This window comes from Marmota monax, unplaced genomic scaffold (assembly GCF_021218885.2).
Source record: "Marmota monax isolate L192 unplaced genomic scaffold, Marmota_monax_Labrador192_F-V1.1 WCK01_AAM20220418_F8-fsc00572, whole genome shotgun sequence".
In the NCBI taxonomy this organism is placed as follows: Eukaryota; Metazoa; Chordata; class Mammalia; order Rodentia; family Sciuridae; genus Marmota; species Marmota monax.
This window is the reverse complement of record NW_026694402.1, coordinates 50,584-122,672: the sequence shown is the minus strand read 5'-3', so window position 1 is coordinate 122,672 and position 72,089 is coordinate 50,584. Positions and strand designations below refer to the sequence as shown.

At 37.2% G+C, this 72,089-nt stretch overlaps 2 protein-coding genes and 2 pseudogenes across 2 annotated transcripts; 3 read left to right on the top strand and 1 right to left on the bottom strand.

Annotated features, from left to right (window-relative positions):
- Nucleotides 1-29,480: 29,480 nt before the first annotated feature.
- LOC124109522 (olfactory receptor 56B1-like) lies at nt 29,481-30,440 on the top strand. Its single transcript, XM_046468185.1, has one exon. The coding sequence runs from the start codon at nt 29,481-29,483 to the stop codon at nt 30,438-30,440; it is 960 nt and encodes a 319-aa protein (XP_046324141.1).
- A 9,581-nt stretch (nt 30,441-40,021) lies between these two features.
- Nucleotides 40,022-56,875, top strand: LOC124109508 (olfactory receptor 52N4-like; annotated as a pseudogene).
- Nucleotides 56,876-58,984: 2,109 nt separating this feature from the next.
- LOC124109507 (olfactory receptor 56A4-like) lies at nt 58,985-61,245 on the top strand (annotated as a pseudogene).
- Nucleotides 61,246-68,597: 7,352 nt separating this feature from the next.
- LOC124109513 (olfactory receptor 56A3-like) lies at nt 68,598-69,545 on the bottom strand. The gene has a single exon (XM_046468179.1). The coding sequence runs from the start codon at nt 69,543-69,545 to the stop codon at nt 68,598-68,600; it is 948 nt and encodes a 315-aa protein (XP_046324135.1).
- Nucleotides 69,546-72,089: the final 2,544 nt, after the last annotated feature.

The window sequence follows — 72,089 nt, the reverse complement described above, 5'->3', positions numbered from 1 at the left end:
TGCAAACACTATGGAAAGCGGTATGTAGATTCCTCAGAAAACTTGAAATGGAACCATCATTTGATCTGGTTATCCCCCTCCTAGGTTTATACCAATAGGACTTAAAATCAGCACACTACAGTGATGTAGCCACATCAATGTTTATAGCAGCTCAATTCACTATAGCTAAACTGTGGAACAAACCTATGTGTCCTTCAACAGATAAATGGATAAAGAAACTATGCTACATATACACAGTGAAATATTATTCAGCCATAAATAATAATGAAATTATGAATTTGCAGGTAAATGAATGAAACTGGAGAATATCATGCTAAGAAAAATAAACTAATCCCTAAAACAAAGGTCAAATGTTCACTCTGATATGCAGATGCTGACTCACAACAGGCAATGGGGAGAGAGTGGAGGTTCACAAGATTGGACAGGGGATGTAGGGGGATAGGAGGGTAAATGGGATGGGAAAGACGTAGAATAAATTGGACATGACTTTTCTATATTCATATATAAATACAAAACCAGTGTAATTTCATATCATATAAAACCACAAAAATGGGAAGTTCTACTCCATGTATGTATGATATGTCAAATACATTCTATTGTTATGTATAATAACTAAAAAGAACAGATAAAAAATTTTAAATGGAAATTAGATTCCTAGCACTGAAAAAGAAAAAAAAAAACTAATTTGGTTATATCATAACAACCATAGGACTTCTACATTTTAACTATAACCCCCCACCACACACATTTTGAATTCTTAATGTGACAGTGTACATCCTTTTATATTGTACATTTCTTAATGGAGGATTGTATATATTATTATTATTATTATTATTATTAATGATTTTGTATTTTGTTCTTCATGTTAAATATATAATTGATTTTTAAAAATATTTGTTCCTTCAATGCACAAACATGTCATATCGCTGTATTAGTTATGTTCTATTCTATTACCTTGGGTCTCTATTATAATGTTGAATAATGGGGCATCAGTTGACTGCTTTTTTTTAACCATTATTCTCAAGGATAAATATTTTATTTTTTTATTTTTAATTAAAAAATTAGCTATAGATTTTTTAAATGCATAGCCTTTATCAGGTTAATAATGCTCCCTTCTGATTCAATAATCAGTAATTATCATCCTGTACTCTAAATAACATACTATAATATTACCTTTCAGCTATTGTTTATATGAAGAAATATTTATTTTATCTTCCTTTTTGAATGATGTTTTATTTGGATATTTAATGCCAACTGACAGAATTTTTCCTCAACATTTCGAAAATTGAGTTTAGTTTTCTTGCTCCATACTTTCTGTTGAAAATTGTTGACCACCACTTAAAACATGTTCCACTAGCGGTAATATTCATAGATTGTGACCCTGCAAGCCCACTCCTATGTATATTCTAAATAAAATGTCTTCAGCTTCACTATAGAATGTGTGTGTGCCTGCACAGGTGCATCTGTGGGCAAGATGTTCATCATCTTATCATTAATGGTGATAGACTGACAAAATATATTTTTTTTTATTATCTGTGAGTGGTTAAGAAATTATTACTGTTGACATATTATGAAAATCTCTGAAATAACCAAATGCAAGAAGTAAAGTATAGATAATAACAGATAATAAACTACAGATAATAATGCATTAAGAAAACAATTTAGTTGAAAGTGAGCCACATATCATTGTACAAACAATGGATATTAGCCATAAAACAAGTATTTAGAAAGTCCATATTCATGCATCTTAAAACATGAATATGGACTGGTGGAGTTTTCTGATAGTATCAGAAGAGGAACATGGCCTTGTGTTGTGGCACTTGCCTGTAACCCCAGGGAGTCTACAGGCTGAGGCAGAAAAATTGTGAATTCAAAGTCAGACTCAGCAATTTTAGAAGGCCCTAAGCAACTCAGCAAGGACCTGTCTCTAAGTAAAATATTAAAAAGGGCTGGAAATGTGGATCAGTGGTTAAGCACTCCTGAGTTCAATCCCTAATACCAAAACAAACAAACAAACAAAACAAAAAAGAAAAGAAACATGGATTCTTGCAATTTGGACAAAAAATAATTAGCTCTTTAATTCTCTATGGTATGTTGACATTGTTATGGGATGACTATTACTTTTGGTCTCTCACCTACATGATAATTTATTAGGACCTTGAATAGTATACAGAAAATATTCAAGTAATTCACTTAATTTCATTTTTAACTCAAAGGTAAAAAAGTAACCATCACTTCTCATGCCCATAAGACTTAACCTATCAAAATATATGTATTAAAATGATTCATAAATTTGTAATAATTTTACTTATTCCTTCAGAATGTGCATTTTTTAAAGCCTTCTTAAAGAAAGTTGACAAACTGTTAGTTCAGAAGGAAAAAAAAAATATGCACATGGCTCAGGCTGGGAGTGACCTAATCAGACACCAGTCACCATGTTTTCTCATAAGAGGTTCAGTGACCTCCACCTCATTATAGGAATGATTTTGGAGTACAATTTCTGGTTCCATCTTTAAGAAGTTTTTGGGAAAACTGAAGATTTGGGGAGTAATGAGAAAATACTGTGCATGTTTTCCAGAGTTAAATCACAGTTATTAAACCAGAAACTCCATTTGCTATTTGAAAATAGCAGTTTGGATCATCTGGCCCAAGATCATTAATTTCATAAGATTCAATTTTGCGGATGATTGCTCCAGAATCCAATTTGTTATTTTCATTTTTCTTTCCTTCCTTCCATCCTTCCTTTCTTCTCTTTCTTCCCTCCTACTATGATGGGCAAAAGGTGAGACTTATGCAGTCCAGGGGGAGAAATAAAGAATGTCCACTTGCTTCTGCCCCTTTCAATGCTTTATTTACTCAAATTACTCAGTACAATTTTACTCTATAGGCTCTTAATCAATAAAATTACAATCCTTAATGCTAGGCTCTGCAATAGACATAATCCATTCATAGCAAACAATTCTAGATTAATTAATTCATAGCAAACAATTCTAGATTAATTAATTCTAAGTATTGCAAACACACTTAATCATGACAGACAAATAACAGACATTCCCCCTGCATGCTGAGTTGTGTCAGATCAAAAGTCTCAAGCCTTAAGTTTTAAGTGCAGCAGATGCACTCACTCAGACCATGGTGATCAGGTCAAGAACCAAGGCAGGCTTCTCCTGGGGTGGAGCTGAGGACTGGTTGAGGAGTGGGTCATAGGGAGAAGTTGTGGCTTTCACCAGGGTTAAGATGTGGTTGTAGAGTTTGAGAGCAGTGAGGACCATGCAGAGGATCAGGCAAATGATGACAGGTGATGGAATGTCAGTCCAGGTCCTCATCAGGCTCTCCAGCTTGTGTGCATCAGTATTAGCTGGCTGAATTATCTGTTCATTTGCTCTATGATTTATATTAAATTTGGGAGCTTTTGACTCCCCTTCAATCCTTATCAGCTACCATTGGATTTCTCATTAACATCATTTACCCTGGAGTTAAAACATGTGGTCTAGTGGTTCCCACCCTGATCTTTTCACCTTTCCCTCTTATCAGACACCTTTCCCTCTTATCCAGTGAGGACAGCCGGCCAGAGGATTCACTCAGAGTTTGTCAGGGTGGGGAGAAGTGACTCATTTGTGCCTGAGGGCCATACTGGAGGGCTCCCTTAGGCATGCCTGGTGAGACTGCAGGTTTCAAATGGAACCAGAATACACTGAGGGCTTTAGAGATTGTAATAGAGAATATGACAAGGTCAGTTAGAGAGATCATAGCCCAGAGTAGTACATGGGCCTGTGCAGGGAGTCCTCAAAGTGAATGAGGTAGAGGAATCCACAATTCCCAATCATAGCCACAACATACGTGAAGCAGAATGGGAAGGAAATCCACATGTTCCTGTCCTCTGGTTCTGGCATCTCATGAAGAATGAATGAGGCAGGCCAGTGCAGTGGTCCATACCTGCAATCCCAGAGACTTAAGAGGCTGAGGCAAGAGGAGCACAAGTTCAAGGCCAGTCTCAGTAACATAGCAAGGCTCTAAGCAACTTAGAAAGACCTTGTCTCAAAATAAAAAATGAAAAGGGCTGGGGATGTGGCTCAGTGGTAAATCACCTCTGGGTTCAAACCCCTAGTACCAAAGGGGATGGTAGAAAATGAATGAGGCAAGCCTGGGAGAGAGAAGATAGCAGATTAGAGAAAGGACACACTTCCCAGAAGTTTCCTAGCACCAGATTTCTAGAAAACGGGAAGACTGCTCCTCTGTGGGGTGGGTAACTAAGGAACTCACTGAAAATTAGTGTTGGACAACAAAAGAAACCAAAGAAACACAGCTAGTCAGAAAATTCAAACAGAGCATAAGAAATAATATGTTAGCTACATGCCAGTCATGACTGCTGAGGAGAAGGGGTAATGCAGGCCGAGAGAAAGGAAGGCACAGTGGACAAAAAAAAAATTTAAAATAAAAAATAATTGGCCTTGGGAAACTAATAGAATAGAGAAGGAGGCTCATCTTAATACACCCAGAGTTGATGGGAGAAATAGCTGCATGGAAACCAACCAAAGTGCTGAGAGCCACGGCCGAGTCTGTATGGCCCCTGGCATTTTGCCAACAGTATTGATTGACAGGCAAGGCATTACTATCCGCCTCTGCTGCTACTTTTGAGTTCTGGCACTATTTTGGAGTTCTCGTGGGGATTTCTGGGGATTCCCCGAGAGTTCCCATTTGTTGGGGAAGTGCAGAAGGAGGGATTTCCGGGAGAGATATTTCCGGCTGGGGGTTCCTGGATGAGCCGCGTGGCATTTGGGAGGATTCCCCGGGAGCTGTGTGAAGTGTTTTCCTGCAGTTCAAAAATAAAGTTTGTTCCTGCTTCAGTGGCTCGTGATTTGTGCCCAGCCAGACTGTGGCACCAAAGCACGTAAGTCCAGCAGTAAATAGTTTGACCGGAACCAGGGTCACCATCTCAGGAACAATTCATAAATGCAGTGTAGCGGTTAGCAGAGACAGGAGGTCAGGAATTCATAAAAAATTTCTAGTGAAACCAGGAGTTGCCTACTGTGACCCTCAAAATGTGCCCAAACCAGAGAAAACTGCCGGAAACTGCATACAGTCTCTGAATACCAAGTCTCCCTTTCCTGCTGGTATCCCATAAGAGATATTGGGAAGATTCCAATAATAGCCACATGGGAGTATCTGCACTCCAGGGGGGATACTTGGTAATGATACCTGTACTGGTATTCATAATAGTGAATGTGAAACCTTGATAGTTTAGTCCTTCCTTGTACTTTGAGAGTAGATTTTACTGGAGACCCCTGAGACCCAGATGTCTGGCTGAGATCAACACCTCCCAGCAACAGGGGTCATGGATCAAATCCCAAATACACAGAAACAGAATTCCAAATGTCAGCCAAGACTAAACCCAACTACTAGAATCCATTTAGGACTATGCACCATCCCTGCCACAGGAATATACAATTTGTCAGCACTCCCATAGTTCCTCCTACCCATACCAGGAGACAGAAGGCTGAGAACTACTACAACCAGCTTTGGCTCCTAGTCACTATAACTGGAAGCTAGATTAGAAACATAAAGATGTTAGACTTCTCACATTAGCCCTTTAACCAAGAGCTGCAGAGTCTAAAAACAAATATGAAGAATCAAAATTCATCCTTGCCAACCATTTTGACTATCTCAATTAAAATAAATCCTTATTTCTAATTAAGATTTTTTTTCTCTTCCCTGGGTTCAATCTCTAACAGCACACACACACAAATTCTTTTTATTTTCTCTTTTTCATTTTCTCCATATTCCCCTCCCATTTTGGATTTTTACATATTTAAATCTTTTTATTTTTTAAATATAATTTTATTATATTTTACAATTTTCTATTCTGCAAGATTCTGTGAGTGAATGTGTGTGGGTGTGTGTCTTCTCACTGCACAGACAGGTTCAAAAATATATTTATTCATATATGTATCTTTCATCTTAATTGCTTTCTTCTGTACTTATTTATTATTTAGCCCTGGTTTGACTTAGATGGAGTATAATTATATGTAGATTAAGTTGTTTTGATCTTGCATTTTTGTTGTTGTTGTTCCTACCTTGTTTTTTGTCCTTTTTTTTTGGCACTTTTTCATGCCCTTCCTTAACGATAGCCAAATTTTCCTGTTTCCTCTTCTTCTCCTTCATTTTGCATTACTTTTAGTTAATTTTTTATTCCTCCTTCTTTACTGCCAACATCTGCTACCTCCTGCCTCTTTTCTATTCACTTTTTTTTTTCACTTTCTTTTTTTTATTGCTGGTTGTTCAAAACATTACATAGTTCTTGATATATCATCTTTCACACTTTGCTTCAAGTGGGTTATGAACTCCCATTTTTAGCCCATATACAGATTGCAGAATCACATCAATTACACATCCATTGATTTACATATTGCCATACTAGTGACTGTCTATTCACTTTTTAAAATATTTAAAACTTTCTCTTAATTTCCTTCCAATTTTCTCTTCACTTTAGAAATGGTAATCCCAATATTTCATAGAATTATATAGTCACAATTTTGCCAAGTAACAACACATTACAACTCATGCACAATCAATTCCCACCTGAGCCACAACAATACTTCAAAAAATAAAATTGGGGAGAAGAAAAAAAAATGCACACCATCAACAGGTCACAAGAAGAAACAAGCATCCTTACATCCCACTCCTGGAAATCTACTCATACATCAAAAACAGACAAGTCCTAGAACAAAAAATACAACTACACACAAAAGAAGATGCACATAAAAGAGGAAAGGAAATCCATCTCAGTTGATGCATAAGTCCAAGGCCTCTGAAACCATGAGGAAATACGCGAACCATTTTCCGAACTCACAATCCCCCAACAAAGGATCCCACAGATATGGAGGTGAAAGACATGTCAGAGAAAGATGACAAAATGATTTCTAAATTTTCAGTGAGCTAAAAGAAAATCTATGGAATGATTTAAAAGAACAAAAACAGAATAGGATAAACTATTTCAATCAAGAAATAGAGATATTTAGAAGAAACAAATCAGATATCCTGGAAATGAAAGACACAATGAATCAAATTAAAAATGTATTTGAGGATCACTAACAGATTAAATTGCATACAAAGTAGAACTTCAGGTCTTGAAGACAAGGTATATGAAATTGAATATTTAGTATTCGACAAAATATAAAAAAAAAAGATAATGATCAAAATATACAAGAAATCTGGGACAGCATCAAGAGAACAATCTTAAGAGAGACTGTGATAGGACAGAAGAATAATTTACAAGCACAATGCATTAAGAAAAATTTCAGAGATAGTAACTTCTGTTACTTCCCCATATCACTAATGAGATAGGTATCCAAATATAGGAGACATAGAGAACCCCACATAGACAAGATCAGAACAGAACCTCTCCAAGACACATCATAATCAAAATTCCTAACAGAGAAAACAAGGAAAAAATATTAAAAGCTACAAGAGAAAATGACAGCTCATACTTAAGGAAAACCAGTAAAGCTCATTTTTGACTACTCAACTCAGACCCTAAAATTGAGGAAGGCCTGGAATGACATATTCCAAGCTCTAAAAGAATTGCAAGCAAAGCTCTCTTTCAAAATTGTCAGGAAAACAAAAACTTTTCATGTGAAGGAAAAATTAACAGAATTCAGGACCACCAAGCTAGCACTACAAAGAATACTTCAAGATAAGCTACACAGAGAAGAAACCTAAAATAAACCCCCAAACTCCCAAATAGACAAAGATCACTAGAAAAGTCATGAACTAAAAGAAAGAGAGAGAAGATCTAAGTTAAAAAATTAGAGATGAAAAGGTGATATTACCACAGACACTTCTGAAATGCAGAGGATCATTTGGAATGATTTTGAAAATTTATACTCTGATAAACTGGAAAATCTAGGAGACATTGACAAATTTCTAGACACAAATTACCTGCCCATATTGAACCAGGAAGATATAGAAAACCAAAACAGACTATAGCAAGTAATGATTGAAACAGCAATTAAGAGCTTTTCAACAAGAAAAGCCTAGGGCATGATGAATTCTCAGCTGAGTTCTATCAAAACTTTGAAGAAGAAATAACACAAGTCTTTCTCAAATTGATCTGTGAAAGTAAATGATATTCTAGAAGCATGTCAAAGAAATTTACTAGAACAATGCTAAGTAGAGTGTGTGTTTTTGTTGTGTGTATGAGGGTAAGTGTGTGTGCATGTGTGCAATGTCAGATTATAATTTGATGCAATAGAGGAAAAGGCCTTTTTGAACCTCCCAAACAACAGTCTGTATCTCAGAATTGTGAGTCTTTCATCTTCTACTTGATTGAAATTACTCTCTCACAAATGTCGAACTTTCTTGCTGTTTTTTGATCCAAAAATTCCCTTAAAACATTAAACAAATAGTAACTCTTATTTTCTTTTACCCAGATATGTCAAAATATATCAAACCACTTATATTTGCAAATATTGTCTTATGTTGGATGACTGGTTCCATTCTTCTTACCATAGACCTTGGTATGTGAGCCACGGAAGATCATTCTCATCCCCCTCCTTTACTAAAGCAAACATGTGCTCTCATTGATCCAGTCTCTCCACACTGTTGCTCATCTTTACTCTCTAGTAATTAATATCAGTCTCTATGTATGCATCATTTTCTTCAATTGTAAAACAAACTATGCTCTTGAAATTTAATTTTACTATTGAAATTTACACTTTTATTTTTAACTGCTGAATCTTGATCATGTGTGTTGATTTCAGAATGTGATATTTTCGTGTATCTGCATATTGTAGAATGATCATATCAAATAATTAATATATACATCACCTTGCAAACAATATTTTATATTTTAATAATGAGACCATTTAAAATCTATTCTGTCAGTAATTTTCAAATAATTTAAAAAAATACAAAATACGCTTATTGACCATGATCACATTGTTGTAAAACAGACCTGGAAAACTAACTTCTACTGTCCAACTGACACTTGGAATGCTTTTGTCAACACCTGTGTATTTCTCACACCACTCTTACTGCCAGCCTGTGGGAAATTTTCTACTTTCCACTTCAAATAGCTTTAAACCCTAAGAAATTTTGCAGCTTGGGTTTTATATTGTTTTGCTTGGGTAAATTTCCCCAAAGTTTCACATGCATCAATTTTTCTATTTTATAACTTTAACTTACACTTTAAGTCATCCTACTATGACTTTGGCTTATGTACTAAAAAAGTCAATTATTCTTTCCAAAAAATTATCCATAACCTCCAAGAAATGTAATCGATAATTTTTTTTCTCAATCTTATTTGATTTGTGAGCAGAGTAACATTATGAATCCATTTCCTTGCTGTGTTTCCTTTCTGAATCAGTTACATCTGGGTTTCCTTTTCTCTCTCAACCTCTAGGTAGATTTTAAATGTAGGAGATCACAGGCACTAGGTGCTCTTTCCCCTTCTTCTTCTCACCATCCTCACTTGCTAGGAAATCTATGCCAATAATATTATCTCCAATGATTTCAAAATAAGATATAGATCATTTCATTTTTTGTCAGTTTGCTCCTGGCTCTCTAGAGCTACCTTTCCACTTGTCCCCATTGTTCACTTGGATGTTTCAACACAAGAAAATGAAGAATCATAGACTGAGATAAGTGCTTTAATCAAAAGTGACTCTAATACGAAAGCATATAATGAAGGGAATTATACAATCTAGTCTGCACTTACTCTCTTCTACAACCCGTCCTTCTCCAACCACACCTAAGCATATGAATAACATGTCATTCCATCCCACTGCATGTTCCAGGACCTTATTATTATTATTATTATTATTATTATTATTATTATTATTAATCCATTCTACTCTTTTTTTACTTTTTTATTGATTTTATTTTTTTAAATACATGACAGTGGAAAGCATTACAATTCTTACTACACATATAGAGCACAATTTTTCATATCTTTGAATATCTTAGGATTATTTTTAGGTCATAAATATTATTGATGTCACCCATATATGTCTTCTAAATCCATCCACCTTCACTTTTCATCTTTCACTGTCCTGCTTCATTCCAGATGTAGCCCTCTCTCCCTTGGATTAATTACTCTGGCAGCTGCCTAGCCAACTTATCCTAAGTCTTGTCATATGAAGTGTGGTTTCCACATTGTTTCTATGTCTGAATTACCTGTGAAATCTTCCAGTGGCAGCATAATACTTGGCATAGATTTGTCTAAAATTCTCAGGCTCCTGTTACCTCAAGCTCATCATCTCATGATCACCCCCCCATATCTTGAGAGCTCCAGCCACATTTAACTTTTATTTCATTGGCTGTGCCATACCACCTCTCATTTTAGCATTTTTAAGTTCCTAGAATACTTTTACTCCTCACCCCTCAAACATAACAACACTGAAATTCTACTGAAGCCTTGTTCTTCAATAAAATTGGTATTACTTCAGGAAATCCTGACAATTAGATTAATTCCCTTCATTATATGTTTCATATTAAAGTCACTTTTGATTAAAGTACTTATCTCAGGCTATGAATCTTCATTTTCTTGCTATTTGATATTCTATTCTTTCTCCCATACTAGACCATAATTTCCAGGAGAACAGTGACAATGACTTTATCGATTACTTAAAAAAAAAAAAAAAAACTCTACCATGTTCTCCAACAGTAGACCTCTCCCTCTAACTTTTTTAAAATGTTTTTTTTTTAGTTTTAAATGGGCCTTTATTTATTCATTTTATGTGTTGCTGAGAATCAAACCCAGTGCCTTACACATGATAAGCTAGTATTCTACCACTGAGCCATAACATCAGCCCTCCCTCCATTTTTGAATGAATAAAAAATTTCTTCTTTAGAAAGATTTAAACAATCATCCTTAACACAGAATTGTAATACTCTGAATTTTTATAAATTCAAATTTTCCACCTATCATAGGAATACATTGGTTTCATGAGTGGAACTATTTTTTTCTTCATATAGGCTCTCATATTGCATTAAGAAAACATCTGTAAGCTAATCTCCCTGTTGCACTTTTGGGACTTAACGTCTTAGGAATTCTCTTTCTCTATTGGACTTTCTCTCTGTTCTCATGCCTCTAAAGGAAACCTATTACCCTAAAATCACATAACTGTTTACTACTTTCAATAAATTCATGATATTCATAATTTGTGTGTCATATCTTTTGAGAATACATCTTGATCTCATAATAAAGCTTTTCTTAAAATGCTTTGTTTTTTTGTTTTTTTTTTCAGTAAGAAACTGCTTCCATTGTGAAGACATCACACTGTAACTCTTCTACTAACCATAGTAAGTTCTAAACTATATGAAGGGAACACTGGCTAAATCTCAGATCATTTGATGCCTCACTTTAAACAGAACACTATTTTAGTAATGTTCTGTAAACAAATTGACCTTGCTCTCTGCCCTAGCAGGAAACAGAGGCTGGTAGAGCCTCTGCAAAATGGGCTAAGAGTAGAGTGAAAAAAAATGAGGATCCTGAGGCATGAGAGGAGTTACTAATCTGTAAAAGAACTTCCATATTTTTTCAGTATTAATAGTGTATCAACTATTTTGATAATAGAATCACATTTTATGTCATGTTAGAATCTAATTGTTAAAAAATGGCAAGCGATTATTTTTCTGTGAGCTCAAATTCACTCCTTCTGTTAGTTGGACCACACAAATAATAACCAGGATGAAACATTTACAATTAAGTGGGGAAAACCAAACATAGAATTGATTTATGATCTAGCAGTCCCACTTCTGGTTATGTACACAAAATATTTTAAATCAGTATGTCAGAGAGAGTTCTGAACACTCCTGTTCATTGCCATATTATTCACAATTTCTAAGTTATGGAATCAACCTAAGTGCCCATCAAGAAGTGAATAAAGGAGAAGTGATATATCTATACAAATATTATTCAGCCTTAATTAGGAAATTCTTCCTTTTGAGACATCAATGGAATTAAGCAAAATAAGCCAAACATAGAAAGACAAATATTGCATGCTCTCCCATATGGAATCTAAAACAATTGAACTCCTAGAAGCAGAGAGTGGAGAGGTGGTTACCAGAGTCTCCAGGGTATAGAAATGGGCAGCTGATGGTCAAAGAGGATAAAGTTTCAGTTAGATGGGAGGAGTAAGTCAGATTCTTAGGTTAATCTCTCAGAGTACTGAATATAGCTAATGATTAAATACATTTCAATATCACTGAGAATAAATGTATAATATTCTAATGAAAATATTAAATACTTGAGGTGATGGGCACATTAATTCATTTAAGAATTCCATATTGTATTAAATATCATAACACAGCTTGTGCCCCTTAAATATGTACAACTAAAATTTGTCAATATGTAGTAAATAAAGTAAACAAAAGTAAGATGTACCTTAAAAGAAAGAAAATGAAAATAAATTAAAGGTAAAAGGTTATGCAGTATTAGGCTATAAGGTACAAATGAAGATTTCACAAAAGTACCAGGTCTTGCACAAATGACTCCATGCCAGTTCTCTTTTGGAACTTTCATCTGAAAGATCAAAGTAATATTTAACTTTATATCCAACCTGTTTTTGCCTTTGCTCATTAAATTATGCTATGGATATGTTTCAGTTATTTAATTTCTTATCGAATTGCATTCATATAAAATAAAAGATGACATACTCCATTTGAACCAAGTGTATGATATGTCAAAATCATTGTATTGTCTTGAGCAACTAATAAAAAAAAGACTACTTATGGACAAAGCAAAAGAAAAAAGATGACTTATCCCATCATTAAGGAATAACTGTTTTTCCAAACACAGAAGCTGGGTGAAATATCTGAAAGGAATTTCATCTAGTTCTGAGTGATGTTCTCTTGTAGGTGACAATTCTTCATGTAAAGTTAATTGTGTCAAAAATAGGATCCAACATGGCGGCGGGCACAGAGAGATCAAGTCTCTAACCTCTTCAGCTGCACGGGCATAGGGAGTCGTAAACCATCTAAATGCTGTTTGCTCAGGATCACTAGGCAATGCTGAGCTGATGTGGATCTGGGGCGAACAGTCTGGGCCTCTCAGAACACACACCGAGCCCAGATTGGCTGAATTCAAGCTCCCGTTCATCTGCTTCTTGCAGACAAACTGCTGTGACTCAGCACTAAACGATCCTGCTGAAACAACTGGTCGGCCCTTCTGAAACTACGGAGGTAAATGCCAACCGAGCCTTCATAGGCAGTGGCCACAGGATTGAAACGGGGCTTGGGAGAGCCAGTCAGGACCCACCCTTTGCATTGGTCACCCAGCAAAGGGAACGAACTGTCGCCATTTGCATGGAATACCACCATGGCAGAGAACTGACGTCACCAGAATGCTGCGGAGGAGATAACTCCATTGAAACCTGCGGCAACAGGTGTGTAACCCCCTAGTCTTCCTTCTCCACACAGTGCGGAAACCTTAAGGGCCCCTCCCAGCTCTCCCGTGAGCGCAATAGCCAGACCAAGGGAATCAGGAGTGGCGCGGGACCTGCGGTGCAGAACTCCTGGCTACTGATCCCACCAGTGCTGAAAACTGAGGTCTCTTGCACCAGCTACCGGGGGCGTGGCTACCTGAAGGCAAGCAAAATTCACTGAGGGTTCTCAGCCCCAAGCTCAACAAACTTAGGGTCTGAGGGAATGGCAAACAGGGAGAGTGTGCCCAGTCGTTCATGAAAAGACCTGGAGTGTAGCCAGTATTGTGGTGAGTGTCACTGGTGAGTGGGGCCTGGCTTGAGGAAAAGTGGGAAAGTGACTAGACACAAGAGAAGGCCCTAGGCACTCAGGATTGGAGACCCGCCCAGTCTGGGGGGAGGAGCTGCTGCACAGTGATTGGTTCCCGTGTATTGAGAGGAGAAGCTTGGCCCGGTGGGCACAGCTCCACCTACTGGAAGAGAAGTTAATCAAACTCTAAGACTGCCTTTGTTATTTTTTTTTAATTTGTTTTTTTTTTCATTTTCATTTTTTGTTGTTTTTTAAATCTTTTTAATTTTTTTATTATTTTTTTAATTTTAATTTTAATTTTTTTATTATTTTTTTAGTTTTTTTCTTTTTTCTTTTCTATTTTTCTTTCTTTTGTCTTTTCATTTCTTTTCAATTTCCTTATTCCCCCTTCCTTGAATTCTACCTGCTTACTCTCATTTTCTTTAGTGACTTCTTCCCTTCCCTTCTAATGCCTTTCCTCCCAAGCATCAAATAAATTTATAGGAGTAAACAGTAACTCAGCAGTCAAACAGAACAAGAAGTAACATGAGCAGCATGAAAAAGCAAGGAAGAAAAGGAGTACAAAAAATGCAGGACAGCCTAAATATTCAGGAGGACCTAGAGGCATCAGAAAAATGGTCAAATAAAGAACTCAAGGAACACCTTAGACAGATGGAATGGAACCTTAAAGAGGATATGAGACAGCAAATTCAAACAGTGAAAGAAAACATTAAAAATGAATTACATAAACAGATAAAAGAAGAAATTAAGCATCTTTATCAGGAGATAGAGATTAGAAAAAAAAATCAAACAATAATTCTAGAAATGAAGGAAACTATAAACCAAATTAAAAACTCAAAAGAGAGTATCACTAACAGAGTGGAGCAAGTAGAAGCCAGAATGTCAGATAACGAAGACAAAATATATCATCTTGAAAAGAGTCTAGCCAACTCAGAAAGGCTGGTAAAAAATCACGAGAAAAACATCCAAGAGATATGGGATAACATAAAAAAAAAAAAAACTTAAGAGTCATTGGGATAGAGGAAGGTATAGAGGTTCAAACCAAGGGAATGAGCAACCTGCTGAATGAAATAATTATAGAAAACTTTCCAGAAATAAAAAAGGAAATGGATATACAAATTGTAGATGCATACAGGACACCGAGCATACAAAATCACAGTAGACCAATGCCAAGACACATTGTTATGAAGATATCCAATATATAGAACAAAGAGAAAATATTAAAAGCTACAAGAGAAAGGAGGAAGATTGCATTCAGGGGTAAACCAATAAGGTTAACAACGGATTTTTCATCACAGACGCTGAAAGCGAGATGATCCTGGAACAACGTATTTCAAACACTGAAAGATAATGGATGCCAACCAAGAATTCTGTATCCAGCAAAATTAAGCTTCAGGTACGACAACAAAATAAAAATCTTTCATGATAAACAAAAGTTAAAAGAATTTGCAGCCAGAAAACCAGCATTGCAAAGCATCTTGAGCAAAACACTACACGAGGAAGAAATGAAAAACAATAACCAAAACCATCAGTGGGAAGTGCCTCAGTAAAGACAAAGGGCAAGGCAAAAGCTAATCATGGAGAAACAATCTAAATTTAAAAAAAAGATAAATAATCAAACATGGCTGGAAGTACAAACCATATATCAATAGTAACTCTAAACGTTAATGGCTTAAACTCTCCAATAAAGCGACATAGGCTGGTAACATGGATTAAAAAAACAAATCCAACAATATGCTGCCTCCAGGAGACACATCTGATTGGAAAAGACATACACAGGCTGAAGGTGAAAGGTTGGGAAAAAATATACCACACACACGGTCCTCGTAAGCAAGCAGGTGTAGCCATCCTCATATCAAATAAAATCGACTTCAAGACTAAGTCAATCAAAAGGGATAAGGAAGGACATTATATACTGTTCAAAGGAACCATTCACCAACAAGTCATAACAATTATCAATATTTATGCACCAAATAATGGTGCTTCGACGTTCATAAAACAAATTCTCCTCAAGTTCAAGAATCAAATAGACCACAACACAATAATTATGGGTGACTTCAACACACCTCTCTCACCATTGGACAGATCCCCCAAACAAAAGTTGAATAAAGAAACTATAGAACTCAATATCACAATCAATAACCTAGACTTAACTGACATATATAGAATATATCAACCATCATCAAGTGGATATACTTTTTTCTCAGCAGCACATGTCTCCTTCTCAAAAATAGACCATATGTTATGCCATAGGGCAACCCTCAGTAAATAGAAAGGGGTGGAGATAATACCATGCATTCTATCTGATCATAATGGAATGAAACTGGAAATCAATGATAAAAGAAGGAAGGAAAAATCCTACATCACATGGAAAATGAACAATATGTTACTGAATGATCAATGGGTTACAGAAGACATAAAGGAGGAAATCAAAAAATTCTTAGAGATAAATGAAAATACAGACACAACATATCGGAATCTATGGGACACAATGAAAGCAGTTTTAAGAGGGAAATTCATCGCTTGGAGGTCATTCCTCAAAAAAAGGAAAAACCAACAAATAAATGAGCTCACACTTCATCTCAAAGCCCTAGAAAAGGAAGAGCAAAACAACAGCAAATGTAGCAGAAGGCAAGAAATAATTAAAATCTGAGCGGAAATCAACAAAATGGAAAAAAAAAACTATTGAAAAAATTGACAAAACTAAAAGTTGGTTCTTTGAAAAAATAAATAAGATCGACAGACCCTTAGCCATGCTAATGAAGAGAAGAAGAGAGAGAACTCAAATTACTAACATCTGGGATGAAAAAGGCAACATCACAACAGATACTACAGAAATACAGAAGATAATTAGGAATTATTTTGAAAACCTATATTCCAATAAGATAGAAGATAGTGAAGACATCGATAAATTTCTTAAGTCATATAATTTTCCCAGACTGAGTCAGGAGGATACACACAATTTGAACACACCAATATCAATGGATGAAATAGAAGAAGCAATCAAAAGACTACCAACCAAGAAAAGCCCAGGACCGGATGGGTATACAGCAGAGTTTTACAAAACCTTTAAAGAAGAATTAATACCAATACTTTTCAAGTTATTTCAGGAAATAGAAAAAGACAGAGCTCTTCCAAATTCATTCTAAGAGGCCAACATCACCCTGATTCCAAAACCAGACAAAGACACCACAAAGAAAGAAAACTACAGACCAATATCTCTAATGAACCTAGATGCAAAAATCCTCAATAAAATTCTGGTGAATCAGATACAAAAACATATCAAAAAATTGTGCACCATGATCAAGTAGGATTCATCCCTGGGATGCAAGGATGGTTCAACATATGGAAATCAATAAATGTTATTCACCGCATCAATAGACTTAAAGATAAGAACCATATGATCATCTAGATAGATGAAGAAAAAGCATTCAACAAAGTACATCCCTTTATGTTCAAAACATTAGAAAAACTAGGAATAACAGGAACTTACCTCAACATTGTAAAAGCTATCTATGCTAAGCCTCAGGCTAGAATCATTCTGAATGGAGAAAAATTGAAGGCATTCCCTCTAAAATCTGGAACAAGACAGGGATGCCCTCTATCACCACGTCTATTCAATATAGTTCTCGAAACACTGGCCAGAGCAATTAGACAGACGAAAGAAATTAAAGGCATAAAAATAGGAAAAGAAGAACTTAAATTATCACTATTTTCAGGAGACATGATTCTATACCTAGAAGACCCATAGGATCTACAAAAAAACTACTACAGCTAATAAATGAATTCAGCAAAGTGGCAGGATATAAAATCAACACGCATAAATCAAAGGCATTTCTGTATATCAGTGACAAAACTTCTGAAACGGAAATGAGGAAAAACACCCCATTCACAATATCCTCAAAAAAAAGATACTTGGGAATCAACCTAACAAAAGAGGTGAAAGATTTATACAATGAAAACTACAGAACCCTAAAGAGAGAAATAGAAGAAGATCTTAGAAGATGGAAAAATATACCCTGTTCATGGATAGGCAGAACTAACATCATCAAAATGGCGATATTACCAAAATTTCTCTGTAGGTTTAATGCAATGCCAATCAAAATCCCAATGGCATTTCTTGTAGAAACAGATAAAGCAATCATGAAATTCATATGGAAAAATAAAAGACCCAGAATAGCAAAAGCAATTCTAAGCAGGAAGTGTGAATCAGGTCGTATAGCGATACCAGATTTCAAACAATATTACAGAGCAATAGTAACAAAAACAGCATGGTACTGGTACCAAAACAGGTGGGTGGACCAATGGTACAGAATAGAGGACACAGAGACTAATCCACAAAGTTACAACTATCTTATATTTGATAAAGGGGCTAAAAGCATGCATCTTCAACAAATGGTGCTGGGAAAACTGGAAATCCATATGCAACAAAATGAAACTGAATCCCCTCCTCTCGCCATGCCCAAAAGTTAACTCAAAATGGATCAAGGAGCTTGATATCAAATCAGAGACTCCACCATGCGGCCAGCGCATTGGTTTCATTAATGAGGTTCTTGGCATAAAAGTTAACTAGAGAGATCGAAATAAAACACACAGACTCAGTTACCTTTATCTATGACCAGGTCCGAGACAGCTCCCCTCTCTGGCTTCCACCTCGAACCACCTGGTAGGGCAGCAAGGATTACTCAGGGCTAGCAGGGGAGAGAGAGAGCGAGCACGCCAGGGAGTAGCCTTTTATTGGGGAACAATAAATTCAGGGGAGAATTCCATCCAATGAAAGTTGAGGGGGGCCGCACTTCAAGCTCAGGGTCAGTTTTTGGCCCCCGGGGTCAGTGGTCAGTCACACCCGCACACGGACAGGTTCTCTCATCAGGAGAGGGCCGGGAAAGCTCCGACACTGATTAGCCAGAGCGCCTCAGACCCAAACCGGGAGTCGCCCAGTCATGTGTGAGAATGGCTCTCCACATATCCCCCCTTTCTTTTCTTAAAAATGAGGTGGCAGTTCACTCTCTGGAGTTTCTGTATTTTTGTTCTGAAGACTCACCATCCTATAATTACAACACAAAAGATAATTAACAGCAAAGAGAATAATCCAATAATGTACCAGGCTGCGTGTTTAAGAATATTTCCAGGGTTTAATCCATTCAACTCCTTCAATATTTGGTTAGCCAAAGAAGAAGGATCTGAAAAATCAGCTCTATTATTTTGAAAGTCTTGGATATGGTGATGAAGTTCCAGAATATCCAAGCTATTATTACTATTTTGCCAAATACCTAACAAATGATTTTTAACGTTCTCCCAATCCCAGAGAGAAGCATTGTACTTGGCAGCTGTAACACACACATACTTATAATTATCATGGCATTTAAGCCTTTCTTTAAATTTTAAGGCCGAAAGTTCATTACCTATGTCTATAACAGTCGCCTCTAAGGCATTTAATTTAGTTTCAATCCTTTCGTCAATATTTACTTGATTACGCAGAGCCTTGGAAGTATTTTGAGCTAAATTATTAAGAAATTTTGCATGCTGAATATTCTGAGACAATGTCAGAGATGCAGAGACAGTTGAGGCAATAAAGGAGACAGCACCAAAACACCAACAATTATAACTCCAATAGCACGTTTAGGTCTTGCTAGCTGGGCATGAAGTTGCTGTAAGACTTGTAAACCAGTATCATCATACCATGGCTCTGAAATATTTGCAGGTAATAAAACGAAAGAGGGCTGATGAAGTATCAGCACTCCTTTTCCTCTATTATACCTAGTAATACAATTGGTTAGGTTACATTTATTACAAGTAACAATATATCTGTCATCTATCCATTTAACTTTTACATTTCCAATAATTAAAACATAAGGAGACTGGACACAGGCTCGTAAGCCATAGCTAGATCCCTCTTTACAGTTCTTGCCAACAAATTTTGGTAAAGGCTTATCTGTAAAATGTAAGAATTCTGAGGCAGCAATTAAATGCCAAACATCCTTTTGAACACCACCTTTACTATAAGTCAAAATATTACTAACAAATCCTGTAGGTGTCATAGCAGAATTTCTTCGTAAGGGTCTCTTATCAATTTTTGGAGACCAGTCTAAAATATACCCACTATCTTTAGACACCTTGTGTTGTACAGGAAAAGTATTTACACAATCCATCCATCTAGGAAAGGTGCCAATCTCAATTGTAGAACTATTTGGACATTGGGGTATTCATGGGGGTTTTGCAGAAATGACTGGCTTGTTATGGGAAAGTCCCATCTTAATTACTGATCTAATGTAAGGTTTTAAGTCCCCATAAATAGAATTATTTGTCAGTCTAGGTCTACCAATTACTGTCTTTTCTTCAAATGATACTTTCAGACAGCCAGCATGTTTATCGTGTGACCAACACAAAGGTAATTGGGCACTGTAGCCAGAATAATTAAATCTAGTCACATGATTGGGAGTAATATGAGTATCTGTAAATCCTCCCATCATGAATGAGTCATTAGTAAATACTGGAATGGATTCTCCAGTCCACACAGCTGGGTGTACCAGGGGTGGATCTGGGAAATATGTTCAGTAAGTGTCTACTTGATCCCCCTTTACCTGACAGCCCAGCAGTGCAATAACTGTTGCTACCATCATCACTGGGGTCCTGTTCTCTCCTAGGTGTCAAAGTATTCGGGAAGCCTGGGTTGTTAGCTTCTTCACGTCTTCCCATGAAATCAGCTTTTTTGCTAGGTCAATCTGGTCTTTCTTCATCCTTTTCTGATATCTCCTCCTTTTGGATAGGGGCTCCTCCGGGTCGATCCTCAGTCGCTTGAATCTGGGTTCTATCTCTTCCATGTCTGATTGCACGTTCAGGCACCCAAATAGGACGAAAAGCACATTCTGGGAAAATACAAGCATGACCTCTGCCCCACATAATCACTGGATCTGGGCCTTTCCATTGACCAGTCTGTAAATCTTTCCACAAAACTCTGCCTAAAGGGCCTGTTACTGAGGGAGACATTTGCCTCTCAGCAGCAGTGTGACCTTCAGTGTCACAGTTTAAAATATTTAAAACAAACAAAGCATGATTAAGGCTATTTTGGGGAGTCATAACCCTATTCCCCCCTTTTAATTTTTGTAATTGAAACTTAATAGATAAATGAGCTCGTTCTACAATGGCTTGACCTTGAGGGTTATAAGACATTCCTGTTTTATGATTAATTTTAAACTCTTGGCAAAATTGTTGAAAAGAAGAGCTTGCATAAGCTGGAGCATTATCTGTTTTAATCTGCATAGGGCACCCTAAAACAGAAAAAGAGCTAGGCAATGAGAAATTACATATTGAGTATTTTCCTTAGTACGTGCTGTGGCAAAAATAAATCTAGAATAAGTGTCCACTATGATATGCACATAACATTGCTTACCAAATTGAGGAATATGAGTTACATCCATTTGCCATATTTGATTTGGTTTTAATCCACGGGGGTTTACCCCTGATGGCAGAGATGGAGTGTGAATAACACACTTAGGGCATTGGCTTAAAATCTGACAAGCTTGTTCTCTAGTAATATTAAATTTTTTACGTAAGCTAGAAGCATTTTGATGATGTAAGGAATGGGAAGCTAGTGCACAGTCATATGAAGACATCTGTTGACAAAAAGCTACTAATTTATCAATTTTGTCATTACCTGAAACTAAAGGTCCTGGAAGATTAGTATGAGCTCGTATGTGTCCTATGAAACATGGGTATTTTCGCATTAGCACTGCCTTTTGTAAATTATGAAATAATTCAAATAACTCCTGTGATGAAGTATACCCAATAACTGAAGTTTCAATATTTTTAGTAACTCCGACTGCATATAAGCTGTCAGAATAAATATTAATAGGCTCATTTGAAAAGTAATTTAAGGCACAAATCAGAGCTTGAAGCTCTGCTCTTTGGGCAGAAGTATAAGAAGTTTGCATTACCTCTGTGTGAACACGACTATAAAAACCTGCTTTACCTGAGCTCGAACCATCAGTGAACACCAATAAAGCTTCATCTATAGGATGTGCACGTACAATCTTTGGAAAAATAAGTGATGTTAATGATGCAAATTGTATAATCTTATCATGAGGATAATGGCTATCTATCTGGCCAGAAAAATCAGCAAAGGCTATCTGCCATGAGCTAGAAGTTTGAAAAAGCCAATTAGTCTGTTGAACAGAAAATGGAATGATTACGATATCAGGCTCAGTTCCAATTAATTGTAAAATCTTAGTTCTACCCTTAATTACTAATTGAGCTATGGAATCATGAAAAGGAATTAATGTTTTTTGAGGGGAGTGGGATAAATAAATCCACTCAATAACTCCTAACCTTTGCCATATGGCTCCTGTTGGGGTATGCTCAGTTGGAAATATTAATAAATATACTATTTCTTTAGGATCAACTCTAGTAAGCTGTGCATTTTTAATTGCATGTTCAACTCTCCTTAAAGCTGTTCTAGCCTCTAAGGTCAGCTGACGTGGAGAGGTTGGAGAGGGATTTCCTTGTAATATCTGAAATAAAGGACTTAACTCAGAAGTAGGTAGTTTTAAGGATGGCCTCAGCCAATTAATATCTCCTAATAGCTTTTGAAAATCATTAAGGGTATGTAACTCCTTAACTCTAATCTGAAGATTTTGAGGGTAGATTGTACGTCCTTGAATTATCTGACCTAGATATTGAAAAGGAGGCACCTTTTGAATTTTTTGAGAAGCTATGCATAAACTCATTGCTGTAAGTGAAGTCTCTAACTGAGTAAAAATTTCTGAAAGTACCTCTGGATTAGCATGAGCCAATAATATATCATCCATAAAATGAATAATATATGCATCAGGAAAGCTATTTCTTATGGGATCTACCGCCTGGTCTACATATGTTTGGCACAGGGTAGGACTATTACACATTCCCTGGGGGATTACTTTCCAGCAATATCTTTTAACAGGTTCCTTAAAATTAATTGCTGGTACAGTGAAGGCAAATCTCTCACAATCTCCAGGATGTAACCTTATAGAGAAAAAACAGTCTTTTAAATCTATTACCATCAAGCTATAGTCTAAAGGGATGGCTGTGGGGGAGGGAAGTCCTGGCTGTAATGATCCCATAGGCCGAATTGCATGATTTATCACCCTTAAATCCTGTAGCAATCTCAAATTTCATGACTTTTTCTTAATAACAAAAATAGGTGTGTTCCAAGGACTAAACGTTGGTTCAATATGACCAGCCTGAAGTTGTTCCTCAACTAACCTATGAATTATTTTAAGCTTTTCCCCTGAGATGGGCTACTGAGAAATCCATATAGGCTCCTCCGTGAGCCAGGTGATTTTTTCAGCTGTCTTAGGGATCGGGGAAGTACTCAGGGCCCCTAGTAAAAATTTTGGCTTGGAGCATTTACTAATCTTTGTCGTGGAGACTGGTTTGTAAACAGATACTCTTCCTGAAGGGTCTCCTTATAATCACCAGGAAAATACCTCTAATTAACTTCCTCAACTGACCTTATAGAATTTGGAGTAACTAATAACAATCCCATTTTGGCTAAAATATCCCTTCCCCATAGGTTAGCTGGTAAAGACTCTAACACATAAGGCTTAAATACTCCATTGTTCCCATCGGAATCTTCCCAACAGAGATAGTTGGCACTTTGAGCGGGCTGTGAAACCTGTCCTATTCCCTCTAGGTTAGCTGGTGCTACATGTAAAGGCCAGTTCCTAGGTCAGAATCTACTAGAAAAGACAGAGATATCAGCTCCTGTGTCTACAATTCCTAGGAATTTTTTATTATTAATTTTAAGTTCCAATAAAGGGTGTTCTTGTCTCACTAACTGCGACCAGTACACTCTGTCCGGCGGTTTAGAAACTGAATTTACTGGTGGGTGTCTCCCTGAATCACAAGGCAATAAAATCAATTGGGCAAATGTGTCCTTTGGAGTGAGCCTTAGGGCATAATTGGACCTTACAGTAACATTTAATTGTCCCTTAAAGGTTGAATCTATCACACCAGGTATCATCTCAATGGCTCCCTTTAAATTATTACGTCCCAAAATTAAACCTATAGCATTATCAGGAAGCGGCCCGAAAATCCCAGTAGGGATTTGTTCTGGCCCTGATTCAGGATTCAATTCAACTGTCCTTGAAGGTCCTAAGAAAACTGTCTGCGATCTATGTTCCAGTAAAAATCGCGGGCTGTCCTGGTCGGCGCACATGACATCACACTGTGTGACCTCTCCTCGAATTCCCCATATTGTTGATCGGCCTGGGGAGGGGTCGACCGGAAGTTTTTTGTCCTCCTGCCAGGAGGAAATGACAGCGAGAAGGCGGGCTGATCCGCGCCATCTTGATCCGCCATGTGGGGTTGAATCCTGCAATATCTATTATGACCAGTAGATGGAGCACTGAACTTAAAATTGTGCATGCGACACTCCCGTGCAAAATGATTACTTTTCCCACAAAAGTAATATCTCCCGCGGGGCTTTCATACTAAATCCTGTGGCCTTAAGGTTTCTTTTAGTGCCGCAGCTAGGGCTACTCTCTGCAAATGGGTAGATTCTATGTCAGAACATAAGCGGATAAACTCAGAAACTGTCCCTTTTTTACGGTGTGGCCTAAGAACATCTTGACAATACTTATTCGCATTTTCAAATGCCAATTGCCTAACAATAAACTCACTCGCCCCCAGGTCCCGAATCGAACTGTTTGTAGCCTGGTACAATCGGGCTACGAAATCTGAGTATGGTTCACTGGCACCCTGCCTGATTTTGGTAAGAACTAAATTGGATTGGTCTTTAGAGACAATCTGCCTCCAGGCACGTTTCGCACAATCAGTTATTTGATTGTATACTACAAACTCATAATTTAACTGTCCTTCTAAATCAGCAAATTCACCTGTTCCTAAAAACATTTCTACCAGTGTTTCTAAATTCTGTCTTCTATTCTTTTCTGCCTGTTCAGTACAAAAATCAGTCCAATAAGTATGCCAGAGCAAGAAATCTCCACCACTCAGGCAAGATCTAGCTAAAGAAATCCAATCACTAGGAGGAAGGGGCTGAAAGCAAATATTTTCTATCAGGCTCTGTACAAAAGGCTAATTCGGACCATATGTCTAACATGCACTTTTTAGTTCCTTAATGGTTTTAAGTGGGATTACAGCATGAACTCTAACTTTCTGATCTTGCTCATTAACTTGCTCAAAAACTGGAAAAAGTTGAAAACCGCTAGTATCTTCCCCCGATTCTTGAGCATTCTTAATACTTCTCTGGAAAGGGGTACAAAAAGTCATTGTTAATCCAGTGTACCTGTTAAATTTTGTCCATTTAGCAGGTAATGGCTGAATTCGAATAGCCTGGGCAGACGGTGTTAAGCGCAGCCTGTTAAAATTTCTCTGTAAGTCCTGAATTTCAACGTCTGATTCTTCTCCCTCAGACTGCAAGTCATGGGTAGACTCTGCGCTGTTGCCATTTTGAAATTGGGCTTCTAAGCCACGTGGCGGAGAAGAACTCTGTGCCCCTCTAAGAATGTCTTCCAGATTTTCCTCCCCAGGAAGATCGTCTACCTATTCCGGAGGACTTTCTAGGACTGCAGAGGTTTCTTGTCTATGATGTTCCTCTCTATAATCTCCCTGCAGGCTAGCCTGATCTTGCAAGTTTAAGGTTACATTCTTAACCTTTGGTTTGGCCCCTAGCGCCTTTGTTTTTAAGCGGCTCAAAGGAAAGGGAATTAACTTAGCCTCAGGCGGATTTTCCATTTGAATAGACTTAATAGCTCTCTGAATGCCTTTTAACAGGTCTTCAGGGGGCCATGAACTCTGGCCCATATATTTAAAAAGACAAACTTCTAGAGCCGTCCAAGTTTTCTGAATATTTTCTATGCATCCAGGTAATTCATTAGAAAGACAAACTTTTTGTAACTTCCTTCCTAATTTTTCCCAAGTAAGTAAATTTGAAGACTCTTGTTCACAAAACCAAGGACAATATTCGCCTACAATCTTTAAGAATTGTAATAACTGAGCTTTCTTTATCTGTTTTCCTTTCTGATTAATTATACTGTCTAAAATAGTCAGATACATTTCCTTATCCGTAGAAGTTGAATTTCCCATTTTAATTAATTTAACATCTCTTTCCTTCAATATCTCCAGGTACGCTTGTGACCCAAATTGTCACCACTTCCTTTATCTTTATCTTTATCGCGCTCCCACTCAATCTAGCTAATCTAGAATGCTGCCTCGTGGGCGCCAATTCCACCATGCGGCCAGCGCATTGGTTTCATTAATGAGGTTCTTGGCATAAAAGTTAACTAGCGAGATCGAAATAAAACACACAGACTCAGTTACCTATTTCTATGACCAGGTCTGAGACGGCTCCCCTCTCTGGCTCCAACCTCGAACCACACGTAGGGCAGCAAGGATTACTCGGGGCTAGCAGGAGAGAGAGAGCGAGAATGCCAGGGAGTAGCCTTTTATAGGGGAACAAGAAATTCAGGGGAGAATTCCATCCAATGAAGGTTGAGGGGGGCCGCACTCCAAGCTCAGGGTCAATGATTGGCCCCCAGGGTCAGTGGTGAGTCACACCCGCACACGGACAGGTTCTCTCATCAGGAGAGGGCCGGGAAAGCTCCGACACAGATTAGCCAGAGCGCCTCAGACCCAAACCGGGAGTTGCCCAGTCATGTGTGAGAATGGCTCTCCACAAGAGACTCTCGTCTGATAGAAGAAAAAGTTGGCTACGATCTACATATTGTGGGGTCACGCTCCAAATTCCTTAATAGGACACCCATAGCACAAGAGTTAATAACAAGAATAAACAAATGGGACTTACTTAAACTAAAAAGTTTTTTCTCAGCAAGAGAAACAATAAGAGAGGTAAATAGGGAGCCTACATCCTGGGAACAAATCTTTACTCCTCACACTTCAGATAGAGCCCTAATATCCAGAGTATACAAAGAACTCAAAAAATTAAACAATAAGATAACAAACAACCCAATCAACAAATGGGCCAAGGACCTGAACAGACACTTCTCAGAGGAGGACATACAATCAATCAACAAGTACATGAAAAAATGCTCACCATCTCTAGCAGCCAGAGAAATGCAAATCAAAACCACCCTAAGATACCATCTCACTCCAGTAAGATTGGCAGCCATTATGAAGTCAAACAACAACAAGTGCTGGCGAGGATGTGGGGAAAAGGGTACTCTTGTACATTGCTGGTGGGACTGCAAATTGGTGCAGCCAATTTGGAAAGCAGTGTGGAGATTCCTGGGAAAGCTGGGAATGGAACCACCATTTGACCCAGCTATTGCCCTTCTGGGACTATTCCCTGAAGTCCTTAAAAGAGCGTACTACAGGGATACTGCCACATTGATGTTCATAGCAGCACAATTCACAATAGCAAGACTTTGGAACCAACCCAGATGCCCTTCAATAGATGAATGGATAAAAAATGTGGCATTTATACACAATGGAGTATTAAGCAGCACTTAAAAATGACAAAATCATAGAATTTGCAGGGAAATGGATGGCATTAGAGCAGATTATGCTAAGTGAAGCTAGCCAATCCCTAAAAAGCAAATGCCAAATGTCTTCTTTGATATAATGAGAGCAACTAAGAACAGAGCAGGGAGGAAGAGCAGGAGGAAAAGATTAACATTAAAGAGAGACATGAGGTGGGAGGAAAGGTAGAGAAAAGGGAAATTGCATGGAAATGGAAGGAGACCCTCATTGTTATACAAAATTACATATAAGAGGTTGTGAGGGGAATGGGAAAAAAAAACAAGGAGATAAATGAACTATAGTAGATGGGGTAGAGAGAGAAGATGGGAGGGGAGGGGATGGGAGATAGTAGAGGATAGGAAAGGTAGTAGAATACAACAGTTACTAATATGGCCTTATGTAAAAATGTGGGTGTGTAACCAATGTGATTCTGCAATATGTATTTGGGGTAAAATTGGGAGTTCATAACCCACTTTAATCTAATGTATGAAATATGATATGTCAAGAGTTTTGTAATGTTTTGAACAAACAATAAAAAAATAGAAAAAATATAGATCCATGAATCATAAAATCAAAGAGTTAACACTTTTCTTTCAAGATGGCATTTTGAAACATTGTTATTCCAGTTTTTTTCTTTGCAACCAACATGTAATAGCAATAACATGGCAAAAATATTGGGAATGAAGTGCTCTGTAAAATCAATAGCTTTGTAAAGATCAAATATTCAGGATACATTCAGATATTATGTGCCTCTGAAGTCAGCATACAAGGAAGTGAAAACCGAGATATAATGCTCAGTTGGGTTACAATTACACCTGAGAGTGCCCTCTACACAATGAAAGTGCTTGGGTTTTATTTGAATGAAAGAGTATAGGTATAAATTATTTTAAGCAGGGAAATATCAGTTTAACAAAGAGCAAATTTCAGGGAAAACTGTGAAGAAATGAGAAGCAATTGTGATGAGGCAGGTTACAGAAGCAATTGACCTGTAGAGGAAGGTGCAAATGAGTCACATGAAGGAAGAAACCCCGAGGTGAGAGGCAGTTGAATGGGGAAAGTGCAGCTGGTTTGCAGGATTCAGACTTGACTGGTTTCTTGACCATACAGGATAAAACAAAAAGGAAAAACAAGAGATTTTGAGGAAAGATAATCAGTCTAATTTGGAACATGATTCTGAGCATCCCGTGACATTTTCCTCAATATGCTGGAGGAGTCATTCTTGCTTGCTTGATAGGATAAAGTTTCAATAACGTGATCATGAAGTTTCCATTATACAGAATGAGTTCTAGAGACATTCTGTTCAATTTTGTTCCTACTGTTCACAATACTGTACCATTAAAATTTTAGTAGGGGAAATATCCTATTCACTTTTCTTAACACAACTGTTTAGAAAAAATGTAATTTTAATGTCAAATACTAACTTTTATAGCTGTTTAGGACTCAACTAGGGGAAAATGTGCTAAGGTAGGGTTCCATCAGATGACTCTTAAGGTGAAATATTTAGCTACCATGACTTAATTTCCTGTCAAGCTATTCTTCTGGAACATCCTCAGAAATACAAAGAAGTACAAAATAGTATATAAGGAAATATTTCTAACTCCACTCTGAAACATATTTTATTTCTGCAAATCCTTTCAAGTTTATTATAACACATTTTGGTAGGCTATAATAAAACATCAGTGGATATCTATATCAACTTGGGATGAATGGAGTGGCTAAAAACTTCAATCACTCATAATTCCATATTAACAAGTCTAGTTATTGCTAGTTGGTAATCATTTCAGTCAGGAACATTGGGAAAATATGAAGAGAACAAGCACATCCACTTGCTTCAAAAATTTTTTGAGAAAAAGGAAAAAAGTGTGGGAAAAGGTAGAATCTTGTTTATGTGGTGGTTCCAGCTTGGGGTAATTCAGTATAATACAAATGAAGATTTGAGATTCATGTTGAATTTTCCATATATAGTTAAACATTATAATTATCTTTTTTTTGGGGGGGGGCAATAATGTGAACAGAACCCAGGGCCTCAAGCATGCTAGGGAAGAGTTTTGCAACTTACCTGCATCTCAGTTAAAACAATTGTGACTTTTAAACTTCCCTTCCTTGGATAAAATTCTGGAACTTTCTTGTGATTCATCTTAAATTACAATAAGATGAACTACAAAATTAATTTTGTTATGGACCCAGCCTGCATGAAGAAAGTTCAAAAATAATGTTTAATAATAATTATGCCCAGAGATAGCAACACTATTTTTTTTTTCTCCTAGGAAAATATGTCTGCATCTTTCAAGGGCTCCAATAGCTCCAAATGCCAGGTCTCCGAGTTCATTCTGATGGGATTCCCAGGCATTCACAGCTGGCAGCACTGGCTCTCCTTGCCTTTGGCACTGCTCTATCTCTCCACAATTGGTGCAAACATCCTCATCCTCACCACCATCTACCAGGACTCTTCTCTGAAGCAGCCTATGTACCTTTTCTTGGGCATCCTCTCTGTGGTGGACATGGGCCTGTCCACCACCATCATGCCAAAGATCCTGGCCAACTTCTGGTTTGATGCCAAGGCCATTAGACTTCCAGAATGCTTTGCTCAGATTTACGCCATTCACTGCTTTGTTGGAATGGAGTCTGGTGTCTTCCTGTGCATGGCTTTTGATAGATATGTTGCTATTTGTCATCCTCTTCGCTACCCATTGATTGTCACCAATTCCTTCATCACCAAAGCTACCCTGTTCATGGTGCTTAGAAATGGCTTGTTTGTCATTCCAGTGCCTGTACTTGCAGCCCAGCATCATTATTGTTCCAGGAATGAAATTGAACATTGCCTGTGCTCTAATCCTGGTGTCCCAAGCCTGGCTTGTGATGATAGGAGGCCCAATAGTATTTGTCAATTGGCTCTGGTATGGCTTGGAATGGGGAGTGATCCAAGTCTTATTATATTGTCCTATGCCCTGATTCTGCGCTCCGTCTTTAGGCTGAACTCTGCTGAAGCTGTCTCCAAGGCTCTGAGCACTTGCAGCTCCCATCTCATCCTCATCTTCTTCTTCTACACGGTTGTTGTAGTGGTTTCAGTAACTCACCTGGCAGAGACTAAGAATGCTTTGATTCCAGTTCTACTCAGTATGCTGCACAACACCATCCCTCCTTCCCTCAACCCTGTTGTTTATGCACTTAGAAACAGAGAACTCAGAGAAGGCTTCCGGAAGGTGTTTTGCTTACGTTTAAGAAGGAAGTAAGACACTAGAAACTTTCTCCTTGGTGTACATGAACTTTAGCTTCTTCTATACTGTATATTTGACTTCCAAAGAGAAAGGAGGAGTGAATGAATGTCTTTCAGATCCCTTTTCATCTGTTTACCTAAATAATTGTGAACACAATTATTTACCAAAGAGTAAGAAACTGTTACAATCGTTCTAAAATTGACAAAAGCTAATTGTATGTAAGAATATGGAAGAGCTTTCTGCTAAACCAATCAAATGGATTTAATAAAATCCCAAAGTAGTTATTCATATTCATTTCACAAAATAAAAATAAATACAATCACAAATATATATTCACACACTCAACCTAGGCAATAAGTGACTAGGGTATAAACTACTGGGGCATGAGTCACATCATATTCTCAGAATATTATCAGTACCTCTTTTTCATAATCTTCAAACAAGTGAATAGAAGAAGTAAAGAACAATATAATTTATCTTTCATTTAAATCTGGTCCATGATGCTTTGCCTTATACTTTAATCTTAGCTGCTTTCTTCTAGATTCAGTCTCAGAGTTTATCATAACATAGCTGGGATATTTTATAGGATATGTCTTGAAATATGAATAGTAATTTGGTGTTCAGGTCTACCAGTGCCATAAACTCTATCACACCTTGTGTACTGTCAATCTCCTTTTGGTTAGATTAAAACGATGGTTCTATTGGGGTCTCAGATATAATGAAAATAATTTGAACTGCCTTTTTGTTAATATGAATTGATGTTTTTGTTAGACTTGAATAGTTTTTATGCAAAGACTGATAAAGAGAAAACACAGAATGTTTGATTGATTTATGAATTTATTTATTTAATGATAATATATTTCATGACATTAAGGTAATTGAATAAAGTATGTGCTTAGTATTTTCATATAAGCAGGGACCTCAATGAAATAGTACAGAGATGACAGGAGTTTTCCCCCATTTCTGTATTGGAACATTATAGTCATATATAGTAGTTGGGGTTCATTTTGACAAAACCATCATACAAGGAAATTGATTTCAACCCCAGTTCCCCTGTAACTACCTTCCTCCTCTTATTTTCCTTCCTCTCTTCTACTGATCATCCTTTCATCCATTTACTTATTTTTGATTGGTACTTTCTGCATATATATAATGGTGAAATCCCTTTGACACATTTATATGTGAATATAAGGTGATTTTGTTAAATTCATCCTTATTTCTTCCCATTTCCAATCCTTCATTCTTCTCTCCCACTCTCCATCTTCTCTTTCACTGGTCTTCCCTCTATTCTACTGGTCTTTCTTCTATTTATTTATAGCTTTTGAAAATTAGTGATTTATAGATGCACATCAATGTGAAATTTATCATAATGTTTTTAGATGTTTACAAAATGTAATTTGGTGAATTACACTCCAAAGTTCCTCTCTTTTCCTGTCCCTTCTCTCTTGCCTTCAATTTTTTTTCTCTGCTTCACTGATACCTTTTATTTTCATGAGACCCTACCTTTATTTCCTTATTTTGCTCTAGCTTCTGCATGTGAGAAAAATGTTCTAACCTTGATTTTCTGACTCTGACTTATCTCATTTAATGTGATGTTCTCCATTTACAACCACTTACTGGCAAATGTAATTATTTCATTCTCATTCATGGATGAGTAAAACTCCATTGTGTATTTATGCCATATTTTCTTGATCCATTCATCTTTTGACAGGCATCCAGGTTTATTTTATTATTTGGTTATTGTGCACTATGCTGCTATAAATAGTGAAGTGGCTGTCTAAGTTTAGTATGCTAATTTTAGTTATTTTTGATATGTACCAATAAGAGGTATAACTGGGTCATATATGGTAATTCAATTCCTAGTTTTTTGAGGTATTCCATACTGCTTCCCAGAGTAGTTGCACTAAATTTCAGTCCTATCATCAATTTTTCCTCATACTCTTTTCCACATTAATTATTATTCAAGTTCTTGATAATTGCCACATGGACAGAAGTGAGCTGAAATCTTAGGAAAGTCTTCATTTGCATTATCCTGTTTGCTAGAAATGTTGAACATTTTTCCATGTATTTTTTTAAGATAGAGAGAGAGAGAGAGAGAGAGAGAGAGAGAGAGAGAGAGAGAGAGAGAGAGAGAGAGACTTGTACAGTTTTGAATGCAAGAAAGGCAAGTCCAAAGTCCACAGGGCATGTAGTCAGGAAGTAAAGATCACAATAAGTTTGGAGTTTGGAGCCTCCCCAGGCATGGGATAAAACAGGCTTCTACAGATGCAATTCTCTTCTTCCTCAAGGAAGGTCTAAACCCCCTTTAAAGGCTTTCCCTCTGATTAAGTCAGGCCCATGCCCATCCCTTCCCTAAGTCAGTCAGTCTGATTAGGGTGTTTCAGTACATCTATGAAATCCCTCTGCAGCAGCACTTATGTTAGTGTTTGAATCACTAGGAGTTATATGTATGTGTATGACTGCTTTTTTCCTTCCATCTTCTAACCCTCAAGAGAAACTGTGTGGTACCCCTTCTTACATGGACACAGAGAGGGAATCCAGGGAATGAGTGAAGCCTAACCAAGTTGGAACTGTCATTTCATTGATAGAATGCACCATCTATGACTTTCCCAGAACATACTGAGATTTAGACTTGTTTAGGGAAGATGAACAAAGGAATTTCAAAATTTATGTCTTCGTTGTCTTATTGTTTCTTCTCTTTTAGTAATAGGAATGATTTGGATTAAAGGTTTCTTGGAGGCATCTTCAGCTCTAGACAAATTAAGATTTTTTATGGCAGGATTCTGGGAAAGGAGAATTACTACAAGCCTGTTCTGCTCAAGGTTGTTAAGATAACTTAGTAAAATGCCAGGTGCAGTGTCCCATGCCTGTAATCCCAGCAGCTCAAGAGGCTGAGATAGGAGGATTTCGAGCTCAAAGCCACCCTCAGCAACATAGTGAGGCCCTAAGCAACTTGGCAAGAGTTTGTGTCAAAATAAAAAAAAAATAAATAAATAGGGCTGAGTTTTGACTCAGTGGTTAAATAACTGTGGATTCAATCCCTGGTGCAAAAAAAAAAAAAAATTAAGAAATTTTATCTTACTGAAGGCATTGGATTTAATGTCATAGTAAGAGTTGTATTATTGACAGGGTAGAGGCACAAGTCCATAGTGAAGTGTGAGAATGGTCACAAATATCTGTCATTACCACAAAATATTTTGTATAAGGAATACGTGAGACTCCAGACCTAGGAGATGGATAAGAATGCATGACCCTATGAAGGAATAGAGTCTGTAAAGTTTGGGTTTCCTAAGAAAGAAAAAAAAAGTGGTAGGGACTGCAAATAATATTCAGTCATATCAATCAAATTAGGAGCCATTTAGTCAAGTAGTAGTCGGCAACCTGTCATCAGTTCAGTTCTACAAGGAAAATAAATGTCATAAAGCACAGAGTCAGAGCCTTAATGAGCATGGACGAGTCTCAAAGAATTATCCAGCTAAGTCTTCTGTCTCTGGGTAAGTGATTTAGTAAGAAGACTGAAAACTGAGGCATGCCTGGCATTTCTAATGAGTGTTATATGGCCCTAAAGGGCATACAGAAAAAAAATTAAACAAATCTGTTTATCACAAGTTTGCCCTGCAACAGGACAAGTTGCAATGCACATTAACTACTTATTATATATAGTTTAAAAGCAAGACTAGATTCTATTTGGTTAAAAAGCTGCAAGGAACATTGTGTTTTGGATAATAAGTTATTGTCCCTTTATAATGAAGATGATGCTAATAGTAAATGACGTTCACTGAGCACCTTCTGTGGATTAAAAACATCTGCAAGTTCTTTCTTTTAAATTGTCACAAACTTGCAAAGTATTATCATTTCCATGTTACAGATCAGGTAAGTATAGAATCATAGAGAAAATGTGACTTTTTTAAGTCAACACTGCCAATAATGAAATATTGAAGGAAATACACAGATGTATTCCAAATTTGATGTGCTCCCATGTTTATATTGTTTTTCCCACCATACCCTGACATTTTAAAAATGCCAAGATCCCATGCCTTTGAGATATCCTTCCTTTTCAAAGCACCCATGAAGGCAAGCATGAGATGTGGCCTGCACTCTTCCCTAAAAATCACATTAATAATGATCATATATTTGATCAAGTCTGTATTTTCACCTTGATAGTTTAGGGAAGATAAATCCATAGCTCAAAAGGACTAGAAACCCAGATCTTTGCTTAATTTGTTATCATGGGTATAACTCACATAGCAGTGTGTTTGGGACCTTTCATACCAACCCTGTTATGCCTCACAATCATTCCTCTCTCCTCTGATGGTCATGTGTTTTATTGTCTTGAGATCTGATTAGAATAGAATTGTTACCAAGCTCCGTATCTTCTGTTTGTCTCTATGTCTGGGAGAACAACAACACTAAACTAATAGTTGATCTTGTTTAACAACATATTTGGACTTTTTGGTATTCTTTAGCTTCTTAAATTCCCTTATATTATAATTAAGGAATATCTGTGGTCCAAAAACTGAGAAACCTCTTCTTTTAATTTATTTTCCAATGTCTATATACACAGAGTAGCTGGTCTGTTAGGAATAGGAAAGTTTACATCTCCTTCCTCTTAACATGTACGCCCTCAGTGAGAAAGAGTTGTAGCAATGAGTTGATTCCCCTATAAAAATTATTTTCTCACTCCCTAAATTTTTTCATTCTTTTGTACTAACTTTTACATTATCTCAATCTTCTAGAATAGGGCTAGTCAAATATAAGCTGCACCTTAAACAGTCGTAGTTGAAAAAAGATATGAATTTCCAAGAAGTGACATTCTCATTCTCATCTTGAAAACTCCCGTTAAAAGGATTTTTCATAAGGTTTACCTCTCTGTTTCTTCCCTTTCCATTGCTTCCCATATTCAGCATAATTCCTGTTAGCACAGGTACTCCTAATGGCAGATTGTGTTCTCTTAGGGCTACTGGTGTGGGAAAGGTAGGATAAGTGAAAGAATAATGCAAGATTATTGCACAAGGAATGATAAGCCCAGCTAAAAGTCAGGGTAATCTTATAAAATCACTTCTTGACATTGTAAAAAGGTGAGAATAAGGATCTAATTGTATTTTTTCTTTGAATTCACCAAGTATTGAAGAGAAAATATGAATAAAAGACAGATGAAAAAGAGTACAAGAGAAGGTTGAAATTTTCTGTTTCAGAAATAAAGTGAAGTAAAAAAATGCTTTTAAGAAAAGCCAAAATGTTGGGTAAAAAAAAATGGGTATATAAGAACAGGTGAAACAGCTTATGCAGTTTTAGGTGAAGATTGAGCTGATATACGGGAAAATATTTGTTGATTAATGAAAAGACTGGAATCTATTAGGCTAACTTTTACCAGGAACAATTTACCAAAAGACAATTGCCAGGAACCAAATCCCAAATCAAAATCTATTCCAAATTAAAGACCACAAAAATGAAGTTCATCTTTATCCAGGAAACTTTATTTGCATCTTGTGTTCTAGACCGATGGTCCTACATGATGTTTTCCCATATCCATAAAATGTGAGTATTCAGTTATATTCCTCCAAATAACAGTGTGCATCCCTTTCTGTAAAGATGAGAGCCCCTAGATGGGAGACAATTCTAGTTTATTTAAAGGGCTTATTTGAGCCCTTTCTCATATTTATTCATTTAACAAGCATTATCTGTTAGGTACTATCTGAAGATTTTTATAAGTATTAATCCATATGATTCTCTAAACTCCAAGAAGTAGTACTAATAATTGCCATTTTATGGATGATGCAGCTTGCCAACCATTCTGTAGCTAATAAGCATTACTGTAGTCTCATTTATATTTCTATTTTGTGTTGTCTCTCCAGGTGGTGTGATGTTGTGAGGGGGTTTCTGATGAGAGAAGATGTCCAGCACTCTTGGCCACACCATGGACTCTCCTAATCACACTAATCTGGACCCTTCTATCTTCTTCCTCCTGGGCATCCCAGGTCTGGAACAATTCCACATGTGGCTCTCACTTCCTGTGTGCTGCCTGGGCACAGCCACAATCGTGGGCAACATAACCATCCTGGTTGTTGTTGCCACTGACCCAGCCCTGCACAAGCCAGTGTACCTTTTCCTGTGCATGCTCTCAACCATCAATTTCACTGCCTCCCTCTCCACAGTTCCCAAGCTGCTGGCCATCCTCTGGTGTGGAGCTGGACACTTCTCTGCCTCTGCCTGCCTGGCACAGATGTTCTTCATTCATACCTTCTGCATGATGGAGTCTACAGCTTCTGGCCATGGCCTTTGATCGCTATGTGGCCATCTGTCACCCACTTCACTATGCTACTATCCTTACTGACACCATCACTAGAAATATTAGTAGAAATAAAATGCAACATTTTATATATTACATTATCAAGTCAACACATAAACATAAAATATCTGAACTTCCAGGTGCCTAAGATTACAGACTCACACATACTCTCCCATAGAAGAAATCGCTGGGACTAGAAGGGGCCAAATTTGTAGTCAAATCACAGATGGATATTTTAACATATCTTCTGAGTAACTGAAGGACACGGAGTTAGAATAATCCAACTAACATAGAAGATCTGAGAAAATGAGCAACTAACCCTAATTGACACATAGAAAATAACACCTGACATATTTAAGTAGACATTTTTTATCCTTCAATAAATAAATAAAATGTTTACCAAAATAAGCAAAAGGAGAGTCTTAGTGACAACTTTTTGCCAAACGTTTGAAAATGGAGATAAAATAGATACATGTCAAACATACTACAACTGATGTGAGAATTGCAAAGTGATAGTAGCCTTGCATTTAAAATGAAATTGCATCTGCTACTTAATAATTTCCATAAACACCTGTGTATGTGTGTGTGGTAGGTGTTTCAGAGGAAAATAAATTGTGACCAAGTGAGGTTGTTCTAGTAACTCAAAGTTGGTTAATGAAAGATTATCAATTTAAAATACTACAAAGTCAAATTAGAGAGAAGAGACTATCAGGATAGTTATACTAGATGAAAAGAAATATTTGCCTTAATTAAACAACTGTTCTTTGCAGAAGAAATAAAATGATGTGTTGAAATTGTTTTAGGTCTATTTTGCAAAGGCAACTACTTACAGTTGCAGTTAATACTAGAAACTAGATCTTAGAGAGCTTCACGAATATATTGAATAGGGGACAAACTTGTTTAAGCAAAAGGCCAGTTCTAGTGATAAAGCCATACACACAATAAGTAAATATGAGAAAATGTGTATTTACTATTTTAAAATACTTCAGAAAAGTGGACAAGTAATCAAGAAAAATATTTTGTTTAGGAAGTATTTAATATTTTATTATTCTGTGTGTGTTTGTGTGTGTGTATGTGTCACTAGCAATTGAACCCAGGAGCAACTGCCAATTTTATTTTTTTATTTTGAAATAGGGTCTCACTAAGTTGATGATCCTTCTGCTTTAGCCTCCTGAGAGTCTTGGAGATTAAAGTCTTGCACCACCAACCAGAAATTTCCCTTAATTTTTCTACCTGCTGCTGATACATGGATATATACTTAAAGTGTAGTAGAACTACCTGCTCATACTTGGATATATGTGTATAGCCACAATATCTTTTTCTCCCCCAAGGCACTTGCTCTTTCTGAACAAATATCATTAAGACACTAATCTACCATTCTCTAATTTTTGTATAAAATTATTTAACTTCAAGAGAAGCTATGAATGTGCTTTGTGCACTGATGTTTACAATGCAATGTATACCTTGAAGCAAATACTGAACTTTACAATTAAGAGACACTGTTCAATGTATTAAAGTGGTATAGAAGGAGAAAAGAATAGTGACCCTATTGACTAGTTCATTCCAAATAGTTATAAATGATTGAAACATAATTTTATCAACTTCTTACTGCAGCCTTAATTAAATGCATATTACTTATATGTTTGTGTGTTTATATATATATATATATATATATATATATATATATATATATATATATATACAGACTATATATATTTAGCCTAAAAATATGTAAGAAACCTGAAAATATGTTGACTATAAATATAACTTACAAGTTTACTATGATTAAAAACAAAACCTTGTTTGTAATTTTATTTTTCAAGGAAAGCATTTCTTATATGGAAAAGGCAAAATTTTATGCTTTATTCTAAAAGAAAAATTAATACACTTCTTAAAATCCCAAAGCTAACATTTTAGCTTGTGACTAATCCAGTTGTCTTACACAGAAAATTGAGTAGTTTTTTAAGAAGTCTATATTTTAACTTTCCTTTTTTATTCACAAAATAAGAATATGAATGTGTTCTTCATCATTTGTATTATGAAAATATCTCATCAGGCCTGGAAATCAAACAATTTGGTACAATTAGCTTTAATTGAAAACTACCAAGCATTTTGCTTCCACAAAGGGATCTTGACCCAAGTGTTTTTGCTTTGAATTCTTTTTGTATAACATTAATACAACCTCCCTGATACTTTGGGATAGTGTTCATTTTTTACAAAAATCTTTACTCATTTTTAAACCTTTGTATATAGTTTTTATTCTATGTGCTCGTTCATGCTGTATGTCATTTAAAAATAATTATGTTTTGTAATGGGTAGTTTGAATGATTTATATTTATTACCCAAACTAATATATGTGTCCCATCTTTATCATTTTATGTTTTCTTTCCACTTTCTTTGCATTTTCTTTGTCTCTGTACTTTATGACAGTGATGCTTTATTTATCTTTCCCATTAATCTTAAGGAATATAGTCTGCATTTTTCCTTCTGCTGGCAACCTTTATGCACTCTAAATGATAATACTTAGATAATAATCTAGTATTTCTCAAATTGAAGTTCTACATGTCATGCATTCATTACTTATCTATATTTATTTAAAAATACAAGTATTGAGTATGTACTATGTGTGATTTGATTTGCTAGACATTGGTGATGATTTGTTGAACAATATCCCTAACATAAATGATTTTATTAAACTGTGAAAGATTCCTAAATATGATCTAATTTTCATACATAAGGTAAGTAGAACTAAAAAAGAATAAATTTTAAACCAATGGATCTCTTACCACTCATCACAGCTTTTGGAGACTACATTATTTTTGGAGCATTTAGAGGATGAATCACCATCAAGTCCAAAGGACATCTGAGTCTTCCTGATGATGGTTTTGCTTGAATAATGAGTAGAAATTAGCCACTTTTGAGGAGGGTAGGTCAAGGGAACACCAAAAGATAGAGGACTATCCATCACAAAGCCAAGAATACCAGTTTATGTAAGTAGGAAATAGCACATAGGAAAGAATATGATCCCTCCCATTTTGATATGTCAGGATTGTCATAATGCTTCAGGTCTAAAGCATTTTCCCATTTCACTAAAAGCTCCTCCTGAGACTAGGTTAGATACACAGGTGTTCCTTTGATACTATAATAGCTCTGAGATTTTGTAAAAGCCTAAAACTATGCCCTTGAAGAGTGTGTACAACCTGTGTTTCTTCACAATTTTTGAAAGAAGTTGTGTTATGATAAATCTCACTTGTCCCCCAGATGTTGCTTTATGATGAGAAGAAAATACACCCTGAGCACTTCAACGATGCCAGTATGCTTTAGCAATCTTCTATTTTCCCCAGCAATGTGATTTTATTTTTAATGAATTATTCTCAGTGGTCAATGCCTGACCATAAAACATGCAAATTTATGGAAAGAACAAAATAAATGATTTGTCATCATTCATAGATTCACCATCCTAAGCACCATCCTAAGCAATTTTCAATTATGAGTAGAAGTTTAATTTGAGAAAAAAAGAAGTTTTCTTAAAATGCACATAGACTGGATGTGGGAAAGGATAAGAACCATACATCATAGAAAGTGAGAAGACTAAATCTAAAATATCACTGGCTTGTGAGATCCTAGGATCCTTTGAGATGAAAGTCATATAATGATTCCAAAATGCTTTGAACAGTGCTTGGTAACCAACAGTAAATCTCAGTCATCAATTTTAATTTTATTTTGGTATGAGGGATTGAATGACCCAGGGGTATTTAACCACTGAGCAACATCCCAAGCCTTTTTATTTTTTAATTTTCTAATATAAGATATTTAAGGGAACAAGCTTTCTTGAGAGAGAAGCTTTATCTGCATATAAAATTCCTGATAAATTTTGTTGTATTTTATTTAAATCAATAATTAAATATTTTATTTTTTCATTTATCTTGTGAATTCCCCTTTAGACCATGAATATTTAGAAGTGCATAGTGTAAATTGCAAATATTTTTAGATATTAGTAAATTTCTTTTATTTTTAATATATTTTTATTATTAGTTACACATAATAGTAGAATGTATTTTGACATATGTATATGGAGTGTAATTTCTCATTCTATTTGTTGTACATTATGTACATTTCTTTCATTAGTCGTGTAATCATATATGCTCATAGGATAGTAATGAATGATTCATTCTACTATCTTTTCTATTCCCAACCCCCTCCTGTTCCTTCATTCCTCTTGTTCTAATCTAAAGGACTCTGTTCTTCCCTACCTCCTCTCTGTTTGTGAGTTAGCATCCACATATCAGAGAAAACATTCTGCTTTGGTTTGGGGGGTTTGGCTTATTTTACTTAGTGTGATACTTTCCTGTTCCATCTATATATGGGCAAATGCCATAATTTCATTTTTCTTTATGACTGAGTAATGTATGCTATTGTGTATATGTACCACATTTTCTTTATCCATTCATCTGTTGAAGAGCTCCTGGGTTGGTTCCATAATTTAGCTATTGTGTATTGAGCTGCTATAAATATCGGCGGCGTGGCTGTGTCACTCTAGTATCTTGATTTTAAGTCTTTAGGGTCCAAAACTAGGGATAACTTGGTCAAAAGGTGGTTTTACTTCAAGTTTTCTGAGGAATACTGCTTTCCAGAGCACCAATTTTCAGTCCCATGAGCAATGTATGAGTGTATTTCCCCGACCACACATACATTCTCACCAATATTTATTGTTGCTTGTATTCTTTTTTTTTCAATATAAAAATCATTTTATTTCATTTCTAATACAGAATTCAGGATTTTGGTTTCTGAGGATAAAGATTTCTAAATACACAGAAAATAGGCATATATATTTTGGTAGTATGTATGAACAACAAAATGCAAGGAAATAGTGGAATTTCAAGAAGACGGTACTTTTTTCTTTGTAATTTTCCAAATTATTTAATGTTCCATATTAAATATTTCTTTAGGACCCATTAATTTAGGAATGCCTCCCTTCTCTTCTTTACCTTTGTTTCTTTATAATAAGATAAAAACTGGAAGACACCAAGAAACAGCAATCTAAGGTCTCACTCACTTTCTTTTTAGCCCTTATCGAAGTATTACCCAGGTATTACCTGAACTATTCCACCAAAGACTATATTCTTTAGTGGGTTTTTTTTCAAAAACAGAGTAATAAATTTCTAAGCAAATATAATTTCAAGATAATTTATAGATACGGAGTGTTCTTTTTGTTGCTAGCTATCTTCTAGAAAGAGACACAAAGATCTTTATGTACCTTGCTAAAAAATAGATAAAAATCATAGCCTATTAAACCCATGTGCTTTCCAAGACAAGGAAGATTTCTTAGCATTGGAATTATGTAGTATTAAATTCTGAGTTTTTCACAACAAATATTTATAATTTTTATAATCTGAAAACAAAATATTTTTATATTTAAAAATTAGAAATTTTACATTCACATAGGAAAAATTATAATTTTCTGAAACATTAATAAAACTACAAAAAGTTATATTCAGCACCATTTGAAGCATAAAAGCACAGAAAATGAAAATAAAGGAAAATGTTAAAAAAGCAATCTAATCTTCTTTATGTAGCTTTAAATATCCTTCTGAGGAAGTATAATTACTAACAACAGTTTTTCTTTTATCAGTCCCTGCTATGCCATAGGAGCTCAATAATTGCCAAATGAATGAATTTAATATTAAATGAACTGCCTAATGTTTAATTTATTTTTAATTTTTTATTGTTGGTTTTTCAAAACATTACAAATTTCTTGACATATCATATTCCACACTTTGATTCAAGTGGGTTATGAACTCCCACCTTCACCCCATACACAGATTGCAGAATCACATCAGTTACACATCCATTGATTTACATATTGGCATACTAGTGTCTGTTGTGCTCCGCTGCCTTTCCCATCCTCCACCATCCCCCTTTCCCACCTCTCCCCTCCCCTCCCCTCCTCTCTCTCTACCCCCTCCACTGTATAACCCTGAGGGTCTCCTTCCATTTCCAAGCAATTTCCCTTCTCTCTCCCTTTCCCTCCCACCTCTCATCCCTGTTAAATGTTAATCTTCTTCTCATGCTCTTTGTCCCTACTCTGTTCTTAGTTACTCTCCTTATATCAAAGAAGACATTTGGCATTTGTTTTTTAGGGATTGGCTAGCTTCACTTAGCATAATCTGCTCTAATGCCATCCATTTCCCTGTAAATTCTATGATTTTGTCATTTTTTTAATGCAGAGTAATACTCCATTGTGTATAAATTCGACATTTTTTTTATCCATTCGTCTATTGAAGGGCATCTAGGTTGGTTCCACAGTCTTGCTATTGTGAATTGTGCTGCTATGAACATCGATGTAGCAGTGTCCCTGTAGCATGCTCTTTTTAGGTCTTTAGGGAATAGACCAAGAAGGGGAATAGCTGGGTCAAATGGTGGCTCCATTCCCAGCTTTCCAAGAAATCTCCATACTGCTTTCCAAATTGGCTGCACCAATTTGCAGTCCCACCAGCAATGTACAAGTGGACCCTTTTCCCCACATCCTCGCCAGCACTTGTTGTTGTTTGACTTCATAATGTCTGCCAATCTTACTGGAGTGAGACTGTATCTTAGGGTGGTTTTGATTTGCATTTCTCTGACAGCTAGAGATGGTGAGCATTTTTTCATGTACTTGTTGATTGATTGTATGTCCTCCTCTGAGAAGTTTCTGTTCAGGTTCTTGGCCCATTTGTTGATTGGGTTGTTTGTTCTCTTATTGTCTAATTTTTTGAGTTCTTTGTATACTCTGGATATTAGGGCTCTATCTGAAGTGTGAGGAGTAAAGATTTGTTCCCAGGGTGTAGGCTCCCTATTTACCTCTCTTATTGTTTCTTTTGCTGAGAAAAACTTTTTAGTTTGAGTAAGTCCCATTTGTTGATTCTAGTTATTAACTTTTGTGCTATGGGTGTCCTATTGAGGAATTTGGAGCCGGACCCCTCCGAATGTAGATCGTAGCCAACTTTTTCTTCTATCAGACGCAGAGTCTCTGATTTGATATCAAGCTCCTTGATCCATTTTGAATTCACTTTTGTGCATGGTGAGAGAAAGGGATTCAGTTTCATTTTGTTGCATATGGATTTCCAGTTTTCCCAGCACCATTTGTTGAAGATGCTATCCTTCCTCCATTGCATGCTTTTAGCCCCTTTATCAAATATAAGATAGTTGTAGTTATGTGGATTGGTTTCTGTGTCCTCTATTCTGTACCATTGGTCCACCCGCCTGTTTTGGTACCAGTACCATGCTGTTTTTGTTACTATTGCTCTGTAGTATAGTTTGAAGTCTGGTATCGCTATACCGCCTGATTCACACTTCCTGCTTAGCATTGTTTTTGCTATTCTGGGTCTTTTGTTTTTCCATATGAATTTCATGATTGCTTTCTCCATTTCTACAATAAATGCCGTTGGGATTTTGATTGGCATTGCATTAAACCTATAGAGAACTTTTGGTAATATCGCCATTTTGATGATGTTAGTTCTGCCTATCCATGAACAGGGTATATTTTTCCATCTTCTAAGATCTTCTTCTATTTCTCTCTTTAGGGTTCTGTAGTTTTCATTGTATAAGTCTTTCACCTCCTTTGTTAGGTTGATTCCCAAGTATTTTATTTTTTTTGAAGATATTGTGAATGGAGTGGTCGTCCTCATTTCCATTTCAGAGGATTTGTGGCTGATATACAGGAATGCCTTTGATATATGCTTGTTGATTTTATATCCTGCCACTTTGCTGAATTCATTTATTAGCTCTAATAGTTTCTTTGTAGAGCCTTTTGGGTCTGCTAGGTATAGAATCATATCATCTGCAAATAGTGATAATTTAAGTTCTTCTTTTCCTATTTTGATGCCTTTAATTTCTTTCGTCTGTCTAATTGCTCTGGCCAGTGTTTCGAGAACTATGTTGAACAGAAGTGGAGAGAGAGGGCATCCCTGTCTTGTTCCAGATTTTAGAGGGAATGCCTTCAGTTTTTCCCCATTCAGAATGATGCTAGCCTGAGGCTTAGCATAGATTGCTTTTACAATATTGAGGTATGTTCCTGTTATCCCTAGTTTTTCTAGAGTTTTGAACATAAAGGGATGCTGTACTTTGTCGAATGCTTTTTCCGCATCTATCGAGATGATCATATGGTTCTTATTTTTAAGTCTATAGATGTGGTGAATAACATTTATTGATTTCCGTATGTTGAACCAGCCTTGCATCCCGGGGATGAATCCTACTTGATCATGGTGCACAATTTTTTTGATATGTTTTTGTATCCGATTCACCAGAATTTTATTGAGGATTTTTGCATCTAGGTTCATTAGAGATATTGGTCTGTAGTTTTCTTTCTTTGAAGTGTCTTTGTCTGGTTTAGGTATCAGGGTGATGTTGGCCTCATAGAATGAATTTGGAAGTTCTCCCTCCTTTTCTATTTCCTGAAGTAGCTTGAAAAGTATTGGTATTAGTTCTTCTTTAAAGGTTTTGTAAAATTCTGCTGTATACACATCTGGTCCTGGGCTTTTCTTAGTTGGTAGTCTTTTGATGGTTTCTTCTATTTCCTCAATTGATATTGGTCTGTTTAGGTTGTCTATATCCTCCTGACTCAATCTGGGCAGATCATATGACTTAAGAAATTTATCAATGCCTTCACTATCTTCTAATTTATTGGAGTATAAGGATTCAAAATAATTTCTAATTATCTTCTGTATTTCTGAAGTGTCTGTTGTGATATTGCCTTTTTCATCCCGTATGCTAGTAATTTGAGTTCTCTCTCTTCTTCTCTTCACTAGCATGGCTAAGGGTCTGTCGATTTTGTTTATTTTTTCAAAGAACCAACTTTTAGTTTTGTCAATTTTTTCAATTGTTTCTTTTGTTTTGATTTCATTAATTTCAGCTCTGATTTTAATTATTTCTTGTCTTCTACTTCTTTTGCTGTTGTTTTGCTCTTCTTGTTCAAGGATTTTGAGATGAAGTGTGAGATCATTTATTTGTTGTTTTTTTCTTTTTTAAGGAATGAACTCCAAGCAATGAATTTTCCTCTTAGAACTGCTTTCAATGTGTCCCATAGATTCCGATATGTTGTGTCTGTGTTTTCATTTATCTCTAAGAATTTTTTAATTTCCTCCTTGATGTCTTCTATAACCCATTGATCATTCAGTAACCTATTGTTCATTCTCCAAGTGATGTATGCTTTTTCCTTCCTTCTTTTATCGTTGATTTTCAGTTTCATTCCATTATGATCAGATAAGATTCATGGTATTATCTCTACTCCCTTATATTGTCTAAGAGTTGCCCTGTGACATAATATATGATCTATTTTTGAGAAGGATCCATGTGCTGCTGAGAAAAAAGTGTAATTGCTTGATGTTGGGTGGTATATTCTATATATGTCAATTAAGTCTAGGTTATTAATTGTGTTATTGAGTTCTATAGTTTCCTTATTCAACTTTTGTTTGGAAGATCTGTCCAGTGGCGAGAGAGGTGTGTTGAAGTCTCCCATGATTATTGTATGGTGGTCTTTTATACTCTTGAACTTGAGAAGAGTTTGTTTGATGAACATAGATGCACCATTGTTTGGGGCATAAATATTTATGATTGTTATGTCTTGTTGGTGTATGGTTCCCTTAAGCAGTATGTAGTGTCCCTCTTTATCCCTTTTGATTAACTTTGCCTTGAAATCTCTTTTATTTGATATGAGTATGGACACTCCTGCTTGTTTCCGAAGTCCATATGAGTGATATGATTTTTCCCAACCTTTCACCTTCAGCCTATGTATGTCTTTTCCTATCAAATGTGTCTCCTTTAGGCAGCATATTGTTGGGTCTTGTTTTGTGATCCATTCTACTAGCCTGTGTCTCTTAATTGGTGAGTTTAAGCCATTAACATTTAGGGTTATTATTGAGATATGGGTTATTCTTCCAGCCATATTTGTTTATTTCTTTTACTAAACATGGTTTGTTTTCCTCTTTGATTATCCCCCCCCCTTTACTGTCCTACCTCCCACTGTTGGTTTTCATTGTTATTTTCCATTTCCTCTTCCTGTAATGTTTTGCCAAGGATGTTTTGAAGAGATGGTTTTCTAGCTGCAAATTCTTTAAACTTTTGTTTATCGTGGAAGGTTTTAATTTCATCTTCCATCCTGAAGCTTAATTTCGCTGGATACACAATTCTTGGTTGGAACCCATTTTTTTTTCAGTGTTTGAAATATGTTATTCCAGGATCTTCTAGCTTTCAGAGTCTGTGTTGAAAGATCAGCTGTTATCCTGATTGGCTTACCCTTAAATGTAATCTGCTTCCTTTCCCTTGTAGCTTTTAAAATTCTCTCCTTATTCTGTATGTTGGGCATCTTCATTATAATGTGTCTAGGTGTGGATCTCTTATGATTTTGCACATTCTGCGTCCTGTAGGCTTCTACGATTTGGGATTCTGTCTCATTCTTCAAGTCTGGGAAGTTTTCTCATATTATTTCATTGAATAGACTGCTCATTCCTTTGGTTTGGAGCTCTGTACCTTCCTGTATCCCAATGACTCTTAAGTTTGGTCTCTTTATGTTATCCCATATTTCTTGGATGTTCTGCTCATGGTTCCTTAACAGTCTTGCTGAGCTGTCTATGTTCTTTTCCAGTTGAAATACTTTGTCTTCATTGTCTGATGTTCTATCTTCAAAGTGTTCTACTCTGCTGGTAGTATTCTCCATTGAGTTTTTAAGTTGGTTTATTGTTTCCTGCATTTCTAGGATTTCTGTTTGTTTGTTTTTTATAACCTCTATCTCCCTGTATAGTTGATCCTTTGCTTCCTGGATTTGTTTGCGTAATTCATTTTCGAAGTGATCTTTCATTGTCTGATTTTGCTGTCTAATGTCTTCCTTGATACTCCAGATCATCTGAAGCATGTATATCCTGAATTCTTTATCTGACATTCCATCTGCTGCAGCTGTTACCTCTTCTAAAGTTGTGTTGACCTGCATTGCTTGTGGTCCTTTCTTTCCTTGTCTTTTCATACTGCTTGCGTTTCTTTCCTGCAGGCCCGGGTGGCGGCTCTGCTCTCTCCTTATTCCAATTGGGGTGTCGTGACTACCATGCCGGCAGGTCACTGGGCCTGTTCTCAGCGCTGGTGGCGGCTCTGTTCTGCCCCTACTCCAATTGGGGTGACGAGTGTACCACGCCGGCAGGCCACCGGGCCTGATCCGCCGGTCAGTTGCAGGTTTGCCTACCCTGCAGGCGCGGGCGGCGGCTCTATTCTGCCCCTATTCCAAATGGGGTGATGTGTCTGTTGTACCGGCAGGCCACTGGGCCTGTCCCGCTGGTCGGTCGCAGATCTGCCCACTTTTCGGGCACGGGTGGTGGCTCTGCTCTGCCCCTACTCCAATTAGGGTGATGCGTGTACCACCCCGGCAGGCTCCTGGGCCGAATCCGCCGGTCTGTCGCAGGTCTGCCTACCTTGCAGGCGCGGGCGGCAGCTCTGCCCTGCCCCTCCTACCACACCTGCGGACCACTGGGCCTGATCTGCAGGTTCGTCACAGGTCTGCTCACCCTGCGGGCACGGGTGGCGGTTTCGCTCCGCCCCCACTCCAATTGGGGTCACATGACCACCACACCGGCAGGGCCTGATCCGGGCGTGGGCGAAGGATCTGCTCTGCCCCTACTCCAGTTGGGGTGACGTGTGTACCATGCTGGCAGCCCACTGGGCCTGACCGCCAGTCTGTCACAGGTCTGCTTACCTTGCAAGCGCGGGCGGCGGCTCTGCCCTGCCCTTCCTACCACGCCCGTGTACCACTGGGTCGCGGGTCTGCCCACCTTGCGGGCGCGGGTGGTGGCTCCGCTCTGCCCCCTCTCCAATTGGGGTCACGCGGTCACCACGCCGTCAAGCCGCTGGGCCTGCTCCGGGCGCTGGCAGCATCCCGGCTCCTTCCCTCTGGCTCGATGACAAATCGAGAGAGACTCAGGTGTCTGTGCCTCACCCCCCCCTACCAGGAGACCAACTGTTTCTGTCGCCACTGGTATTGATGAAGTTCTCTCCTCTGTCGCTTTCTGATGACATCAGATCTCTGCCATGTTGGTATCCTATGCGAATGGCAGCATTTCATTCCCCTTGCTGGGCAACCAAAGCAACGGGTGAGTCCTGACCGGCCCTCAGCAGGACCCGGACCGAGAAGCAGTTTCCGCGGGCTCCTAGCCCTGGGCAGCTCCGGCTTGTATTCTTAATAATTGCCATTCTGACTGGAGTGAGATGAAATCTCAGTGTAGTTTTGATTTGCTTTTCTCTAATTGCTAGAGATGTTGAACACTTTTCATATTTTGTTGACCAATCATATTTCTTCTTCTGTGAAGTGTCTCTTCAATTCCTTTGCCCATTATTGGATTGGGTTATATGGGATTTTCTTTGTTTGTATGTGTGTGTGTGTGTGTGTGTGTTTTAATATAGCCTGGAGATTAATAGTCTATCTTAGGTGCAGGTGGTACATATTTTCTCCCATTCTGTTGGCTTTCTTCACATTCTTCATTATTACATTTGCTGTGATGAAGTTTTTTAGTTTGATTCTATAAAATTTATTCATTTTTATCCCAGCCCATTTTATATTTTATTTTGAGACATGGTCTCACTAAGTTGCTTAGAGCCTGAATAAATTGCAGAGGTTGGCCTCAAGCCTTTGATCCTCCTGTCTTTACGAGTTCCTAGAATTACTGGTATGCATCACCTTGCTTGTCATGAGTCATTAATTAAGAATTTTAAAAGTATTTTTAATTTTGTGTTTGTTGGCTCTTCAGTGCGGTGATCAAAGTCTTCTTCTTTAGGATCACATTCATAGTGAGTGTGAAATAATTAACAGTTAAATAAGGTATTCTAACAAAAATCCCTTATTATACTTGATTATAAATTATGAAGGTGTGAATCTGCCGCTTAAAGTAATTGATGTACAATCAGTTTCCCTGATAAACACTTAGATTGCTTGATAAGAAGTTATTGAATGAATCAATGAATTAACAACAAATAATAAGCAAACAAAGCTGTACCTTGGCACTCACAAAAAATTTGATTGTCTGATCATGAAAATGTTCTATGTAATTATTTAAAAAGTAGGGATGGGGGAAGACAGTAACTTTAACCTATGCTTTCTCTCTTTCTCGCTCTCTCTTTTATTTTTCCTACTTTAGGAAAACTCATGTAACTTTAAGCTGTTTAGTGACCATACTAGCTGACCCTGAAGAAAACATATGTAACCCCAGCTTCATTCATTCTCAATGGGATCCCAGGCCTGGAGGACATGCACATCTGGATTTCCTTCCCATTCTTCTCCATGTATGTTGTGGCTGTGGTTAGGAATTGTGGACTCCTCTACCTCATCAACTTGAGGACTCTCTGCACAGGTCCATGTACTACTTCTTGGCTATGCTTTCTCTAACTGACCTTGTCATGTGCTCTAGCACAATCCCTAAAGCCCTCTGCATCTTCTGGTTTCACCTCAAGGAAATAGGATTTGAGGAATGCCTGGTCCAGATGTTCTTCATCCATACCTTCACAGGGATGGAGTCTGGGGTGCTCATGCTCATGGCCCTGGACCTCTATGTGGCCATCTGCTACCCTATGTGCTACTCAGTCATCCTCGCCAAGGATGTAATTGGGCTTGCGACCTTCCTAAGAGGGGTGTTGCTCATTACTCCTTTCACTTTCCTCACCAAGCGCCTTCCCTACTGCAGAGGCAATGTCATCCCTCATACATACTGTGACCACATGTCTGTAGCCAAATTATCCTGTGGCAATGTCAAGGTCAATGCCATCTATGGTTTAATTGTAGCCCTCCTTATCAGAGGCTTTGTCTTCCTGTGCATCACAGTCTCCTACACCATGATCCTCCAAACCGTGGTCAGCCTCTCCTCAGCAGATGCTCGCAAAAGGCCTTCAGCACCTGCACCGCCAACATCTGTGCCTATAGACTTATATCGCCCCTGCAAGTTTCCAATAATTTACCTTTAAGGGGAAGAACAATATTAACAGTACCCAATGTAAATAATATGGAGACTTCAACAAAATAGCTCCTATCAAGACATTTAAAATTTTGTCACAATAAACAGAAATGATGTGTTCAAATATTGTCTACAATATAAACAGTAAGTTTGCAAAAGGCTCCACAATTTCTAATGGTAGACAAAGAGAGAACAGGAGAGGTGTAAGATGTGATGTCTATGATGTATGTGTGTGTGTGTGGGGGGGGACAGGAGCATTAGATCATAGAAAGAGTAAAAAGAGGAATCAATAGAAGTTGACTGCTAGCAGAAGAAAAGAGTGAAAGAGAACCTGGGGAAACAGATAAGTGAGAGGAAAATATACAGAGAGAGTTAAAAAATAAATAAATAAAAGAAAAAAATAAAGTTAAAAAGAAAAAAATATAAAAATAAAAGAATATCACACAAGACTGTAGTATATTATTCAGACATCCCAGTCCTCAATAGCCTGATTCATGAAAAATATTTGGTTTCAAAAATGATGGGGATCTGAGGGTGGGAAAAGAAAAGGAAAAAAAAAAACTCAAAGGAAAATTGAACAATTGTTTCCATGGGAGTTCCATAGTTTTTCTGCTTCCCCTCTCATCCTATAGTGGGGGTTCTCTGGAGTTTGCTGGTATCTCCACCCTCAGGAATATGAGGGTTACTAGGATAGGAGAGCGAGTCTTGGAGGTGGAACTTCTGGAGGCAGGTTATAGCAATTGTCAGTCTCCATTGGAAGACTGTATCTGAGGAATCTCCTTTGGGATCTATTCACGTAATGTAGGAGCCTGATCTTAGCCCCTTATGTCATTTGTGGACACACAATTCCTAGTCTCTAATTTAGTCTCTAAACTGTATCTCTTCCACCCCCTGCATTTTTGAATTACCAATTAGGGACCTGTCTCTCCAGAGGTCCTGAGAGCTGAGCACTGGGAATTGTGTGCCTGTTGCAGAAAGCTATTTTGTATAGGGAGGGCCAGGACCAGACATTGGGAACTCCAGGACATCCATGAAGCTACAAGCCCTGGGCTGGGTTGGTGACTAGGGAGGGTTTGGGAGACTGGGGATTGGTGAGCCAGAGGGACCTATTGATTGTCAAACTGGCAGGATTAGGGGATCAGTGGATGCCAGATTGAGGAGGGAATTGGGGACCAGGCTGCTGTCACACTCAGGAAGTGCCATTCCAAGATGGCCATGGAAACCCGGTGGATGCCAGACTGGTTGGATGAGCAAGCTGGGTCAAGATGCCCTCATACTCTCTTCCAATCTACCAACCCTATGCAAGGCTCTCTCCTGCCTCTGCAGCAAGATGGTAGCTATTAACACAGGTAGCAGTGAAACTTCAGGTATAACAAAGACTGCAGAAACCTAGATGATGGTCTTCAAGGCCCTGGCTGTTGTCCCCTGGCAAACCTGTAAGTACCTTGATGTTGGACTTCCAGGCCCTGGCTGGGGTCCCAAGACATAGACTTCCACAAGTTGAGATGGCAATGGCATTAGCAGAGGCAACCCAAGATGAAATGAAGATGTTCCAAGATGGAGACTGACTCGGTCAGAAATGGGACAGCAAGGGCGGGCAATGTGGTGACAGTCAGTGGTCATGTTTGGAGATGCATCACTGTGATAGGCAGTGCTGAGGCTGGTCCCTGCCTCCAGGCTCTGTCAGGTGTTCCAAGGTGTGGCTACCACGTTGAGGTGGCTATGATGGCTGCATTGGGAGATGAGGAGCTGTGACAGGCAGCTCAATGATGGTGGGAAGCCCCGCATTTGTAGATGGGTAGACTGCAGCACAGTAAGCATGGTTGCTCGGCACAGCATGGTAGCTCTCCATTAAGATTAATGTTGAATTGACAAACTCTTAGCCATGCTAATGCAGAGAAGGAGAGAAAAATTCAAATTACTAACACACATGATGAAAAAGGAAATATCACAACATACACTATAGAAATACAGAAGACAACTAGAAGTTATTTTGAAAACTTGTACTCCAATAAAATAGAAAATATTGAAGGCATTGACAAATTTCTAGAATCATATATATGATTTGCTCAAATTGAATCAGTTTGATATACACAGTTAAACAGATCAATATCAAGTGATGAAATAGAAGATGCTATCAGAAGCCTACCAACCAAGATGGATGGATACACAGCCGAGTTCTACAAGACCTTTAAAAAATGACTAACACCTATACTCTTATTATTTCAGGAAATAGAAAAAGAGGGAGCACTTCCAAACTTATTCTATGAGGCTAATATCACCCTGACCCCCAAACCAGGCAAACACACATCAAAAAAAATAAAACTTCAGACCAATATCTCTAATGAACATAGTTGCAAAAATTCTCAATAACATTCTGGCAAATTGAATACAAAAACATATCAAAAAGATAGTGCACCTCATACTCTCTTCCAATCTCTCGAAGGATGCGAGGTTGGTTCAACATACAAAAATCAATAAATGTAATTCATCAAATCAGTAGACTTAAAGATATGAATCATATGATCATCTCAATAGAGGCAGATAAAGAATCTGACAAAATACATCACCCATTCATGTTCAAAACACTAGAAAAACTAGGGATAAGAGGAACATACTTCAACATCATAAAAGCTATCTATGCTTAGCCCCAGGCCAACATCATTCAAATGAAGAAAAATTGAAGACATTCCCTAAAATTGGAATAAGACAGGGATGCCCTCTTTCATCACTTCTATTTATCATAGTTCTTGAAACACTGGCCAGAGCAATTAGACAGATGGAAGAAATTAAAGGGATATAAATAGAAAAAGAAGAACTCAAATTATAACTATTTGTAAACAATATGATTCTATACCTTGAAGACCCAAAAATTCCACCAGAAAACTGAGAGAACTAGTAAACAAATTCAGGAAATTAGCAGAATAGAAAATCAACACCATAGATCAAAGGCATTTCTGTATATCAGTGAAAAATCCTCTGAAAGGGAAATGGGGAAAACTACCCCATTTATAATATCCTTAAAAAATGGGGTGAATCAACTTAATGAAAGAAGTGAAAGACCTCTACAACAAAAACTACAGAATACTAAAGAAAGAAATTAAAGAGGACTTTAGAAGATGGAAATATCTCCCTTGTTCTTGGATAGGCTGAATTAATATTGTCAAAATGACCATACTACCAAAAGCACTATACAGACTTAATGCAACCCAATGAAAATCCCAATGACATTCCTCATAGAAATAGAAAATGCAGTTATGAAATTCATCTGGAAAATTGAGAGACTCAGAACAGCTAAAGCAATCATTAGCAAGAAAGTGAAACAGGTGGCATCACTATACCAGACCTAAAACTATACTACAGGACAATAGTAACAAAAAACAGCATGGTATTGGCACCAAAATATACTTGTAGACCAAAGGTACAGAATAGAGAACACAGAGACTAAACCACATAATTACAGTTATCTTATATTAGACAAAGCCACCAAACATGTACATTGGAGAAAAGGTAGACTCTTCAACAAATGGTTCTGGGAAAACTGGAAAGCCACATGCAACAAAATGAAATTAAACCCCTACCTCTCACTATGCACAAAATTCAACTCAAAGTGGATCAAGACCTAGGAATTAAACCATAGACATTGCACCCATTAGAAGAAAAAGTAGGCCAAACTCTCCATGACGTTAGATTAGGCCCCAAATTTCCTAATAAGGCTCCTATAGCACTAGAATTAAAACCAATAATCAATAAATGGAATGGATTCAAACTAAAAAAGCTTCTTCTCAGCAAAAGAAACAATCAGTGAGGTGAATAGAGAACCTTCAATTTGAGAACAAATTTTTACCACACGCACATCAGATAGAACATTAATCTCTAGGATATATAAAAATCTCAAAAATCTAAACCCCTACTCCCAAGAAAACAAATAACCCAATCAATAAATGAGCCAAGGAACTGAACAGACACTTCTCATTAGATGGTATATAATCAATCAACAAATATATAAAAAATATTCAACTTCTCTAGGAATTAGAGATTTCATCTCACTCCAGTCAGAATGGCAGCTATTAAGAATACAAACAAGTGTTGGTAAAGATGTGAGGAAAAAGGCACATTCATGCATTGCTGGTGGGACTGGAATTTGGTGCAGCCAATATGGAATGCAGTATGGAGAATTCTTGGAAAACTTGGAATGGAACCACCACTTGACCCAGCTATCCCTCTCCTTGGTCTATACCGAAATGACTTAAAAACAGCATACTACAAGGACACAGCCACATCAATATTTATAGCAGCACAATTCACAATAGAAAAACTGTGGAACTAACCTAGATGCCCTTCAATAGATGAATGGACTTTAAAAAATCTGGCATATATACACAATGAAATGTTACTCAGCAATAAAAGAGAATAAAATCATGACATTTGCAGGTAAGGGTGTTAGGGTCTGTAAACAAGTCAGGATGGCGCCTGTCATTTTACCAGAGGGAGTGGTTGGTGAAGTAACGCCAGCGAGCCATTAAGTGTGGAGATTCCTTATTGGTTGACTGCTGTATCTAGTTTATGTTAATTAAGATAAGCTGTGTGTAATGTATATACATCCCTCCGGTCCTACAATAAATGGCTCCCACTCCTGCTGTATCAATCTACACAAGTTGCTCGTCATCCCCCCCCCGCGATTATTTTGCTGCATCCGAAGATAATTCTAAGTGAAGTCAGCCAATCCCCCAAAACCAAATGCCAAATGTTTTCTCTGATATAAGGAGGCTGATTCAAAGTGGGCTTGGGTAGGGGCAGCATGGGAGGAATAGACAAACTCTAGATAGGACAGAGGGGTCAGAGGGGAAGGGAGGGAGCATAGGGTTAGAAATGATGGTGCATTGTGATGGACATTATTATCCAAAGTACAGGTATGAAAACACGAATTTATGTAACTCTCAGACACCTGCAGGGAGACTATAAGTTGATTACTTTGCTTACTCCACTTGAATATAAATGCAGAAATCTCCCTTTTCATCTTGGAAATGTCTGTGTATCTACAGGGACACAAGAGCCTATGGGAGCCCAAAGACCAATGATTTGTCTTTCTGGTCTCAGGAGAATGGCTTTATCCAGAAAACATTTTCATAAATCGATCCAGAGGCCAAAGCCACAAGCATAAGGGTAGCAAGAAGCCGAGGAGCCACACCTTGCCTGAAAAGCATTGGATGGTCAAAAGTGCTGGGTAGAGAAGACTTTCTCTGTTAAGTATTTTTTGGGAACAGTACATTGGATGTTTTTCAAACAATGCATGAGTGACACTTTGAGTTTGTTCTTTGACTTTCTTCATTATTTATTTCAGAGAATGTTATTGTACTCTGTGGAGATCAGTGATATTAGAGAAATATGAGCATGTAAGGATGTAGGTCAGCTTAGCTCATGCTCTATCACTGACAGGGAGGATGATGGCACAGAAGGTTTCCTTCTTTGATTATTAGAGGCATAATGCAAGCATCTGAATTTGTGCCAACTGCCAGAAAGGAAAAGGAAGGATGCCTTGTCCTTGACCCTAGTGAGCTTTGATCCTCCTAGGAGAGATGGCTAAGTGAAGAAACCAGTCAGAGGAACAAAACCACAAAAAAGGAATTTATATTATTCTCAGAGAATCCATGGGAGGAAGACAGTTTTCAAATCAGAAAGCCAGAATTGTACTGTAAGAACAGAAGGTCATGGGGAGGCAGCCAATTTGATATCTGAAGCTGAGCAGAGCTGTGGCTGAGGCTCTATGAACTGAGACAGACGGCTTGGATTAAGGTTAACCTAAATGAGAAGTTAGGTCATTCCTGAAGTCCTATCCGTGAAAAGCAGTATCAGCTTTACCTAGGAATTTGTTAGAAAGCCATATCATCCTACATCTACAGAAATGTCTGTGTCCAGAAATCTGTGTTTTTAACAAGTTCTTTGGTGATTCTGATGCATACTCTCCTTTGAGAACCAATGGTCTAGATAAAAAGAAAATTCTGAAGAGATGCCCACACTATATATTGAGAAAAATATAAGAGCTTCAGACTTTCGGAAATATTTTGCACCTTACATCCTAGGTGCCCATAACAATGTACCCTCCAGATCCAACTATAAGCAAAGATGCTCCCTCTGCTTCTGAGGAGAACACAGAAGAACTTGACAACTACTTCACCAGTAAGTTCCTGGCTAGTTAAGGAGATTTATGGAGCAAAGGGCTCCAGTTTGTGGAGTATCATATCTAGGGTATGTGCCACAGTCTGGCTGGGCACAATTCACGAGCCACTTGTCAAGCAGAAATCAACTTTATTTTTAGAACACACACACCACACAACAGGAGCTCTTCAGGAATTTCCTCAGAGCCCAACTGCCACCACTGGCTTCCGGCAAGCCTCTCAACCCCCACTCCTCCCACTCTTGAGGCCGATTGGCTGGGTCACGTCGGCGGAGCCAAAAGAGTCCCCCAATGAGCAGCTCCGTGGTCTGAAAGGATGGGGAAACAGCCCAATGAGCATCACTGTAGAGGAGCAATCAGCTGGCAGCTGGAAGTTTGCTGGGGCCACGGTGAGCCAATCAACTGGAAGTTTGCTGGGGCCTCTGTGAGCCAATCAGCTGGAAGTTTGCTGGGGCCCCTTCAGATGTGGCTCTCAACAAGTATGGTTAGGTATTCCTTCAGTTTCTCTTTGTCTGATAAACTTCATTTCCTAATCTCCTTCTTTCCCTGAAAACAAAGATTATATATATATATATATATATATATATATATATACACTATGGCACAAGTGCCTTTAGTATTTATTTTTTCTCACCATTAACTTGCTTGTAGTTTTTGTGGGGGGAGTGTACTTGGGATTGAATGTAAGGAAAATAATAAGAGACACAAAGACAAGATGCAGACGCAGGAAAGATGGCAGAGTGGCAGAATGGCCAAGCTGCCAGCTTTATTTATGTCAATATGTTACTTTTAGGTCATTGACATCAGTAGTACATTATTGTTCATTGTATTACTAGGCAGATTACAGACTAGTAACATTATGCAGCTTATTTCTCAGTTACATACTAAATTGCAATGTGCAATGTTAGGAGATTTGTGTAGCTCTCAAGAAAGTTCATTGTATAAATTTACTGTTATGTGGTCAGGTTTAGGCTCAGTGAAACATTGTGGTTGTCTAACAAGAGAGTTCCTTTATTCTCAGGAACCCTGTGCCAGAGATCAAAGTGGAGTCTGATAAGACTCTACCACAGAGCCACATTCCAAGCCCAAGCCAACTGTCTTTTTTTTTTTTTTTTTTTTTTGGAGTGGAGGGTGGATACCAGGGATTAAACTCAGGGACACTTCATCATTGAGCCACATCCCCAGCCCTATTTTGTATTTTATTTAGAGACAGGGTCTCACTGAGTTGCTTAGCTTCTCAATTTTGCTGAGGCTGGCTTTGAACTTGCTCCTCCTGTCTCAGCAACCCCAGCCACCGGGATTATAAGCATGTGCCATCATTCCAAGCTTTGTTTAGATTTTATTTTATCACTGCTAAATTGTTTCTTTCCTGCATCATTCAAACTTTTTCTGAGTGCTAAGCAATGGTGCTAGGCAAGCAAGATACAGAGGTTCTAAATAATAGAGGATAATTTTTAAGGCATTATGGTGCTTTCAATAACCAGTCTCATATGTCTGAAATATCCTTATTGAATGACTATTATGTTACTAAATGCCTAGTATGTTTCTCTGTTATGATAAAAAGACAAAATTCCATTTGTGGGCTTTTTGGAAAACAGGAAACACCCATGAGTGTATTCAAGGTTTTTTATCGCTTTACTAGCTACATTCTTGGAGTATTTGAGGATCATACAAAGTGGAACGTTGAAAAGGAAAAGCATTAAAGGTGAACAATAAGAAAAACAAAGGAAGTACAATCTTGGTGAAGATAAGAATAGGACAAGCAGATGTTACTTTTTTGAGGGCAAAATATTGGATTCTAGAGGGATATGCTATACACAAAACGACAGTGTTTACAAAATGTAAAGCATGCCCTATAGGTGTGGCTAATCTATATGTGCATCAATGAATTGTGGAATCTGTCTGGGACATAGTCATGTGAGGGGAGTTATTATTTACCCATAAAGTATTGAGTACTATGGGAAAACAATTTAAACAACATAGTCTAATTTAAACTTAATGGAGACTATTATTCCATAGAATTGTTGATAAAACTGAAAGCCTAGAATAGAGGCAGACAGAAAAGTTAGGAGTTTATTAATAATTGCTGACTCTTTTCTCTCAGCCATTTCTAGCCCTACCTGATGGGGTCATGGTATTATCCTCCAACAACACAGGGACACAGGTGATTGAATTCCTGATGATCTGCTTTCCAGGCATGCAAGATACACAGCACTGGCTCTCTATCATATTGGCTTCTCTCCTGGTTTTGGCCCTAGGGGCCAACTTTGTTTTATTAATGACCATCTGGCAGGAAGCATCACTGCATGAGCCCATGTACTACCTGCTGGCCATCTTCTCTGTGCTGGATGTCACCCGCTGCCTCACAGTCATCCCCAAGGTCAGACTCTCCCTAAACTTTCTTCCAGGCAGTCAACCAACTAACTAAGTAAGTTCCTTCTTTAATTGTTCTAATTTGTTATACATGATAGCAGAATGCATTTTGATTCATAGTATATAAATGGAGCACAATATTTTATTTTCTTGGTTGTATACAAAGTAGATTTACACCATTTGTGTCTTTATACGTGTACCTAGGGTAATGATGTCCATCTCATTCCACTATCATTCCTACCCTCAAGCCCTATACATTTCCCTTCCTCCTCTTTACCCTATCCAAAGTTATTCCATTCCTCCCATGTTCTCCTCTCATTATGGATAAGCATCCTCTTATCACATTTGGCCTTTGATTTTTTGGGATTGGCTTACTTCACTTAGCATGATATTCTACAACTCCATCCATTTACCTGTAAATGCCATGATTTTTTCTCTTTTGTTGCTGAGTAATAGTATTCCATTGTGTATATATATCACAGTTTCTTTATCCATTCACCTATTGAAGGGCATCTAGGTTGGTTCCACAGTTCAGCTATTGTGAATTGAGCTGCTATAAACATTGATGTGGCTGCATCACTGTAGTATGCTGTTTTTAAGTCGTTTGGATATAAACCAAGGAGTGGATAGCTGGGTCAAGTGGTGGTTCCATTCCAAGTTTTCTAAGGAATCTACATACTGTTTTCCATATTTCAACCTTCTTTCTTTACACAGTATGATGTTTTGCTTCTATAAATCCCAAACAGATATGCCCTCTTATTCTTTATGCCCATGTCTTTTAAGTTTTCATTATTTCCAGTGGAAAGATCATCTCTCAATATCTAAGTGATATTTAAAATTTAAATTTTCTTCTTACCTATCATAACATCTGAATTATTCTACTCCCACACTTCAGGGCTCTAGAATTTGCTTTCTAAATGTAATTGGGTGTACATTTGTATCATGTACTGTGATAGGAAACTTTGTTGTAAAAGGTTTCTTATGTGTATGGAGGGACTTCTTGAAAATTCCTCTGATGGGCAGATAAGCCTACTGGAGTTTGGGTAAGAAACATAGAGATCAGGAGAGGACAGGGCTACAAATAAGCATTTTTTAAAAAAACCAAATGTTGGTCTCTAGATTTAGGAAAGGGTATAAGTTAGACTCTAGAGATTGAGATAGGCTTAGAATGGATTTGACATAAGTATACTGTCCCAGGGGGTTGTGGGGCTGTGGTTTGAGGGTGGGTTGGTTTTAACAAAACTTCTGAGCATTTTCATAAGAGTTAGGTGCTCTAAGATGATAATGAATATACAGTGTTTTTGAGAACAATGATTCTGGAAGGTCATGCTCATCTTCTGGTTCAACATGAAGACCATCAGCTTTTCAGGTTGCTTCCTGCAGATTTTCATCATGAATACCTTCCTCCCCATGGAATCTTCCACCTTTCTGGTCATGGCCTATGATTGCTATGTGGCCATCTGCCACCCACTGTGCTAATCCTCCATCATCACACAGCAGTTTGTCATCAATGCAGCCATCTTCATTGTCTTCCGCAATCTGCTAGCCACACTGCCTATTCCAGTCCTGGCTGCTAGGCTCAACTACTGTGCCAGCAACGTGGTGGAGAACTGTATATGTGCCAACATTTCTGTAGCCAAGCTCTCCTGTGGGGATATTCACCTCAATAAACTCTATCAATTCGTGAGTGTTTGGTGCCTTCTAGGTTCTGACCTGGTGCTCATCTTGCTGTCTTACTGCTTCATTTTGAGGGCTCTTATAAGCTTGCAGTCGGGAGGTGCAACCACCAAGGCTTTGAGTACTTGTGGTTCACATCTCATTCTTATACTTTTCTTCTATACACTGCTACTATTCTTCATCTTCACAAACAAGGCAGGAAAGAAGATACCCTCAAAGGTACCTATTCTTCTCAATGTCCTGCATCACCTCATCCCACCAGCCTTCAACCCCATTGTTTATGGAGTTCATACCCAGGAAATTAAGCAGGGGATCATCAAATTATTCAAATCCTGGTCTTGAGAGATATGAATCCAATATCAGGAACTGTAGAAATCTGGACATGTCTTTATTTCATCTGAATATCTCAAGGGATATCATATGGCATCCATGTGTCTATCTTCATCTTCATCCCAAACTTTCTAAACTACTTTCAAAATATTCATGCTCATTCTCTCTTTACAAAATTGTGCTAAACCAACATTTAGGTATCCAATACATTCTTCTTTTTACTTTGTGCCACCAAAATCTCTGAATTAGTCATTAAAAAGCTTTTAATATTTTCTATGTTCTTTGCAGTATTTACATTCTGAGTAAGTCTCATTTAATTTATAGGCAAAAATAAGGAAGCACTTTCAATGGAACATGGTGGGTATGAACAGGATTGGGGAAAATAATATAGCCTTTCTTTCAATAATTTGGGTTAAAAATGATAATGACTTAGGTTAAGGTGATGAGTGAATATTGATATTATGGGTCCACCATATTTACAGAAAGTCTATATGAAGAGTGTAAAAGCTGGCAAGGATTTAAGGAGAACATCCTGGCTTTTAGCAAGAGCAATTGAAATACTGAAATCACCATTTACTCAGAGCTATCTTGGTCCATAATATCAGAAGATGAGCTTTTGATGAACTTCATTTCTGTACCAATTCTTTTCATGACTGTATATTAGAAATGACTAAAGTATCTGAGTGAAGAAGTAAAAGTAAGCAACTGATATTTATCAGGGTAAGCTAAAAGCTTAGAATAGAAGTTTGAGTCATAAGAATGGTATTTTTAAAAGTTTTAAATTTTATTTATTCTAATTTGTTATATACAACAGCATAATGCAATTCAATTCATATTATACAAGTCGAACCAAATTTTCATGTTTCTGGTTGAACACAAAGTAGATTCACACCATTTGTGTTTTTATACATGTATTTGGGATAATGATGTACATCTCATTCCACCATCTTTCCTACCCCCATCCTCCCTCCCTTGCCCTCCCTCCCCTATCTGAAGTTCATTTATTCCTCCCATGTTTCCCTCCTCCCATACCCATTATGAATCAGCATCCTTATATCAGAGAAGACATTGGCATTTGTTTTCTTTCTATCCATTTACCAGCAAATGCCATGATTTTATTCTCTTTTAATGCTGTGTAATATTCCATTGTGTACATATACCACATTTTCTTTATCAATTCATTTACTGAAGGACATCTGAGTTGGATCCACAATTTAACTATTGTGAATTGTGCTGCTATAAACATTGATGTGGCTGTGTTCCTAAAGTATACTGTTATTAAGTCTTTGAGTATAAACTGGGGAGTGGGACAGCTGGGTCAAATGTGGTTCCATTCCCCATTTTCCAAGGAATCCCCATACTACTTTCCAGGTTGGTTTCACCAATTTGTAGTCCCACCAGCAATGTATGAGTGTGCCCTTATCCCTACATCCTCACCAACACTTATTGTTGTTTGTGTTCTTGAAAGCTGCCATTCTGACTGGAATGAGATGAAATCTTAGAGTAGTTTTGATTTGCATTTCTCTATTGCTAGAGATGTTGAGCATTTTTTTCATAAATTTTTGATTGATTGTTTATCATCTATTGAGAAGTGTCTGTTCAGTTCCTTGAACCACTTATTGATTGGGTTATTTGGGGTTTTTTTTGGTGTAAAATTTTTTGAATTCTTTATATATCCTAGAGATTAGTGCTCCATCTGATGTGTGTGTGGTAAAAATTGTTCCCAAAATGTAGTATATTTTAAAGTCTGGTATAGTGATGCCACCTGCTTCACTCTTCTTGCTAAGGATGCTTTAGCTATTCTGGGTCTCTTATTTTACAGATGAATTTCTTGATTGCTTTTTCTATTTCTACGAGGAATGTCATTGGGATTTTGATTGAAGTTGCATTAAATCTGTATAGTGCTTTTGGTAGTATGGTCATTTTGAAATATCAATTCTGCCTATCCAAGAGCAAGGTAGATATTTTCATCAGGATGGCATTTTAATCTCACTTAGAAGTTTGATTTTAGGATCACTAATTTCCATCCCTTCACTCAAGAAACGTTGTCAACTGTTGAATAACCTGAATTCACAACTTCTTGCTACTACCAATAGATTGTGAACTCATTCTTCTTTGCATCTGTAACATCTAGCATTAGATATAATGGTATATAATAAGTGATTTTTGCCTCTGTCAAGACATTTGTTCCCACCAAGGGATTTCTCAATTATAATCTCATTCCAAAAGACAGTACTGCTTATTGAAGACATTTCATATAGTTGTTTTAGCAAACATATTAAAAGATGTTATTCTATAATATTAAAAGTATTAATTAGTGTAATGTAGCAGATAAATGGACTTTCTATATTTAAAATGGAAGATATACTTTTAAAGCAAGCTCTAAAGAGACACCAACAACAATGTAATACTACATACTTATTCCACAGAAAGAAATTAAGAAGACTCCCTGAATGTGTACCCCATCCCACCCCCTGCTTTCCATCCAAGAATTCCTCTTAAAATATGTTTGGATGTGTGATTGTTTTAGGTCCCCTTTATTTATAGCCATCAGCCATTTGTAACAATTTTCTACCATTTGCTTGAGATATGCCTTTAGATGCATCCAGTCAAGGAGTAATAAGGATGGAATAATTGAGGTGTATGCTTTTGAGTTAAGCACCATAATAATTAAACTTATCCAAGACATAATGTGTCTGGATTATAGTATTCCTTCTCTATTACCAATATAACAATAAGAATACGGATTTTAAGGCCTAGTCTCTTCCTTTATATGGGCTCTGGTTCATAGGAAGGACTCTCTGCTTCTGACCCATGTTCCCATTCTAACATTCTGCATTGACTTTCAGTCATCTGCCAGGTCTGGGCTTTGAAAGTCACCTTCTCATGATCAGGGCTACTATGTTTAGAGAAAGAGGTCCTTCTACCTGTAGTCAGAATTATTCAGGTTCCACTGACCTGTCTTCTGCCTTTCGCTTCCCATGACTGTATCCTATCATCCTGCTGGGATGCCCACTACTCCTTGGACTTCCACTTATTCTTGGCTTAGACTTTGTATTTACTGTCCTAAATGACTGACACAGATTTACTCTTTTTGTGCAAATGATCAACATCCAATATGCATAATTTTAGTTCAAAAATAATTTTCACAGAAATTACATTCTTTTAAAATTTTTTTGTTTTATTTGTATATGACAGTAGAATGTGTTTTGAGTATATATATATATATATATATATATATATATATATATATATATATATGGAGTACAACTTCCCATTTTTCTGGTTGTACATTATGTAGAATTACATTCATTGTGTATTCATATATAAACATATATGAGCATGGGAAAGTAATGTCTGATTGATTCTACTAACTTTCCAAATCTCAATCCTCCTTTCTTTCTTTCATTTCCTTTTTTCTAATCCAAAGTACTTCTATTCCCCACCCCCCATTGTGTGTTAGCATCTGCATATTAGAGAGAACTTTTGGCCTTTGGTTTTTGGGAATTGGCTTACTCACTTAGTATGATAGTATTAGTTCCATCCATTTACTGGAAAATGCCATAATTTCATTTCTCTTTATGGCTGAGTAATATTCCATTGTGTATATTCAACAATTTTCTTTATCCATTCATATGATGAAGTGCATCTAGGTTGGTTTTATAGTTTAGCTATTGTAAATTGAGCTGCTATAAGCATTCATCACATCAATAGATTTATAGACAACAATATCATGATTATCTCAATAGATTCAGAAAAAGCATTTAAGAAAATATAGCACCTATTCATGTTAAAAACACTAGAAAAACTAGGGATACTAGCAACAGACCTCAACATTGTAAAAGTTGTTAATGCTAGACCCCAACGACATCATCATTCTAAATGGAGAAAAATTGAAAGCATTGCCTCTAAAAGCTAGAACAAGACAAGAATGCCCTCTTTCACCACTTCTATTCAACCTCATCCTTGAAACTAGTCAGAGCAATTAGACACACAAAAAAAATTAAAGGGATATGAATGTGAAAAGAAGAAATCAAACTATCACTATTTGCCAATGACATGATTCTATATTTAGAAGACCCAAAAAATTCCACCAGAATTTAGAAAAGTAGCAGTGTATAAAATTAACATTCATAAATCAAATGCTTTCCTATACATCAGTGATCAATCAACTGAAAGGGAAATTAAGCAAAGACCTTAGAAGAAGAAAAGATATCCCATGCTCTTGGATAAGCAGAATTAATATTGTCTAAATGGCCACACTACCAAAAGAACTATACAGATTTAATGCAATTCCTATTAAAATTCCAATAATGTTCTTCACAGAAATAGAAAAAGCACTCATGAAATTCATTTGGAAAATTAAAAGACCCAGAATAGCCAAAGCAGTCCTTAGAGAGAAAAGTGAATAGGAAGCATCAGAATACCAGACATTAAATCATACTACAGAGCTATAGTAACAAAAGTGCCATAGTATTGGCACCAAATCAGAAATGTAGATGGGTGGTGCAGAGTAGAAGACACAGAGACAAACCCATATAAATAATTATATTGTACTAGACAAAGATCACATTCTTAATAATCACATGAAAATTGGCCTTTTAAAAATTAGCTGTGCATAATTGTGGGGTTCATTTTGATATAACCACACATTCATAGATTATAATTTGTTCCATTTACGTGCACAATATCTCTTCACTCTTTTTCCTTCTCCCTCCCCATCTCCATTTCTTATTCCCATAGCCTCCCCCCAACACAAATTTATTGTTTTTTTTATAATTTAATACTTATAGGTGTAAATAAAGGTGGAATTCACCATGGTACATTCACACATGCAAACATTCACACATGCAAACAGAATAATTTGGTCAACTTAATTACACAGTTCCTCCCATTTTCCACCCCTTCCCTTATCTACACCACTGAATTTCCCTTCCATTTTCTTGTGTCTTCCTTGCCCACATCCCCTCCTTATGTTCTCAGCCTTACACATATGAGAGAAAATATTCAACCCTTGACTTTCTGAGTTTAGCTTATTTCTCTTAGTGTGATGTTCTCCAGTTCCTTCTATTTACTGGCAAGATGCAAGTCACCAGATGAATGAATAAAGAAAATTTGGCATATGGAGCTTTACTCAATTATGAAGAAGAATGAAATTACCGCAAAGTGTCCTTCTTCTGGCTTTTCTGATAGAAAGATAGATTATAACATCTTTTTTTTCTTTCTTATAGCATGTACTATGTTCTGAAGTAATTTTAAAATTTGTTTCCTTACTTAATGTCCTAAATTTCCCTTCAGAATATACATATATCTTGTCTTGTTCATGACCCTATACTCAGCACAAAAAATGTGTGACACTTATCAGGTATTGAATATGTATTGGACAACGAAATAGCTGGTCCCAAAATTTGGCTAGCAGGGCTACTGATGTGCTGTGGACACTTTGCAATTTTGATCAATATTTCCTTGATCACTCTCTAGTGAAATTTTCCTTAGATATCTGTCAGATGCACATAGAAGAGTGGCTAATTCCTGGCAATGTTAAAGTTGCTGACAAATCAGGCCTGAGGCTGGGGCTCAGCAGTAGAGAACTTGCCTTGCATGTGTGAGGAGGCACTGGGTTTGATCCTCAGCACCATATAAAAATAAATAAATAAAATAAATGTACATTAAAAAGTTACTGACAAATCCTTCATTTTAACATTCTCCATGTGTTCCATTGTTCAAAGGATGAGATTTTCTATATCTGTTCCTTACTGAATGTTAGGTTATGAAGTATTCCATATCTTATGTCTTCAGATATTGATGTATAGAATTGTGAAAAACTGTTGAAGGCAAGATTTAACTTAAGACATAAAAATTAGGATGCAATTATTTCCTTAACTCCTAACTTAAACAATTAATGCTTATTATAATGTTATTATTTTTTATTATTCATTGATAAAAGTAATTAAAATGTAAATTTTCCTGGATTTAAATGTAGTTCCTTGTGAGCCTGTTTAACATACAGAAAGCTAGTAAGAAAGTCTTCTGCCATTTAAAAAAAATAGTTTTCGGCATTCATGTTAAAGACGAGCATCCTGAGGTGAGTGATACTCCTGGGTTCCTCTTAGCCACAGAAGTCACCTATGGTTTTCCAAGCACCACAATGCAGAACATGGAACTCACCATCTAACATCTCAGGTTTTCTCTTATTTGAGTCATTCTCTGAATGTGTATGTACCTATTTTTTATTTCTCTTAATTTTGATGAACTGTTTTGCTCTTGAATTTGCCATCCTCCCCCCTCATCCTCCCACACATCTGGGATAACAGGTGTGCACCACTGTGTCTGGATTTGTACCCCATTTTTTCCTGTCTTTTTACACAGGATAAAATATTCTTTAATGATCATAGGTCCCAGCTTGTTTTATATTTTTGTCTAAATACCATATGAGTTTCTCAATGATTGCCAATTGTTCTATGTGTCTTTATACTTACCAAGTTCTCTAACCAAGTTCCAGGAAGGAAGAAGTTGCTTTATGAAACCTGTGTTCCATTGGTAATAGACCCTAGTATATTTAACTGTCATTTCTAGGGTGATTTCTGATATTGTAACATATGAGAATGCTGCAGTAGAGTCCTGTCCACAGATCACAAGTGAAGTCACTGTGAATCCTGCACGTGAACTTCAAGCACAGACAGTGGCGCAAAGACATTAAGGAGAAGGCTCTCTATGGTAATTCCTTCTAACCCAGAAAAACTCATTACCCCATGGGTCCTTAATTTTTACAAGAGCTTTATTCCATTGAGGCTTGCGCCAACAGAAAAAGGGCTTTGCTTGAAAAAGAGGAGGGGGAGAAAAAGGTATTGGTCTGGTTAGAGGAAAATGAAAGAGATTATGCACTCTAACCACTGTCAATGCTGACATTTAAACTATTGTGGTCTTCAAAATTGCATTATGCAGATGGGATAACAATAGTAATCTTTATAATAGCAAGTTATTATCAAGGCCACTGGTATCCACAGTTTTATTTTTTTTTAATTAAATGTTTAAAGATGTAAGTTTAGTATTAACTGGGAGTTATTTCTCTACTATAGTATTCATCTTCTTGAGTTCTTATATTTTAGAAAAAATAGTATCATAAATATTAGGGAATCATTGAAAGGTCACAAAGATGTTGGAATTTTTTTTTTCTTTTTTTGCGTGTGTGTTTTGGAAGAAGTTATTGGGTTTAAAGTGTAAGGAGTCAGGAACTTATTTCAGAACTAGTACTTACCTTTATTTTAAAATCTTGTCTCCAAGTTATGGGTCTCAGCCCAATTTTCCATCAACTGATTATCAAGTCATCCTACATTAGGAAAGCAGAGAGTCAGTTGCCCTTGTTACCACCCTTTCTTCAGTAATCCCTGGATTCCTTGCTTGATCTCCTGGGTTCTCAACCCATAAACAATGGGGTTTAGGGCTGCAGGGATGACATGGTGAAGGACATTGAGCAAGACTGGCACATCAGGAGAGACCTTTCTCTTTGCCACATGTGTGAGGACAAAGACCAGAAGAATGGTGCTGAAGAAGAGGATGAGGATGAAGTGGGAACTACAAGTGCTGAGGGCTTTGGCCACAGCACCTTCAGCCTTGAGTTTTAGCACAGCTCGCAGTATGAGGATGTAAGAGAGGAAAATGACGATAAGGTCAGATCCCAGTAGAGTCCAGCCTGCAGCAAACTGATAAAGGCGATTGAGGGTGACATCATCACAAGAGAGCCTGGAGACAGACATATTGGCACAGATGCAGTTCTCAATGACATTTCTCCCACAGTAATAGAGTCGTGCTGAGAGAATGGGGATGGGCATACATAAGAAGACATTCCTGGCCACAATGAAAATGACAGCCTTGATTACAAATTGGTCAGTGATGATGGATGGGTATCTCAGTGGATGACAGATGGCTATATAGCGATCAAAGGCCATTACTATGAATGTACAGGATTCCATGGCTAGAAAGCTATTCATGATATACATCTGAAGGAAGCAGGCAGAGAAGCTGATGAGCCTGAGGTCAAACCAGAACATGGCCAGGACCTTGGGGATGACAGTGAGGCAAAGCACAATGTCCAGCAGGGAGAGGAGGCTGAGCAGATAGTACATGGGCTCATGCAGGGAGGCCTCTAGCCGAATGGTGATCAGAAGGACAGCATTGGCCCCCATGGCCAGGAGGAAGAGGAGACTGAGGGGCAGGGACAGCCAGAGTTGCCAACCAGGAGATGTGACAAAACAATTCAGAAGGAAGTCTGAAATTCCACTGGGGTCAGTGTCATTTTGGTGTGCCGTCATATTTAGTAATGAATTTTTACAACTTTCTTTTAGTGATCTGTAAAATGAGGAAAAAATCATCTAATGACTGTAAGTACATGAAGATAAAAAAACTTTCTTTACATGGACACAACTTGTGGCAGTATATCCAGGCCATTGTTGTTTGTCTGCTTATGCATGATGCCATACTAGTTGGGTTACTCCTATTACATTACACAGTGCAGAGGACTGAGATAATATGATTTATTATGGGCTTGATTTACTCAACTTATGCTTTTAATAGAATTGTTGGGTACTTTCAGAAACTTAAGAGGAAAACAATTACTTAGGAAATACTTTGGGGACAGATGCGATTCTCAATATGTATCTATAAATTTTTCCTGTTTTCTTTTTCATAGCCACATAAACTATCATATCTGCAATTTAACTCTCACAGTATGCCTAGTAGAGCCTGACATAAAAGGGGCACAGATAAATGCCCCTAGTTCCCATGCAATTTGCATTATGAGATTTTATTTGAATTTATTTTGATTTAATTAGAGATTTTTATTTATTATATACTAAAAATAAAGTTAACTTCCAATATTCTATGAGATCACTTTTATTTGGTAAAATGGACCCTACCACATAATTGCCCCCCCCCCCATCTACTTCTTAGATGGATCTTCATATTTGGAGAATAGCTAATTTCTGGAAGAAACAAGTTTAAAGTGAATGAGCAATTTCACACAGTTACAGTTAAGTGTCATTGAACAAGTGGAAATCTGGTGATTGCAATGGTGCGGGGGTGCTAGAGCCCACCTTTCCAGCCTTCCATCCCTTTTTCATGCTCCTTTTTTATTTTGAATATAATGATCCATGTACATGTTTCTCACCCTCCAGACAGCAGTTCAATATTGCCACTACTTTCTTTTTATTTAGTCTTTTCACTGGCCTTCCATTAGGTGCCAGGGTCACAAATTAAATAAGAAACACTCTTACTGTGCAGGAGTAAAACTAAAATGAGTCTGGAGGCTGATGGGTACTAATGAGAACAAACAACATGAACAACAATAATTATATGTGCAGGAGTGATGGCTAACTCTGACCTGAGGGATAGGCTGGATAAAAAAGAATTGTACAGAAATTTGTTAAGGAGATCCCAAAGAATGCTGCAGCTTGGCAAATGTATTAGTCAGGCCTTTCAAATCATATAGGCCTTTGTACTTAAGTCTGTTTACTGGGACAGAAATCTCTATTAAGGTGTTATTTTGTGGATTTAGAAGCTCTTTTCCATTGAGTATTTAAGAACTGCCCTGTTTCATTTTCATTAGGCTCACCAATATAACATAAAATTATATAATTATTTTTGGAACCCTTTCTATTTCCTGGGAAATGTGTTCAATTATTCTAGAACTTTATAACATTTAATCATCAATATCTAGTAAAATATATCTTATTATCAAGGATTATCAAATATACATTATAAATAAGGAACTGAGAGCTCAAGATCCAGATTGGTAGGCAACCATGCTCTACTGTTCTAATCCTAATCCCACTTTACACAGAAGATTGGATACAATTAATTTCCAGAACCCCTTTAGGCCTTGCAAATAATTCCAGGAAAATGTGCTTGCCCATCAGTCTTATAAAGAAGGAAATATACTTCACCCATGATGTAACTAATCATTTTAAAAATGGAAACTTTTAAAGAAGGAATAGTTTCTGGCAGAGTTAGGGTGACAAGGAAGTTGTAATTATATTGTAGACCCCAAACTGTGTGATATTGTCACATTGGTAGAGGCATACCTTTTTCAAGAGATTCAAATAGTACATTTGTCCAGTTATGTATTTCTTTTTCCCCAAATGCCATTCCAATCCTGTCAGCTGGCTCATCTCAGATTCTTCTTATTTGGGAGACTTTTAGTGATACTGGCTGCTCTATGTGGAGGGAGGATGGACATTCCTTCCCTGGTCTCCCCATTTCACCTCTGCTTCCCCAAGCAAGTCTGATAGATGTGGCTCTCCTGTCTGATACTTAGAAAATCTCGCAAGTCTTTTTCTCTTGCTAATAATAGAGTATATTAGCAATGACTTTGGCAAGTCCAAAATCAATTTTAAACAAATTGTTTCATTTGTGACTCATAATGATCTGAAGTTGGTGGGTTAAGCTGACTACTTTATCTGTCTGTCTTTCACTGTGCAAGTTCAGATTCAGTGATATTATGCCTTTTCTATGGTTTAACTAATAGGATTCAAATGTGTAAGAAATAGAAGTCCAAGTCAAAAGGAAGGACTGGCAATTTAGCTATATTTGTGGAGAAGCCTAGGGGAAGAAATATGTTTTTTGTTTTTTTTTTTAATTTCTGTCCCTTAATTATTTTTAGCCTAGCATGGCATTTCTGAGGGCAATATAAGAAATATAAGTTTATTTTGTCTCCCATTCCTTTACTTCTCCTTTATCTGAACATTTCTGCATGTTCTTCACTCATAAGTCATCTAAAAAGCTCTGAATGACTTACTTAGCCCTAGAAGCAAAGCACTTGTCCTTTTGCCTCCCCTCCTCTTTTAATTTTGGTTTGCAAT

Excerpts from the sequence above, each read along its gene's own strand:
- LOC124109522 (XM_046468185.1), top strand. The coding sequence starts at position 29,481 with ATGTCTGCATCTTTCAAGGGCTCCAATAGCTCCAAATGCCAGGTCTCC.
- LOC124109513 (XM_046468179.1), bottom strand. The coding sequence starts at position 69,545 with ATGACGGCACACCAAAATGACACTGACCCCAGTGGAATTTCAGACTTC.